Source organism: Phyllobates terribilis, unplaced genomic scaffold (assembly GCF_046119375.1).
Source record: "Phyllobates terribilis strain yellow unplaced genomic scaffold, ASM4611937v1 Scaffold_4__5_contigs__length_816908805, whole genome shotgun sequence".
In the NCBI taxonomy this organism is placed as follows: domain Eukaryota; kingdom Metazoa; phylum Chordata; class Amphibia; order Anura; family Dendrobatidae; genus Phyllobates; species Phyllobates terribilis.
The window spans coordinates 647,641,348-647,713,436 of NW_027362764.1; the positions used below are offsets into that span (position 1 = coordinate 647,641,348).

At 45.1% G+C, this 72,089-nt stretch overlaps 1 non-coding gene across 1 annotated transcript; it reads left to right on the forward strand.

Annotated features, from left to right (window-relative positions):
- Positions 1-21,502: 21,502 nt before the first annotated feature.
- TRNAK-UUU (transfer RNA lysine (anticodon UUU)) lies at positions 21,503-21,575 on the forward strand. Its single transcript has one exon. It is a non-coding gene; the product is annotated as a tRNA-Lys (tRNA).
- Positions 21,576-72,089: the final 50,514 nt, after the last annotated feature.

Below are 72,089 nucleotides of genomic sequence, written 5' to 3' on the forward strand. Positions count from 1 at the left end.
TTGGCAAATTTATTGGGCTGGAATTGAAGTCTACTCGAATTTTACAAAAATCTATATTCTGTCTGGATGCCATTTTGTTGAACCAAAGAGAGCCAGCAAAAGGTTAAAATAATAATAATACCTCACTGCTCACCTCTCTGGCCATCTTCACTGCTCACTTTCCCCCATAAGGTCCTTGATGTTTGTCTCTACCACCGCCATACACCGAAACCCTGGACCATACTGGGGAACAGTGAGCAGCAGAAGTGAGTAATAGTTTCTTTTTTTTTTCCTACATGTTACGTTTTGAACCTAATAAGGGACATTCAATTCACGAAGAATACATTTGCTGCAAATCGAGATTTCTAGTAAAATCAGCACATTGAAATCTCGTTAGATTCGCTCATCTCTAATTACATCTTTAAAAAATAATTTAGTTAAATTCAAAGGTTGCATCACATTTGAAAAATTTGCAATTCAGTTTCCCAAAAAAAATGTCCAGTGCCATTTAACACATTGCTGAATATTGCATCATCTATAGAGAGGATCTCAGAGTGCACATCTCAGCATTAGAGATAGAAAAAGAAGCGGCTAAAACATTGGATTACTATTCAAGTTCTAGTTCGATTGTTGTGTGCAGCTGCAGTGCTGAAGATAGAATATGTGAATAGCAGTCTGTAAATGATACATACATTCCATTGATTGAGAAAGAGAGATAGGAAAGTTGCTAAAAGCAGCAAACTTACTGTGACTGACCAGTCTAAGACCTGCAAAACAGATGAGGTGGCACTAAAACATTAATTTAATTTAGTGAAACAACTGTTCGTAAATCATATGGACAACATGCAGGTTGTGCAGACAATAAAGCCAAGGTGGTGCACATAATATAGGTTCAGTTCAGCCCAAAAATTCTGGACCTGGAATAAAGCCTGCCTCATCCTGTGCTATGTTTTTATATTTTGTCTTTTTATTATGAATTAAAAAGCATTTTAACAAGTGAGTTCCGTAATTTTTCCTTCTCACTATCTTATGGCAAGAATTCATGAAAAATTAATATTTACATTACATGGTTATTGATATAACAAAGAAATAATACCAGTTTACAAAACAAAATAGCCTGACATTAGTGATGAGCGAGCATGCTCGCTACTGCTCGGTGCTCGCACGAGCATCTCACTGCTCTAGATGCTCAGTGCTTGCCGAGTATTTCCGTGTTGCTCGGGCGGGAACTCGGGTCCCCTCCCAGCATGTTTGGCGCTCTTTAGAGAGCCAATGAACATGCAGGGATTGCCTGCTATGCACTGCAATGCCATAGCCATGTTGGTTGTGGGCATTACAGTGATTGGCTGGCCGCACAGCGTCATCAGGTCTATATCAGACCTGGCGCCGCCATGCTCGTCACAGTCACTCCGGATCAGACAGTGTAGAGAGAGCTGCTGCTCTGTCAGGGAGAGATTTGATCGTGTATTAGGTAGTGTAGGGAGAAAAAACGTACGTTACATGATGCGCCCCCTGGGCCGTGGGGTACCCGGAGCCGGGCCTTGTGGATGCTGGGAGTTGTAGTCACCGTGGCGGTGACCTGGTCCGTGACCCAGGGTGGTCAAACCAGGGTAGTCTATGTGTCTCTGTTATATATAGTCCGACTGTGCCACCTGTGGGATGTGGTTATTGGGAACCGCCGCTGCAGAGCAGTCCACTGAAGCTGATGGTGTGTGCAGAAAGGTCATGTGACTCCCCACAGGAAGAGTGGAGCTTCAGGGCAGCATGTATGGATGATGGTGATGATAGTGCAGGGATCAGTAATGACAACACGGAGTTGTTGCAGTGCAGTCCTAGGTTTTCTTTACTGGTGGCAACTATATAGGCCCCAACGGGAGTACTTTCTAGGGATGAGGGCCTGGTCAGTCTGGGAGCAATACTAGAATCCTCCTGGCCAGGTAGAGTTGTAGGCCTGCCATTCTGACTGTACTCTTTGGCTATCTCGCTAATAGTCGTGTGGTAGCCCGCGTCCCTGAGTGTAATGTGCTGTGCTCACCCGTATGGCTGGCGACTCGGATCCCATGTATTCCTCGCTCCTCTGTGGCGGCACTGATCCTCTCGTGTGGCTGAGCCTCCAGGCTTCTGATGGGCCAGGAGACCTACAATCTCCTGCCATGCGGTTTCTGCTGCTGGGTATGCAATCCCCAAAGCTTCGGACTCCGGTGTCCAGTTCTCTGCATGTACTCCGGCTAGGACAAGCTCTGCCAGCTCCAGTCCTCAGCTCTTTGATCCTTCGTGTCCTACTTGACTCCTGACACTAGACTAGACTCTAGACACTGACTAACCTAACCCCGCCTCCAGACCCAGTTATTAAGGGCAGGATCCTCCTCTTTCTGGTCTGGAGCAGGAGGCAGGAGGTGTTGCATGCACTGTGTCCCTGACCAGGAAACCCCTGTTTTGCTCCCAGACATGGTATTACTACTACTGTGGCAACCAGACCCTCTGGGGTGCCACATACACATATCCATCTTAACAAACAGTCCTTAAGTCCTTATGCGGACTAAACCATCTGCAGAGATATCAGGCAGGCAGGGTGTATAGGCAGGCGGTGTATATAGCAGACTGCAGTGCATATAACACAAGAGGCTCCATACCAATTCTGCCTTCTGCTGCTGTTAGATATTTCTACACAAAGGCCCAGGTCTCAGGGGCCAGGAATACTTTTCTTTGGATCTTAATCCTCATTATTTGCTTAAAAAGCAATCCAGAAAACACAGTTTTTCTGCGCCATTTGCTAGTTTTGGGAGAGGTGCTGCTGCGTCAGGGACAGATTTGCAAGTGTATTAGGTAGTGTAGGGAGAAAAACCGTACATTACACATATCCATCTTAACAAACAGTCCTTCTGAGAACTAATCTATCTGCAGAGATATCAGGCAGGCAGGGTGTATAGGCAGGCAGTGTATATAGCAGACTGCAGTGCATATAGACCAAGAGGCTCCATTCCAATTCTGCTTTCTACTGCTGCTAGATATTTCTATACAAAGGCCCAGGTCTCAGGGGCAAGGAATACTTTTATTTGGATCTTAATCCTCATTATTTGCTTAAAAAGCAATCCAGAGAACACCATTTTTTCTGCGCCATTTGCTTGTTGGCACTGCAGAATACAGCCAGGTCCTTTCCATACTAGAGCGCTAGAAATCCAGGTATTTGAAACTGTGTTTTCTCCATCAAACGGATCACATATACGTTGTCAGAAAATACTGCCATTTCTGGCCTCCATTACAAATTTCCTTTAGTGCGTCATTAAAGCAGTTCACACCAGTTTGCAGTTCAAACTTGTTACCTACAGGCCAGGTATTCAAAATTCTGTTTTCTCGGTCACACAGATCACATATACGTTGTCAGAAAATACTGCCATTTCTGGCCGCCATTAAAAATATTCCTTTAGTCTGTCAGTGAAGCAATTCACAGCAGTTTGCTGTTCAAACTACTTACCTACAGGCCAGGTATTCAAAACTCTGTTTTCTCCGTCACACGGATCACATTTATGTTGTCAGAAAATACTGCCATTTCTGGACTCCATTAAAAATTTCCCTTAGTGTGTCATTGAAGCAATTCACCACAGTTTGCTGTTCAAACTACTTACCTACAGGCCAGGTATTTAAAACTCTACTTTCTCTATCACACGGATCACATATAAGTTTGCTCCAAACTCATTCATTTATAGTGAGCTTGGAAGATACTGTCCTCCATTTAAAATGGGCAAGGCACGTGGCAAGGGACAGGGAACTGGACGTGATGGTAATGGTACATGCAGAGGCCGAGGACAAGGCCGTGGGCAAGCCGAAATTGTGCAACAACAAACACCCACATCTTCTCGCCTGACCTTCCTGTCTCAGTTTCTATAGGACCGCAGCACACCACTATTGAACCCAGATCAGTGTCAAAAGGATGTTGGTTGGACAGCGGATAATGCTTCCAGTCACTTAGCCACCACCACCACCACCCTGTCTTCCACATGGTCAAGTCTCAGTAGCTGTGAGTCTGGACCGCATATTCCTCACCCTGATCCTCCTTCCTCCCACCATGCCGAGCACCCAGAGACAACTGATCGCACACTTGGACACTCTGAAGAGCTGTTCACTTTTCCATTTATGGATTCGGGCCTCTCGCCTGGTCCACTTGAAGCGGGGCAAGAGGAGATCGCGTGTAGCGATGCCCAAATATTTGAGCAGCCACGGTCACACGAAGGCGACGGTGGGAAAATGTCACAAGAGGTGGATGATGATGAGACACAAGTGCCAGAAAGTCAGGAGGAGGACCAGGGTGTGGAAGTGGAAAAAGAGGTGGTGGATGATATAGTAACTGACCCAACCTGGCAGGAGGACATGCAGAGTGAGGAGAGCAGCACACAGGGGGAGGGAGGCAGAGCACCCCAACAGGCAGGAAGAAGCAGTGTGGTGGCCGCAGACAGAAGGCAAGCAACCGTTCCCCGTAACACCAACACGAAGGAAGTTGCCAGTACAACTGTTAGGTCTTCCCGAGTCTGGTTGTTTTTTAAAGACTCTGCCGATAACCCCAAAAAGGCCATTTGCACCACCTGCAAGGCCGGTATCAGCAGGGGTGGCAAAACAACCAGCCTGACCACCACCAGCATGATCAGGCACATGGCAGCAAAGCACCCGACTTTGTGGGCCAAACCCCAGTGTCCAGATACAGTGTCTGCGGGTGGCACCATTGCTTCTTCCGCTGTTGTGCATGCAAGCCAATCCCCTGTCCATGGTGCATGCGAAGACGCCTCCTGCCCTGCACCTGTCGTTGCACACTCTCAAGTAGCAGCATCAGGAAGCACGTTCATGTCCTTGTCCCAGCGCAGCGTTCAGTTGTCCATATTCCAGTCCTTGGAACGCAGGCGCAAATATGCAGCCAACGCCCCACAGGCCACACTACTAAATTCTCACATTTCACGACTGCTTGCGCTCAAAATGTTGCCTTTTAGGCTGGTGGAGATGGAAGCATTCCGCAACGATACATCTTGCACTGGGTTAACATAGTGGAAGCCAGGACCCAGTCGGACCTTGGGATGGAACACGTCCTCCCGACGCCCAGGATTGCGGGCCCTAGGTCAATCAGGGTTGCCCCCATGGTCTACAGCTCCTGCACCTCATCCTTCTCAGCCTCCTCCTCCTCTTCAGCTTCCATCTCCGAAATGACCACATCAGTCACAAGCTGAAAGCACTGCAGCACTGCCTCGGCCAAGCGGCAACAGGCTGTGCTGAAGCTAATATGCTTAGGTGAAAAACCGCAGAATGCTGAAGAGTTGTGGACAGCTCTGAAAGAGCAGGCAGATCTGTGGCTCACACCGCTGAACCTACAGCTAGGCATTGGTGACAATGGCAGGAACCTGGTGGTAGCTCTGAGGCGAGGCGAGCTCACACACGTACCATGCCTGGCCCATATGCTTAACCTCGTGGTTCACCGGTTTCTCAAATCCTACCCGGAGCAGCCGGATCTGCTTGTTAAAGTACACCGCCTGTGTGACCATTTTAGAAAGTCAGCTACAGCTTCCGCTGCCCTTGCAGTGTTTCAGCAGCTTTTGCAGCTTCCGGCTCACAGACTGGTGTGTGATGTGCACACGCATTGGAACTCTACACTGCAGATGTTGGTAAGGATCTGTGAGCAGAAGAGGGCAGTTGCTGAGTACCAGCATCAACAAGGCCATCGGTATTCAGCTCAGACTCCACACATAAGACCTCGGGAGTGGACAAGGATGTCAGACATATGTACCATCCTCCAAAACTTTGAGGACTCTACCAAGATGGTGAGCGGCGATGACGCCATAATTACCATCACCATCCTGCTTCTCTGTCTTCTGAAACGCTCTCTGCTCACAATCAAAGAGGATGCATTGCAGGCGGAGCACGATGAGATGGAGCAAGGAACCATACAGGGTGATTACACACAGCCAAGACTCATCTCATCCCAACGTGGATTGGGTGACAATGAGGTAGAGGAGGAAGAGGAGGAAGGACAGGAGCTAGTTTCATGCACTATAGACGGTACTACCTGCACAGTTGTCATACAGTCTGTTCAGCGTGGATGGCCAGAGGACATACAGGAGGAGGAGGAGAGCATGGTCAGTCATCCTCTTGGTGAGGACACGGAAGTCTTGCTTATTAGTAGTCTGGCATGCATGGCTGAGTTTATGTTATGCTGCCTTTCCCATGACCCTCGCGTTCTAAAAATTTTGGGTGACAGTCATTACTGGTTGGTGACACTTCTAGACCCACGCTACAAGTAGAACTTTATATCTCTTATTCCTGAGGCGGACAGGTCTACAAAAATGGGGCAGTACCAGAAGACCCTTGTTGCGGAACTATTAAAAAAATTCCCATCTGAAAACGCTGGCGGCAGAGAGCACACTTCGTTGGACAACCAAGGAGTACAGGCGAGAGAGACATAACTTCAATCCAGCAGAGGCAGGAAAACACTGTCAAAGTTCTGGGAGAGTTTTCTCAGACCCTCCCATCACACTGGCGGGTTTTTAGTGCCGCTGGTGGAATTATAACTGATAAGCGCATCCACCTGTCAACTGAAAATGCTGACAGGCTGACTCTTATAAAAATGAACAAAGGCTGGATTGGGCCAGACTTCTCAACACCACTGAATGATAGCAGCGTAACATAAACTCAAATCCAGTGTCTTTTCTTGGGAGGTGTATTCCCATGCACCTTTTCACACCCACACATGGGTATACGCTACCTGATTTTGTCTATTTGCTCTTGTCCTCCTCCTTCTTCTCATCCTCCACCACCATATCACCAGGGTGACCCTGGTACGTAATTCAACACCCACATAATTTTTTTAAAGGGTGTTTATGATGCCCGTGAATTTTTTTTTATACAGTATGTTCATGTATAGCCCCCAGGGGTAAATGTTTGTCAGCCCATACACTTAGTGCATGGGCATTACAAGTATAGGAGGCCCGCTCCTTTCTAAAGGGAACATTTTTTTATGAGGCACTCCTCCACGTCTCTTCCAAGGGGCATTGAAGTGCCTCCAAATTTTTGGCAGCCCTTGCATTCACTGCATAGGCCAATACTATGGGAGACTCTCTCCTTTCTAATGGGAATTTATCATTACTGTGGCCCTGCTCTGTGTGTCTTTAAATTCTTAGTGGGGTTTTTCCTAAAATTGGTCAGCCGTTGGAATCACTGCATATCCTATAACTGTATAGCAGACCCTCTCCTTTCTAATGTGAACATGTCGTACTTGTTACTGTGGCCCTGCTCTGTGTGTCTTTAGTTCTTAGTGGGGTTTTTCCTAAAATTGGTCACCCGTTGGACTCACTGCATACCCTATAACTGTATAGCAGACCCTCTCCTTTTTAATGGGAACATGTCGTACTTGTTACTGTGGCCCTGCTCTGTGTGTCTTTAACTTCTTAGTGGGGTTTTTCCTAAAATTGGTCAGCCATTGGACTCACTGCATACCGTATAACTGTATAGCAGACCCTCTCCTTTCTAATGGGAACATGTCGTACCTTGTTACTGTGGCCCTGCTCTATGTGTCTATAAATTCTTAGTGGGGTTTTTCCTAAATTTTGGCAGCCCTTGCAGTCACAGCATGGGCATTACCACTATAGGAGACCCGCTCCTTTATAATGGGAATATTTTTTTTACTGAGACCCTCCTCTATGTGTCTTCAAAGGGGTATTGGGTTGCGTCCAAATTTATGGCAGCCATTGCAGTCACTTGATACGCAATAACAGTATAGGAGACCCACTTGTTAATATTGGGAACAACAAAGCTTAGCGGGCTGATGGCTCTCTAACAATAGCTATGGCCGACTGCTGGCCTTTTAAGAATAGTAAGGGCCATCTGATGTCACTGTAAAAATAGGCTTTATGACTTTCAGAGTCCCTCCATCAAAAATAAAAAAGGATGTGTCTGATGATGTGTCACAGACCACATTGCCAGATAAGGTTGCAAAATGTTAAAATGACATTGCCCGGTGAATGCATTTGTCTTAAAAAATAACGTAAAAAAAACAAAACAATAGGATCTTTCTTTAGTATAAAAAACAGCGTCACCAATTTAACATCAATGTAATCATAATGTTCAGCTCATGCACCTCCTCCTCCATCTCCAAAATGATCACATTAGTCACAAGCTGACAGCACTGCAGCACTGACTTGGCCAAGCGGCAACAGGCTCTGCTGAAGATAACATGCTTAATGCTTAATTGACAAACCGCCCAGCGCTGCAGAGTTGTTGAAAGCTGTAACACAGCAGCCTGATCTGTGGCTCTCACCGCTGAACATACAGCCAGGCATGGTCGTGTGTGACAATGGGTGGAACCTGGTGACGGAGAAATGACAGCCGGGGTAGATATGGTTTCCCTCTATGCCAGCCCTTTTACCGAGCTAAAGAATATGGCTGTGGTGAAATACAACTCCCACTGAGAAGCTGTTTCAGATTGAAAAACATTGTGCCCACCACAGGATTTGATTCTGAGGGCTAACCTTTGTCACCCGCTCAAGAGCCCCATGACAGCTGCAAAGTTAGCGCTATCATGAACTCTCCTGAGGTAGAAGCCAAGGCACACCAGAGGATTCTCTGGTGGGCCTGTCCAAACCTGCTGAGAAGCAGTCCTTGATAAAAAAAGTGTGTGGGAAGGTTCCTAAACACCCTATGGCTGCTTTTTTACTGAGGAGGAAACACACGCAAACACGGGGAGTACATTCAAAGTCTTTGCAGATGTTGTCCTTGCTGGGATTTGAACCCAGGATCCCAGCTCTGCAAGGCTTCAGTGCTAACCACTGATCCAATGTGCTGCCGTTCACCCTCTAATATCTAACAGGCTGGAGAAACTTGCACCTACTGCCAATCTATCTTCAGCTCCTTCGTGAGAAAATGTATTTGGGCAGCCACTCAGTCTACCAAATAAAATTCCTGAGAAGGAAATTTGGTATGGCTTCGCTACTGGTACTGGGGGCAGTGCTAATACCATGGCGTCGTACCATAGTTTGCTGGAAATATTCTAGGCTGGTAGGAGGCAAGCAAATTCCCACAGAAAAGTACCAGCAGTAATGTTCAGGCCACATTTCAAGTGCAAGCAGCTTTAGAGGACTTCCTGGGAGAAATGACACGCAGGATAGATACGATTTCCCTCTATGCCAGTCCTTTCACCGAGCTAAATACAACTCTCAGCCAAAAAAGTTGTGGACTGGCTCCGTACTGTCCCTGGCCACATTCACCTGTCCTCGTGTTTGTGGTTAGGCGGTCCTTCCCAGTAAGTGCACTGGGGAGGGCACGGGTAATGTTGTGGGACATGTGCTAGTGGAAGGCGAAGGCGATATCTGGAAATATAGTGGCGGCTGGGGACCGAGTATGGACACCCGGCCGCCGCCGGCATGAGGTTGTGAAAAGCTTCCGCCTTCACGAGCTTAAAAGGCCATATTTCAATTCAAAGAGCTGCCCATAAATCAAGCAGTTTAGTGTTGCGGCCTGTCTGGCTGGCTGCAAACTTGCACTTGCATTCCAAGTAACAGAAAACTAAGCAAATGGTGGCCTCTATCATCATCATGGCCTCACCTCGGCACTATGAAGTCTCCTGAAGGAGAAGTCAGGGCCCGCCGGAGGAGTCTCTGGTTCTCTGGTGGGCCCGTCCAACCCTGCTGAAAAGCAGCCCTGGCTAAGAAAAGTGTGGGGGAAGGTTCCCGGACAATCTATGGCTGCTTTTTTAAAGTGGAACGGCCATACTTTTGCATGTTACTTCTCAAAACGCATTACTGATCAGGCCATTGCCCAACTCTGTATTCAAGAAATTAAATGCGTAAAGAAACATGTGTGTGTGTGTGTCAAAGCACCACCGACAAGTGCGAGTTGATGTTGGACGGGCTGCCATTGCTTCTGCAACAAGCTCAATTACAGAACTTCCTGGGATAAATGACACGCAGGTTAGATACAGTTTCCCTCTATGCCAGTCCTTTCACCGAGCTAAATATAACTTTTAGCAAAAAAAGTTGTGGACTGGCTCCGTACCGTCCCTGGCCACATTCACCTGTCCACATGTTTGTGGTGAGGCGGTCCTTCCCAGTAAGTGCACTGGGGAGGGCACGGGTAATGTTGTGGGACCCGTGCTTGTGGAAGGTGGAGGCGATACCGGGAAATATAGTGGCGGCTGGGGACCGAGTATGGACACTCGGCCGCCGCTGGCATGAGGTTGTGAAAAGCTTCTGCCTCCATGAGCCTAAAAGGCCACATTTCAAGTGCACGCAGCTGTCAAAAATTTGGCAGTATAGTATTGCAGCCTGTGGGTGGGTGGGTGGCTGCCTGCATACTTGCACTTGCATTCCAAGGAATGGGGTAGGGACAACTGAACGCTGCAGTGGGACAAGGATGTGGACGGTGATTGTTGCAAGTCTGCAACGACAGGTGCATGGTGGGAGGCATCTTCTCATGCCCCAGGGATCACTTATGATGGGCATACTTTTAAGCAGTGACCTGGGAGTCAGAGATGCTTCCAGAGGTCTTCCCCATGCTGTTCTCATGTCTTTTCAGCACTGTATGCATGTGTCTGATGAGGTGTCACATACCACATGGCCAGATAAGGTTGTAAAATGTTAAAATGACTTTTCCTGGTGAATGCATTTGTCTTGGTTGAAAGCAATTCAAAAGTGCAAAAACGCATCAAAAACGCTACATGTGAACATAGCCCAAGTTATGGAGGAGTATTTTTGTTTTAGGTTATTTATTTTGCCTTAAATACAAGTCATTACCCTGGAAAGGATGTTACTTAACATATTTCCCAGGAAAATCCATTTTGGTTTCGTTTTTGTATGCTTTATTGTGAGTCCGTAAAAGTGATGTAATAATCTGACCACGTTGCTGACAGCAGTGATCTGGGAGTCAGAGATGCTTCCAAGGGTCTTCCCCATGCTGTTCCCATGTCATTTGAGCACTGTTCCCATCGATTTGGGCAATTTTTAGGCCCTCTGCAGACCGCCGGGGGGAGCGGCCTGAAAAATGCTCGAGTTTCCCATAGACTTACATTGGGCTCGTTGCTCGGGTCGAGCACCCGAGTATTCCAATTTGCTCAACCCGAGCAACGAGTACCCGAGCATTTTAGTGCTCGCTCATCACTACCTGACACCACAGAATAAAGTCAAAATTTACTCACATACTGCACCACTGATGCAGCCACTCTAAGTGGTGATACTTGTTGGGCCACATCCCTCATGATTCCTTTTTATGCCTGGTCTTTATCTCTGTGAAATTAATTGTTATCTTATATCTTGTTCTGTTGGAATTTTCATAGTTACTGCTCTTTTTGTACATTTGTTGCCTTTATACAAGTCTCTGAGGCATCTATATTGGTATTTGAACTGTATATTTGTACCTTATATTTTTTATGTATTTTGTTATATTTATTGTACTATATGATTTTTTTATGCATGGCAGTTTTGTAAACTATGTACAATTGCTCCCTTTGATAGACCATCTGAACCATTTGTGATCTATTTCATGAGGCTGAGAGATGGAGTCTATGGGCCGATCATAGCCATATTCATGTGTTGTTATGTATCTATGGTAACTTTCAAATATTTTTTTAATACATTTTAAATAATTTGTGTGTGTCTTATGCTGGATAAAGTTATACTTTTTATCTTCTTCCTATATAGACACACTTTTCTGTATTTGTGGTATAAAGTAGCAACCCCATGAACATACTTACTATTACTTTAAAATAGAAAAGGTGAGCAATAAATGGCTGCAGGCCGGCATTTTTAATTCTAGCAATATAATATAGCAACCGATGATGAAGAAATGACAATCAGAATGTAAGTAATGCTATGGCACAAGAGTTATATTTTTTAGATGTCCTATATTTCTTATTATTTCCACCATGAAGGTAGATGTGTGCCATTTCCTGTTCTCACATCCATCTTAAAAGGAAGGGTTATGAAAGAAGTAATACCTAATATATTCTGGATAGCTGTGGCCCAGTCCTGTGTCCCGTTATTCCAATTCTGTAGAAATTGCTGTTCTGCTTCATTAGTGAATCAGTTGGTGAAAAGGAGATTCCAGTGGAGGCAATAAGGGGTGCAGAGAACCGTCTCATACAAACAGCTCCTGAAAATACTTTGCAGTCAACACTGGACACTGCCGGAAAATGTAGTGCTCTCAAATCAAGGAGATTTAAATTAAAACAATGAACAGCAGTCAATAAATTTATGTCATGACAAGAATGGTAAACTGCACGTCATAAATCATGAATGGACATACAACAGGGATATTAAAGTCACTCTACGACATCCTCTATTGTCCAAAACAAGAAATGTGGGCCAGCTAGGTACAGCAACCACTGACAGGTAGTAATAATGTCAAATAAGCCAGAATAGATATATTGTAGATTTGTCATTTGCAAAGGAATTTGTGTGCTTCTAAGGGGGATGGGGCTGAGATTAAAAAAACACTTGAGTACAACAAAGCTCCTTACTCCCATACAGAAAATGTATACTTGAATTATTCAGTAGAAGGTAATCAGTAATATATGTCACAACATGGTGTTTCACTTTTTTTCTGACAGTCCCAGAAACTAGTGGTGGGCAGAGCATACTGAGGCCCAGGGCATTTTGGGAATATTCCTGGGCATTCCTTGGGATAGTTTTTAATTAAATGTCCCTCATTTTGCAGCACCAATTTTATGAAGCATGGACAAAGCAAGTCAGAGAAGTGAGAATTGGATCAAAATCGGCAATGCAAGTCTATGGGTCAGTGAAAACAATCAGACCACACTTGGATGACATCTGAGTGCAGTCCACTATTCATGGACTGACAACACGGAGGGGGTGGAGAACCTTTTTTGTTCTCTCCCCATCTGAGAAAAACTGATGCCACTCAGATCAAACTCTGATCAAAGTGTGATCAGAATAATCAGACTACTCTCGGATGTGGAGAAAATGATCTTGTGACCTTACCCTTAAGGTTCTTTCTAACCACTTGGTCAATCTAGAATGACCCTTTTTCTTCAGACCATCTGTATGATCTGGCTCTATGGAACCTTTCCAGCCTGTGTTAATGAATCTTTAGCCATTTTAGTGGTGCCTATTTTAAAAGCCATAGGTACATAAACCTTGGCTAGACTATTATATGGGTATCAGCAAAGGTGTATCTAGGTTTTCTGGCACCTGGGGCAAGAATTCAGTTTAGTGACCCCTTCCCCCCACCACCACCACCACTCAAAGCACATAAGCGATTTACACTCTGAGGCTGCGTGCCCACTTTGCGCTTTTCAAGCGTTTTTGCAGTGAAAACGCTTAAAAAACGCTTGGTAATACGTGCCCCATGGTCCCCAATGATAGTCCGCATGTGCTGTGCACATGCTGCGGAAATTTCCGCTGCGTATTATCATTGCGGAAAAATACGCAGCATGTCCATTAATTTTGCGGACACGCAGCATAATTGCCGCCATTGACTTGCATTGGACCGCGTGACATCCGCATGACTACATGTGCACATGCGGATATCACACGGTTCAATGTGCGGATGGTACCCAGGTCTGGAGAAGAAGAGATTCTCATCCAGAACTGGGTACCACAGAAACGGTAAAAAAAAGAATTTAAAATAAAAAATAAAGATTATACTTACCTTCCGATGTCCTCCCAGTGTTTTCTTCACTCCGTCTGGTCTGCTGTATGGGTCGCGGTGTTGTGAAGGGCCTACCATGACGTCATTGAGTCATGTGACCTGACACATGACTCAATGATGTCACCGCAGGTCCTTCACACCACCGCGAGCCCCCCAAGACACCGGACAGAGCGGAGAAAATACCAGGAGGACATCCTAAGGTAAGTATAATCTTTATTTTTTTATTTTTTACCATTCTTATTCTTTTTTTTTAAACTAACTTGGTCACACTACTATAAATCCTTGCCGGTTGCATGGATTTATATAGTGTGACCAAGTTGTCAAGCACTTTTCCAAGTGATGTTAAAATCGTTTGGAAAAGCGCTTGATAACCCGCATGCATAAATGCATGCAAAAACACTTGACAAACGCTTCTACCTGGCGGGACAAACGCATGTAAAATCCGCATGCGTTTTTCCTGCCAGGGAGAAGCGGAAAAAATATGCAGCATTTCTGCATCATGGGCACATAGCCTTACAGTCACCTGCCTGATAGCTACTCTTCTTAATTCTTTCAATGATTAGTGAAAAACCTAGAGAAGCAGGAAGAAAAGCTAGTTGTCACGTGACCGTGTGAAAATTGCATATGAGTGAAGTGTGACAACTGCAGGAACCAGCAAGCAGAGCTGAATCCTGACAGTGAGTATATTACACTCTGTTAGCATTGGCTAGAGGGCTTTATTTTATAGTTAAAGGGCTTGTCCAGGTTTGAGATGAAAGTCTGCAGTCACTCTATGTGACTGCTGGCTTCTGAATTCTCACAGTGCATGCACTGCACACTTTTGGATTCTGCCTTGCACAAGTATGCTATTTGTATACTTCGGGCCACTTTATAACTAGACTTGTCCTGCCTCACTCAATTCATTGAGTGAGGCCACGCATTTCTAGCCAGCATGTGACCACAAGTATGCAAATCGCCAGCATGAGAGAATCCTGACAACATGCAGTATGAGAATTCAGAAGTCTGTAGTCACATAGAGTGACTGCAGACTCATCACAAACCTGAACAACCCCTTTAATGCTTTTAACATAAATAAAAGTATGAGGATTAGTATCACAAAAAAACATTTATATCCAGGGACATTTTTAGATGAACAACTCCAGAGACATCTCTTTCTTTTCATCTTTGTCCAGACGCCATGATGAGTTTTGTCAACCACAGCTCGACTTCCATCTTCTCCAGTCTTCTGCAGCACATCCCCACACAATACCCTTAAGCCCTTTACAGCCTGTGACGTATTAGTACGCACAGGCTGTAATCCCCCGGTTCAGTGAGGGCTCTGGCGGTGAGCCCGCACTGAACCGAGCACATGTCAGCTGATTATTACAGCTGACATGTGTACGCAACAGCCGCGGGTGGAATCGCGATCCACCCACTGCTGTTAACATGTTAAATGCCACTGTCAATCTCCGACAGCGGCATTTAACGCGCGCTTCCGGGAAGCGCGTCCTAAGCCCCACCCGTCGGTGACCACCGTCACGTGATCGCGGGTCACCGATGGGTGGGCATGACAACACAGGGTCTGCAGCAGACGCCTGCGGTTGTCATGAGCTGGTCACTATGAGCACCACCTAGTGGTCGGCGCTCATAGCACAGGACCATTTCTGCTGCATACAGGAGATCTGCTGATTCCCTGTATGTAGCAGAGGCAATCGGACAGTTGCTGCTTCTAGTCTCCTATGGAGACTATAGAAGCATGCAAAAAGTGAAAAAAAAAAGTTTTTAAAAATATTAAAAAAATTAAAAAATATAAAAGTTTAAATCACCCCCCTTTCGCCCCATTCAAAATAAAATATTAAAAAAAAACCTACATAGACATATTTAGTATCGCTGCGTTCAGAATCGCCCGATCTATCAATATAAGAAAAGAATTAATCCGAATGGTAAACTGCGTAGCGAGAAAAAAATTCTAAACACCAGAATTACGTTTTTTGGTCGCAGCAAAATTGCAATAAAATGCAATAACGGGCGATCAAAACATCGGATCTACCCCAAAATGGTATCAATAAAAACGTAAGCCCGGCATGCAAAAAATAAGCCCCTACCCAGCCCCAGATCCCAAAAAATGGAGACGCTACAGGTCTTAGAAAATGGCGCTATTTTTTTTTTTTAACCAAATTTTGGAATTTTTTTTCACCACTTAAATAAAAAAGAACCTATACATGTTTGGTGTCTACGAACTCTTAATGACCTGGAGAATAAGAATGGCAGGTCAGTTTTAGCATTCAGTGAACGTGGTAAAAAAAAAATAAATAAAAAACAACTGTGGTATTGCACTTTTTTGCAATTTCACCGCATTTGGAATTTTTTTCCCGTTTTGCCGTACACGATATGGTAAAACTTGTAATGCCGTTGAAAAGTACAAATCGTCCCGCAAAAAATAATCCCTCACATGGCCATATTGATCAAAATATAAAAACGCTATGGCTCTGGGAACAAGGGAAGCAAAAAACGAAAATGCAAAACCCAAGGTTGCAAAAGGGTTAAAGATAGCAGTGTCATTATAATGCTCCTGAATAAAAATATCTGCCCTACGCAGAGCCTCTGAATAAATAATTGCCCCTCACTATATTCCCTGCACAAAATATGATGCCACATTGTCCCTCTTATGGTACAGGCCCTCCACACTGCCCCCTCCTTTCAATACTGGGCCCCCTTTTCACACTGTCCTCTCACACTGTATCCACCTTATAGGGCCCAGTTTCTATTCTATGCCCCCTCATCACACTCCCCCTCCTTAGCATGCTGTTTCCTCCTGGCTGTGCTCTTACACTTTCCCCCCATGCTACCCCCCACACACACTACTCAGTCTTTATTCTGTGCCCACTCACACTTTTCTCCCCCATACTGTCTCTTCACACATTTCCACCTCCCTCCTCATATGGTCTTCTCTCACATCCCCCCCGACTTCTCATACTGTCTCTTCACAAATTCCCCCAACTCCCCATACTGTGTGTGCACCCATTCTCTCACTCTCACCCCATATATTTTCCCCCTTTGCTCCCCATACTGCGTTCACACCCATACTCCTCATTCTGTGTCTGCACCAATCCCATCACTCACCATACTGTATCTGCACCCATCTCTCCCAATCACAATATTGTGAATGCACCCATCCCCCCATATTATTTCCTCATATATGCCCCCTATCTCCCCACTTTCTCCTCATACTGTGGCTTCAAATCTTTCCTGCTCTCCATATTGTCTAAACCGGTTCCTCCCTTGCTCTCCAAACTTGTGTCCTCAAATCTTCCCCACTCCTCTCCCCCAGAGCATAAATATTCCCCCCCCACAGCATAAATATTCCCCCCCACAGCATAAATATTCTCCCCACAGCATAAATAATTCCCCTCCACACAGCATAAATATTCCCTTCACAGCATAAATATTACCCCAACAGCAAAAATAATTCCCCCCCCACACAGCATAAATATTCCCCCTCACAGCATAAATATCCCCCCAAAGCATAAATATCCCCCCTACCGCATAAATATTCCCCCCACAGCATAAATATTGCCCCCCTCTCTTTTCATTGTCTTCAACTTCAGTGTGGAGCACTTACCACCATCTCTGTGTGCAGCCTCGCTGACCAGTGACGCCAGCAGCATGATCACATGACCTGATCACGCTGCTAACGTTTCTCTGACCCGGCAGTCAGAAGTTCAATTGTACTTGCGTCTGACGCAAGAACAATTGATCACTGGGAGCCGGCGCGCTGCACTTTCTGTGAGCTGGGTGTCAGCTTCACACCGTGCTCAGAGAACGGCCAAATCCTGGTCTGGGGGACAGCAGAACAGAGCCGCCGGGGGAGACACTTCGGACCGCTGCATTAAGCGGCCCGACTGCGCCCACTTGCCGTCTGTGCCCGGGGCACATGCCCTGGCTGCCCCCCCCCTAGATACACCTCTGGGTATCAGGGGTATCAGGAAAAACAGATGCATTTAGATATGAATTACAGTATGATTAGTGCTATTGCAGATGTTATTACAGTGAGAGGTCTAATAAACATCAGGTTGTATGATATTTAAGCAATTAAGTCTGGTACCTTCTAGATATTTTTAGGATTTGTCCTCACTAGAAATCATGCTTTAGGAATGTCTTATATTTAATATTTGTTTTACATTTATACTGAACTTTTTGTTGATATTTTTTACTAACCGAGTTAAAGTAAGTACGTGGGCTTTTGCCTTCTAGCACTGTAACCAATATTTACACTTCCAAATTTGATGGTTTGGGGACTAAAAGTACAAATATAATTTCTTTAATTTAATAATGCTTAGTCAAATTGCCTAGACTTGCAATAAATAAAAATGTAAGTATATCAGATGTGCATGTTATTTGACATAAGAAATTGCAGTACTGACAAAGAGCATTTGTGCACTTTATTAGATTGTCTACTTCTGACATATGGCTTATAATTATTGCTGTTAAAATTTGCAAAGACACAGGGTCACACATATAAAAGTGTTGTATTACAAGCAACGTGCAGTTGAAAATGTCATCAGACGTGCACTATATACCCAAAATTCAGGCACTTGTAATATTGAAGGCTTCATGGACTACAGTCATGGTCAAAAGTTTTGAGAATTAAACTAATTTTAGTTTTCACAAAGGTTGCTGCTTCAGAGCTTTAAATCTTTTAGCTTGATGCTTTTATAGTATACTGTAGTAAAATTATAAGAATTAAAAGGTTTTACAATTTCATTGACAAAAGCATCATATAAATCATAAATGCAAGTTTAAGTAAAGACTCAATATTTACTGCGCTGACCCTTATTTTTCAAGATTTCAGCAATTCGTCTTGCCATGCTGGATATCAGCATCTGGGCCAAATCCTGACTGAAGGCAACCCATTCTTGCCGAATTAGTGCTTGATGAACATCACACTTAGTTATCACTTTTGCCTTGTGACATGGTGCTCCATCATGCTGGAACAAACCTTGTTCATCACCAAATTGCTCCTGGACTATTGGATGAAGTTGCTCTTGGTGGATGTCTAGATACTATCCTTTATTCATGGCAGTATAATTAGGAAAAATTGTGAGTGAGCCTTTGGTTAAAAAACAACACCACAAATGAATGGTCTCGGGATGCTTTACTGTTGCCTGACTCAGAGCTCATGGTAGTGCTCACCTTTTCTTCTCCAGACAATCATTCTTCTAGATGACAAACTGTCCCAAATAGTCTGATAAGGACTTCATCAGAGAAAATAACTTTACCACAGTTATGCCTGTATTCTCTTCACAAAAAAAGAGAATACAGGCATATTTTGAAAGATTTTTTAAAAGATGCCTGTATTCTCTTTTTTGGGAACACACAATTTTAATCTTTGCTTCATGTACCATGGAAAACAAAATGCACTTTTTTGGACTTCATCTGTGAGCTGGATTTTTCTGCTTTCTCTATCTTTAGGAAATGGTCCTGTCACTTGCTGGACATTTTGGGCACCCTGAACACTTCTTCACAGAATTTTAACATCTCTCTTTGAAGTTATTGATAATCTAATAAATGGTTGATTTAGGGCCCATTTTACAAGCAGCAATGTCCTTGCCTGTAAAGCATTTTTGATGCAAAGCAATGATGACTGCATATATTTCTTTGGAGGTAATCATGCTTGAAAGTAGAAAGCAATGATTTCAAGCATCCGCCCAATTGTATAGCAACCAGATTGCTCTTATAATTCAATAAACAGGACAGATTGATATTAGCTGTCTTGTCCATGTTAACACGTTTCCCTGAACTATGAGATCACTAAAATGATGTAAGCAGATCCTTTTTGGCAGGGCTAAAATTCAGTGTAAATGGCTTTTTTTGTGATAAGTTTCATGCAAGGAATGACTGCAATTTTTTGCAATTTGTCTAATTACTCTTCATAACAATCTAAAATTAGTGCAAATTTCCACTTTACAAATTGAAGGAGCAAACTTTATGAAAAGCAGATACATTTGTGTCAGTCTCTAAACTTTAACCCATGACTGTACATTGTATTTAAAAGGAACCTGTCCCCTTGTACATATCGCTTGATCTGTGGACTACATGGTATATAGAAAGAAAAGTTGAGAATAATGATATATCAGTTTATAGGAAAAGATTAATTGTAACTTGCATTTATTCATTTAAATCCCTGGTGTTTACATGCATATGAGCTTACTGGGTGGTCCTACTTAGTGATTGACAGCTATTTCTGGACCACCTATTGGACTCATATGCATAAAAACACTAGGGATAGCAGTATGGTTGAGCAAGTATGTTCTGTCCGAGTATGCTCTGGCCGAGCTCCGAGTATTTATAGCTGCTCGGTGATAAGGTTAAATCGCTCCCGTGTGCATGATTTGCAACTGTTTGACAGTTTTATTACATGTGAGGAATGTGTAAGTAAAGTGACCGCGGGCAAGGCCGCGCGTTGGTATCCATGATCTGGTCCAGCAAGATCCCCACACACAGACTCTATCTTGATAACCGTATCTTTACTTGTATACATTTTTAACACAGCAAAACACAATAAATGACAACCGTAAATATGCACAGCAATAACGTGTACTTATAAGCTGACCCTCACTGTCCCTACTCACACGTTACCAGTCCTTTACTCCAGAAGGATGTGTCCCCCGTCGCAGGCCTGTCTGTCTTTGCAGGAAGGGGTCCCAGCCGAAGAAGACAGGAACAACAAATTCCAATGAAAGAAAGGAATACTTCGGCCTCTCGCCAGAGGTCCCGCTTACAGTCTCTCTGATCCAGATAGCAGCTTTTGTGGATTCCCTTATGTAGTCCACACTCCAGTAGCAGGGAGTGTAACAGCTGAATCCTTCAGCAGTGCAGAAGCTGGGGAAGGCTCTGAGGATAAGGTGTTAGATAAAAGAAATCACGTTGAGAGTTTGTTCTGCGCCACTCACGAGGACCTGCACACCGTCCTGGCTCTTTTCACAGACAACAACAGACTCTTCGCACGCTTTTTCCTGCTTCCCACTTTGGTCACGTGACTCTCTAGGGCGGGATACAGGAGGCTCAGTCTTTTTCTCTGTCATCACAGCCTGCGCAGGTGCAACCTCTGGCCACAAGGTGGCAACACCATCCTGTGTAATCATTTCTGTAACAGGCTCCATTTCAATTATCACAGAACAGCCAGAGTCTGCCAGCTCACTACATAAGAAATAGACATTCCTCACATGTAATTAAGCTGTCAAATAGTCGCAAATCATGCACACAGGAGTGATTTAACCTTATCACCGAGCAGCTATAAATACTCGGAGCTCGGCCCGAGCATACTCGGCGAAAGGGTTAATAGAACATACTCGCTCAACACTAGATAGCAGTGAATAAAATGCAAGTTTTACTGAAACTGTTCCCATAAAAATATATATAGATCTGATCCGCTCTTTTTGATCTATAACATTTTGCCTGCAGATCAGATGCTGTTTTCATCATGACAAGCCTCAATTTCTTCTAACCTTTCACCATCTCATTATATCTCATTGAAATCCTGCAAATAAGTAAAATTAACATTTGAAATTTTCTCTATTTTTTTAAAGTTTTAAAATTCCAAATCATTTATTGAATTGTATATACGATTGGCCCATAAAAAACCGTGCCAAATGGAATGGATGATCAGAGTCATGTTTAAAATAATATCTATCTATCTTTATATCTATCTCTATTTCTTTGCAATTAAGTATTCAGGGAAATCACCATCAAGAAAGTTAAAATATATTTAGTGTATACAGTTATGACCAAAAGTTTAGCATTATTTTTAAAAGTGTGATTAGTATTACTTCTGTATTGTTGTTGTGATGCCATTTTCCTGATGATTTTAGTAAACCGGAAGCAAATGGTTGTCAGCTATAAGGAAGGAGCCTGGATAGCTCAGTCGGTAGAGCATCAGACTTTTAATCTGAGGGTCCAGGATTCAAGTCCCTGTTCAGGCGTTAAATTTTTGGACCAAAAAATGGCAAATGGGGTTCAATGCCGATAAATGTAAGGTCATGCACATGGGAAAGAAAAACAGCAGTCACCCATACATATTAAATGGGAAACCGTTGGGGAAATCTGACATGGAGAAGGACCTGGGCGTCTTGGTTAATAGCAAATTAATTTGGAGTGCCCAGTGTCAGGCAGCAGCTGCGAAGGCAAATAGAGTCATGGCATGCATCAGAAGAGATATAGGGGCATATGATGAGAACATTGTTCTTCCTCTGTATAAAGTGCTGGTAAGGCCGCACTTAGAATATTGTGCACAGTTCTGGGCTCCGGTGCTCAGGAAAGACATATTGGAGCTAGAGAGGGTACAAAGGAGGGTGACTAAGGTAATAAAGGGAATGGAGGGACTAGAATACCCAGAGAGGTTGTCAAAATTAGGCCTATTTACGTTGGAAAAGAGAAGGCTTAGGGGAGACCTCATAAACATGTATAAATACATCAGGGGGCAGTACAGAGATCTCTCCCATGACCTGCTTATACCAAGGATGGTGACAAAGACGAGGGGGCACACTATGCGACTGGAGGAAAGGAGGTTCCTGCACCAGCATAGAAGGGGATTCTTTACGGTCAGAGCCGTGAGACTCTGGAACTCTCTGGGAGAGGAAGTGGTGATGTCCAACTCACTTAATGAGTTCAAGAGAGGCCTGGACGCCTTTCTTGAGAACAATAAAATTACATCTTATGCTTAGCGATAGTTAATTAATCCAGGGATTTAATCTGACTGCCAGATTGGTGTCGGGAAGTGAATTTTTCCTCAATGATGTAAATTGGCCTATACCGCATGGTTTTTTGTTGCCTTCCCCTGGATCAACGCTGCGGAATAGCTGCAGTGCACAAGAAATAGGCTGAACTGGATGGACGCTTGTCTTTTTTCGGCCTTATAAACTATGTAACTATGTAATATGTAAGTACAAAAATTGTGTTGGACATTGTTTTATCCCTTTATGTTTTAATTTTCAACATTTGCTGGGCCAAATGTTTTGCATATTTTGTCATGGGTAGTCGAATTTTGGCTAAAACTATTTTTTGTGTGTGTGTTTTTAGGTTCAAATTGTCTCTTCAGAGAGGAAGAGAACTAGAACTCTAGTGCCACCTATTAGAAGTAGCAATCCTAAACGTCAATATTGACCCTTTAACGAGCCTTGTCACATGACTTAGGATAAAAGCCAAGACCAGAAACTCAATTTGCAGACACTGTGTTTCGGGTTACTGCCCCTCGTCAAGTGCTGGATGGGAAGCGTCAGACCGGTATCTGAAGAGACAATTTGCATATTTCCCAGAGGAGTATTCCGGCTTGAAAAGTTTCCTCTCCTTAACGTGCTTAGCATGTTGCTCTCCACAAGGAGAAACGTTACTTCTTAGATATTGTTTTCAGGTTAAAACATGGCAAAGACAAAGCCAAATTTATCACCAGATGTCAGGAAGCTTATTATTCTGAGAGTGAAGTCAGGCAAAAGCCAACTAGAGGTAGCTATGAAATTCAACTGTTCAACTGTTCTCAGAGTCAAGTGTCACGTATATTAAAGAAAGAAAACGAAGGTTATGGAACAGCTGACAAACCTAGAAGTGGACCACCATAGAAAACTTCCTCCAAAGTTGATCACATTATTAAGAAAAAGTCAGTGTCTGATGTCCATAAAAATGCTGTACAGGTTTTTCACGAAAGAAACAAAGAATATAGGGTCAAAGTGAGTCGCCAAACTGTGATGCGATGGCTAAGAGCAGTAGGGTTGAATGCACGAGTTTCAGTCAAGAAGCTTTTCATCTCTGTAAAGAAAAGGAACGTCCGATTTGAGTTTGCCAAGGAACACAGCCAATGGAAAGAGACAGATTGGTCAAAGGTGTTGTGGTCAGATGAATTCAAGTTCAATCTGTTTAGTAGTGATGGCAAGCACTATATATACCGCCTATTTGGAAAACGTAATGATATAAGGTACCAAACACCTACAGTGCAACATGGTGGTGGCAATGTCATGGTTTTGGGCTGCTTTTCTGCATCTGACAGTGGCCCTCTGCATAGAATTGAAAATATGAATGCTACCATGTACACGGATATACTGGAGAATGTAATGTTGCCACATGGTAAAACCAAAGTAGGCAGTGGATGGAAATTCCAGCAAGAAAATGATCTTAAGCGCACATCCAATTTAGTCAAAAATTGGTTAGCGAAGAAAAAATTTCTCCTGTTGCAATGGCCAAGCCAATCACCTAATTTAAGTGATATAGAGAACCTTTAGGATGAGTTAGAGTGACAAGTTGGGGCCCGTACCCATAACAATAAAAATAAATTGTTTGCAGATTTTGCAAATGGAATGGAGCAAGATCCCTCAAGATGTCTTGAATACCCTACTGGCTTCAATGCCCCATCAGTGTGGTGCAGTAATTAAAGCAAGAGGTTATGCTACAAAATACTAAGTTATGACATAGTAACCAATGAATTACTCTCAATGTTGTGATCAATAAATAGTGTATGCAAAACTTTTGGCAGTCAGCTTTCTTTAATTAAATGACCGTTCCTATATTTAAAAGCATTTTGGTTAAAATTAAGGTCTTATATGATGACAACTTTATGCACTTTTAATTTATCACCAGGGAAATAGCATCACAACAACCAGACAGAAGTGATCACACTTTTTAAAAAAATGCAAAACTTTTGGTCTCCACTGTATACTGTATATATATGTATAGTGAATCTCTCCTTTTTTTCTTAACTAGTGTGCATTTTGCTCTCACTTTATATTCAAACTAGTTGCATTATTTTGACTTCCGAGTACATATTGCAAACATATGTTCATTAAAAGTAGTTTGTTTCTCCCATCTAATATTATTCAAATTAATTAACATGTCATTTGGTAACCTACAGCAGTATTGAGAAATTTTATTTTTATAGTTGTATACCTGATACATTGTACACATTTATCATTTTTTAATATATACAGGTGGTCTCTCATGTGTTTCAAATTTAAATGCTTCAGAAAAAAGACACAACACTATGCAGTATATAGACTCTGTAATTTGATGAATATTGAATTTTAATGTGTATGGTAATTAAATGTGTATGAAATATCAATGTCTAAAATTCATAAGAAGGCATTTCCTTGTTCTCATTTATTTCTAAGCTGCACAAAATTACATTGATTTAATAATATTCATTTTAGAAGATATATAGTGTACAATGTCAAATAATAACATTTAATATAATAAATAAAACATTTGATTCCAGGATGCTATGGTAAAATAAATTCAGACTACATATGCTGCTGCAAAATATATATTAATTCCAGGTGAGTGACCAGAGGGACTCACCACAGCAATGAATATATACTGTATATCTAGGTTTTGTGGTTTGCATGACCATTAACAACCTATGTAAACAATTTAAATTAGACAATGCTGTATTAAACTACTATGGAACTAATGTAAACTAAGTTGATATATTAATAACAGTATATGGAACTAATACTTTATGCCCCCATAAGAAGTAATGTCACATTCAAGCCTGGTGTCACTTTTACCATTAGGAATGTCATATTTTCTTATAAATAGAAAGAAATCCTGGGAAGTTTGTTTAGAATGAGAATATTTGGGAATGGTAATGGTAAAGATGAGCAAATCTGTTGAAATTAGAATTCACTTGCTTTGAGGAATTAACTCCCAAAATTTGATTTGTGGCAAATAAATTTGCCACGAATCTCAATACTGCAAAGCCTCTAATTACCCGGAACGGAAAAGTCGAGTATATCACGCTGAAATTTCCTAGGACTTTGTTGAGCCCTTTTGAGCTCTTTAACATAAACATATTAATGACCAAGTGAGCTCACCCTATCTGGCTAGGGGAAAACAGTGGCAACCAACAGCCTATTTACTAACATGCCACACTTTATATATTACTTTAAAAATATAAGGGATTGAGGTTTCCATTGATGATGAATGGCCCCACTATTTTTGTATCCCATATACCACACCATACCATCAAGATACAAGATGTGCAGCATCTGAAACAACGGATACTGGAAGCCTGTGCAAGCATTTCTTCTGCGGTGTTGCTATCAGTGTGTCAAGAGTGGGAGAAGAGGGTTGCATTGACAATCCAACATAATGGGCAGCACTTTGAACACAGTTTATAAGTGGTCATAAACTTGTAAGAAACTCATGAAATAATAAAGTTACGTTAAAACCAAGCACACCATTGGTTTTCTTATGAAATTCTCAATCAGTTTGATGTGTCACATGACCCTCTTCTCATTGAAAAAAATGAAGTTGGATCCAAAATGGCCGACTTCAAAATGGCTAACATGGTCACTACCCATCTGGAAAAGTTTTCCCCCTCCCTTATACTAATGTGCCACAAACAGGAAGTTGATATCACCAACCATTCCCATTTAATTTAGGTGTATCCATATAAATGGCCTAACCTGTATATCGCTTTCTGGGGACAGATGTCTGCCTTGCTGGTGTTTATACACAGGTGGTCAAACCGAAGAAGCTGTGGCTTTTTCACAGGGTATAATGCAAAAATTATTCATGTTTAGGCAGAATCAAGAGATTTGTTCCTTGCTACATGAAGAAAATATTGCTTTTTTTACAAGCCATTTAAAAATTATCCTTTTATTTAGGCAACAGAAACAGATGTTCTGTTTTGAAATTGAAGAAGCAATGGCTTCTCAACTAAGTGTGAACAATTTCTCCCTTTTTTGGAATCTGGAACAGGTTTGGTATTCTCAAAATGACTAAACAACTACAAGTGGCTTTTTATTAAGCCATCCAAATTTTTTCCCTTTATTTAGAGAAGAGGAACAGGTTAGCTGTTTTCAAAGTGAAGAAGCAATGGCTTGCTATCAAGCTGGTAAAAAATCCGGTAAAGCCAGGAAAAAAATATCCCTATTTTGGGAGCTGTTTTGTGTTTGTACCCTAAAGAGGGTACATTTTCCAGCAGCAGTATAGTATAGCTCTACAACACTTTAGACCTAATCAGGAGAAGTGTGTGGGTGTCTAGTGGCAGTAGCAGCAGAAGACATTGCACAGTATAAAAATATGATGGGTCAAACAGAGAAGATGTCTAACAGGATAAGGCAAGAAAAGGTAGCTCTGGCAGTAGCAGTACATTGCATTGTCAATTAGCTTTCTTGTATACCCAAAAAACATGTGTTCAGTTGTCCGTTTGTTTGAAAACTGAACTCCACCATGTCCAAATTCAGCACAATTGGTGCTGAACCTTGATTGTACTGGCTTTTGCAAAAGAATCGTGGTCACTCAACCTCAATCAAAGATACTAAGTTGACATTATTTATTAAAAAAAAGTTGCCCTTGCAAGGTTTGGACACAAAATGCAAATATTTTTCCAAAACAAAATTCATTGTGTTCTGTACGGCATATTTTAATATATCTCAGCTTCTATCATTTTTTTGTCAATTTTTTTTTTTCGTACCTACAATCTGGGGTGATTTCCACAGTTAAGACCTTGTTAAAGACCCAGCACTGAAAAGACTATAATCACGCCCTGACACCTTGAGTAAATTTTATGCAGAGTGAACTGTCACTCAAAGTGCCAGGACATAATGACATCTATGCTCCCAGTATGCTGAGCAGTGAATAATCACCCACTGCACCGACTGGGTGACTCGGAAAAAGCCGTTACACAGAGATTAAACCACGATTAAAACTTAATTTTCTCTATTTAGCTTCACTTCAAGTCACCCTACTATGCAGGGTTGTAATGCTATTTAAGTGTAGATTAACCCTATATCTGCAAATTAACAGCCTTTCTGGTGATGTCAAATTGTCAAATTTCTTTTAAAAAGATTGTTGGCTATCACGAGTTTCCATCCGTTTTCCAATAGCCAGATAGGTTGAGGTCACTTAAACATGAATAAGATTGTGCTTGCATTAAAGAGCTCAAAAGGTGTTCAGTAGAGTCCTAGGAGACATTAGAATAGTATACATGTTATCTGGCCACATATAGGCTTTTTTAGTATTGAGCTTTGCCACAAATGAAATTTTTGGGGAATATCCGGTGTGAGGCAGTGACCGGGATTGTATACGAGGGATGGTATATATCCCCCAGAATGAGTAAAGAGACCTATTAAATCCATTGGAGTGCATTACAGTCACAAACTCACCTGCCACTGCAATGCAGGAATGAAGGTGAGCATTGACCCGGCCAGGCTATCTGGTTAAGGCAGACTAGTAAAACCTGGCAGGGCCTTCATTTCTTGGAGGAGGCTACAGGAAGACAGTGGGGTGGCCTCCTCCCTCCAACCCAGGTTTTCCAGTGGCTCTTGCCACAGGTCCTTTAAAAACCCTGCATTAAGGAGTAGTGTTGTTCAGTGTTGGGACCTGCTAGAAACATAGCAGGAAAGCTTGGCAGGCCTGTGTGTAGCTGAACCCATGCCTGGAAAGGCTCTGCACATGTCAGGCTCCGAGCGGCCCAGCGTGGCCGTTGCCCATGGCAACCATTGTTTAAGGACTCAAGTTAACCAAGCTGCAAACCGGAGGACTTTTCTGTTTACGCGTGAGTTGCTGAAAAAAGCTGTTTATGTTGGACTTGCTTGGGTCACTGCCTCAGTTACTGCACGGTGTGAACACCGCCACCTTACAGCTTGGTGGAGAATGCGGGCATTGTGACTGAGGCATACCCCACCGGCAGCTGCATGACCACAATCTGGCCTGCCACCTTTCAGCCCCACCCCGTGGACAAAATGGAGTAGCTGTTAAAGCAGCTGGTACTCACCCAGTGGCAACAGCAAGAGCAGTACCTGAGTCTCCAGCGGCAACAGCAGGAGCGGGAACAGCAGCATAATCAGCAGCAGCTACTGTACCAGCAGCAGCAAAAAACAAATGAACTGATGCTGCAACAGATTGCTGCTCTGCGGGAAATGGCCACAACACTGATTCTGGAACGTCGAGAGGCCCAGGACAAGGTTCGCTCAGTGTTGAAGAAGATGGGACCGGAGGACAACGTGAAAGCCTTCCTGACTGTCTACGAACGCACAGCAGAGCGGGAAAACCTACCAGCCGGCCAGTGGGCGGAAGTGGTGGCTCCGTGTTTGGTCGGCGATGACCTGAAGGCCTACTTCGACCTCAGTCAGGAGGAAGCCCAGGACTACGAGGCTCAAAGGTGAGATCCTTGCCCGGCTGGGGGTCAATACGTATGTGAGGGATCAGCGCGTGTTTTCATGGGCCTTAGTGGAGACCCGACCCGCCGGGTCTCAGGCTTATGACCTTTTGCAGCTGGTCAAGAGGTGGCTCCAGCCTGAGTCTTTGACTCCAGCCCAGATGGTGGAGAGGGTGGTGATTGACCGGCTGGTGAGGACTCTGCCGGCCGCTATCCAACTTTGGCTGGGGCAAGGGGACCCCGGCACCCTCGACCAGGTGGTCAGCCTGATTGAGCGCTACTCGGCCACCCAGGACTTTATTCGGGACTCTGCCCTGTCTCGGCTGTCACGCCAATCCCTGCCAACCCAGGAACCGGGAAGGGGGTCACGTCCCTCTGCTGAAGACAGTCAGCACCGTACCTGTGCTGAAGCGGTACCGGAGGCTATACCGCTATGCCACACCTCGACAAAATTGATTGCACTGGAGCTGTTTGCCATGTTCTGTCGCCTTGGACTACCTAAGGAGATCCTGATGGATCAAGGGACCCCTTTTATGTCCAAGGTGACAAGGGAACTGTGCAGACTGCTAAAAATTAAACAATTGTGCACCTCGGTGTACCACCCTCAAACTGACGGGCTAGTAGAGCCGTTCAATAAAACCCTCAAGTTCATGTTAAAAAAGGTGGTTTCTAAGGGCGGAAGGGATTGGGACATGTTGCTACCCTATTTGATGTTCGACGTCCGTGAGGTACCCAAGGCATCCACAGGGTTCTCTCCCTTTGAGTTATTGTACGGCAGACTCCCTAGGGGTCTGTTGGACGTAACCAAAGAGACGTGGGAACAAGAGCCGACTCCACATAGGAGTATAACTTGAACACGTGGCTAGTATGCAGGACCAAATTGCGACGGTCATGCCCATCGTTAAAGAACATCTGTTAGATGGCCAGGCAGCCCAGAGGCGCACATATAATAAAAGAGCCACGGTCAGGTCTTTTAACAAGGGTGATCGGGTGTTAGTACTGGTACCCACAGCCGTGAGTAAGCTCATGGCCAAGTGGCAAGGGCCATATGAGGTTCGAGAAAAGGTGGGGGAGGTAAATTACCGGGTGTATCAGCCCGGAAGGAGGAAACTTGAGCAGCTTTATCATGTAAACCTGCTAAAACCTTGGAAAGATCGAGAGTGTTTAGTTACAGACGTCACTTCGGGCATATCACCAGAGAGTTTTCTACCTTCTGCCAGGGATGCGTCCGGGGGAGAGGTCAGGATAAGTGATGCTCTCACTAAACAGCAGCGACGGGAGGCTTGCTCACTGGTGCAGCACAATACCGATGTGTTCTTAGAGCTACCGAGTAGGACTACAGCTCTCCAACATGACATTGTCACCGAACCTGGGGTAAGGGTGCGAATGAAACTGTACCGGGTACCCAAAGCCTGGAGGCAAGCCATCACGGCTGAGGTAAAACAAATGCTCCAGTTAAGCGTCATCGAGGAATCACGGACTGAGTGGGCTAGCCCCATCGTACTGGTTCCGATACCAGACGGATCGTTACGCTTCTGTAACGATTTCCGGAAATTAAATGAAGTGTCGAAGATTGACCTTTATTCAATGCCCAGGGTGGATGAGCTGATTGAGAGACTGGGGCAGGCCCAGTACTTTACCACTCTCGATCTCACCAAGGGTTACTGGCAGGTACTTCTCACGAAATTGACGAAGGAAATGACTGCCTTCATAACTCCGGAGGGTCTATATCACTATGTGGTCTTACCTTTTGGGTTACATGGGACCCCGGCTACATTCCAGAGGTTGATGAACATAGTGCTCAAGCCTCATCAGGAGTACGTGTCCGCGTATCTAGATGATATTATCATCTTTAGCACCGACTGGCATACTCACCTATCCCTGGTACAAGTGGTGCTTGATTCTCTCAGAGCCGCGGGGTTAACGGTAAACCCTAAAAAATGTGCGATAGGACTAGAGGAAGCCCGATATTTGGGGTATGTGATAGGCCGAGGAGTTATCAAGCCCCAAATCAATAAAGTTGAGGCCATAAAAAACTGGCCTAAACTATCAAGAACAAAGCAGGTGAGGGAGTTGCTTGGCATTCTTGGGTATTACCTCCTGTTTATACCTAATTTTGCTGGGAGATCGGAGGCCCTGACCGATCTCTTGAAAGGGAAAAAATCAATAATGGTACCCTCAGGCAGAAGAAGCCTTTCAGTCCATGAAGTTGGCCCTGTGTGGAAAGCCGGTCCTCATCAGCCCCAACTTCAAGGAAACCTTCATTGTACAGACAGATGCCTTGCAGGTAGGCCTAGGGGCGGTATTGTCACAAAAAGTGAATGGTAAAGAGCACCCGGTCACCTACTTGAGGAGAAAACTTGTCCCGGCAGAGAAAAACTATAGCGTGGTAGAGAAAGAGTGTTTGGCTATTAAGTGGGCCTTGGAATTGCTATGTTATTATTTACTCGGGTGTTAGTTCCCCTTGGTGATGGACCACTCACCCTTGGTATGGATGAGGAACGCCAAGGAGAGGAATGCGCGAGTCACCAGGTGGTTCCTGTCACTGCAAAATTTCAGGTTTCTCTGTAGAACATTGCCCTGGGAAGTCGCAGGCAAACGCGGATGCCCTGTCCCGGGCACCCTGTATGGTGTCAAATGTTCAACCCCACAAGTTTGAACAGAGGGGGTATATGTGAGGCAGTGACCGGGATCGTATACGAGGGATGGTATATATCCCCCAGAATGTGTACAGAGACCTATTAAATCCATTGGAGTGCATTGCAGTCACAAACTCACCTGCGGCTGCAATGCAGGAATGAAGGTGAGCATTGACCCGGTCAGGCTATCTGGCTAAGGCAGATTAGTAAAATCCGGCAGGGCCTTCATTTCTTGGAGAAGGCTACAGGAAGACAGTGGGGCGGCCTCCTCCCTCCAACCCGGGTTTTCCAGTGGCTCTTGCCACAGGTCCTTTAAAAACCCTGAATTAAGGAGTAGTGTTGTTCAGTGTTGGGACCTGCTAGAAACATAGCAGGAAAGCTTGGCGGGCCTGTGTGTAGCTGAACCCACGCCTGGAAAGGCTCTGCACCCATCAGGCTCTGAGCGGCCCGGCGTGACCATTGCCCACGGCAACGGTTGTTTATAGGAGCAGTTTTTCTCTTTTTTTCTGTATAGTTATTTGCTTTAATGGGGTCGTCCACACCTGGTGAAATCTGTACGGCAGCTTGCCAAATCCTAATCGTTTGTAATGCTCAAGTTACTCAAGTTACTCCGGCTGCGAACTGGAGGACTTTTCCGTTTACCCGTGAGTTGCTAAATAGTGTTGAGCGAGCGCTAAAATGCTCGGGTGATCAAAGCTCAGGCCGAGCTCACCGTGATACTCGGGTGCTTGACCCGAGCAACGAGCCCTATGTTAGTCTATGGGAGACCCGAGCATTTTTGCGGCGGCACCCCCGGCAGTCTTTTAAAAGCTTAACAAGTGCCCAAAACTATAGTGAAAGTGCTCAAATGACATGGGGACAGCATGGGGATCGCCCCAGGAGCATTTCTGACCACCAGGTCACTGCTGTCAACAACGTGGTCAGAGGTATTAAGCCACTTTTAAGGGCTCACAATAAAACTTTCAAAAACGAAACTGAAGCTGCTTTCCTGTGAAATATGTTAAGGAAGTTCCTTTCCAGGGTAAAGGCTTGTGTATAAGGTAAAATAAATAACCCCCAAAAAAATACTCCTCCACACCTTGGGCTATGTTCACAGGTAGCATTTTTTATGCGTTTTTGCACTTTTGTATTGCTTTCAACCGTGACAAATGCATTCACCGGGAAATGTAATTTTAACATTTTACAACCTTATCTGAGCATGTGCTGTGTGACACATGCATACAGTGCTGAAAAGACATGGGAACAGCATGGGGAAGACCCCTTGAAGCATCTCTGACACCCAGGTCACTGCCTAAAAGTGTGCCCATCAGAAGTCATCCTTGCCGCATCAGAAGACGCAGACTTGCAACTATCCCCGTGCAAGTTCTTTTCCCAGGGCAGTGTTCAATTGTACCTCTCCCATTCCTTGCAATGCAAGAGCAAGTATGCAGCCTGCCACCCACCCACCCCCAGGCTGCAATACCATACTGCTTGCTTGCTTGAACTTGAAATTGGGCCTTTTAGGCATGTGGAGGCGGAATCTGGCCACGACGTCATGGCTGCGTTGGCGGCCTGGTGTCCATACTCAGTCCCCAGCCGCCCAGCGTCCGGGTGTCCACACTTGAGTTGAGTTGAAAGTGCCAAGGTGAGGACCATGATGATGATGATAGAAGTTAGCATCTGCTTTGTTTTCTTGGAATGCAAGCGTAAGTGTGCAGCCTGCCACCCACCCACCCCTAGGCTGCAATGCCATACTGCTAGCTTACACTTGAAATGGGACCTTTTAGATTGGAGGAGGCCGAAGCTGTCCACTACCTCATGGCTGCTTTGGCAGCGAGGTATCCATACTCAGTCCCCAGCTGCCCCTATTTGTCCCGGTGTGCCTTATACATAAGATTAAGCGCGCATACCAAAACATTACCTGTGCCCTCCCCAGTGCATTTAGTGGGAAGGACAGCCTATTCCGCTGTAGTGTGTGCATGCCAAACCCCTGTTCATGGTACATGCGAAGATGCCTCCCACCCCGCACCTGTCGTTGCAGACTTGCAACTATTCCCGTTCAAGTCCTTGTCCCAGGGCAGTGTTCAATTGTACCTCTTCCATTCCTTGCAATGCAAGCGCAAGTATGCAGCCTGCCACCCACCCAACCCCAGGCTGCAATACCATACTGCTTGCTTGCTTGCACTTGAAATTGGGCCTTTTAGGCATGTAGAGGCAGAATCTGGCCACCACGTCATGGCTGCGTTGACGGCCTGGTATCCATACTCAGTCCCCAGCCGCCCGGCGGCCGGGTGTTCACACTCGGTCCCCAGCCACCAGGGGGCGGCTGGGTGTCCGTACTCGGTCCCCAGCCGCCTGCGGGCAGCCAGGTGTCCATAAACGGTTCCCAGCCGCCCCTATTTCTCCTTGGAACATCCCCCCACACACTTTTCTTAGCCCGGCCTGCTTTAGGGCAGCATTGGACGAGCCCACCAGAGAGCCAGACTCCTCCGGTGGGCCCTGGCTTCTCCATCAGGGAAGTTGAGAGTGCCAAGGTGAGGACCATGATGATGATGATGATAGAAGTTAGCATCTGCTTTGTTTTCTTGGAATGCAAGAGCATGTATGTAGTAGCGGCTAGGCCTGAGGTGGTCAGCGTTTTGGCGCATATCCTACCTCCTCCAAGGATTGCTGGATGTTTTCCTGCTACTATCCCAGTTCTATGACTCCCGTTAAAACAAAGCTTCAGGTGATAAATGATGGATGAGGTAGTGGCAAAGGAGAAAGAGCAGGAGGAACAGGGACTATTCACATCAATATCAGGCCAGTCAACCACATATGTCTTGTAGGATATGTTTCTGTAACAAAATGAGTGGTTCGGCTACACAGTTATAGGGCATAGAGTGAGTGCAATGCCTACCAAAAATTTTGAGGCACTCCAATGCCCCTTGGAAATGACATGGAGGTCAGAGGGCCTTAACTAACCATTTTTTCCATTTATAGCAACTGGGTCTCCTGTACACTGTTGGCCTAAGCAGTGAATGGAAGGCTTTCCAAAAATTATGAGGAACTGCAATGCCCCTTGAAACAGACGTGGATTACAGTGTACTAAAAACATTCTACCCATTATTGGGGAGTGGGTCTCCCTTAGTTTTCGCCTTTTCATTGAAAAGCAAAAGCTGACTAAAATTAGGAGGAAATGCAATGCCCGTTGGAAGAGTCGTGGAGGTTAGAGGTAATTAAAAACATCATTTCAATGCCCCTTGGAAGAGCTGTGGAGTTCAGAGTGGCTTAAGAAGACACTTTTAATGCCCCTTTGAAGAGAAGTGGAGGTCCCAGTAGCTTAACAAGACGGTTTTAATGCCCCTCGGAAAAGACGTGGAGGTCCCAGTAGCTTAAAAAGACGGTTTGAATGCCCCTTGGAAGAGACATGGAGGTCACAGTAGCTTAACAAGACAGTTTAAATGCCCCTCGGAAAAGTGGTGGAGGTCGCAGTAGCTTAACAAGACGGTTTTAATGCCCCTTACAAGAGTCATACAGTTCAGCATATTACAAACATTATTCCCATTATTGGGGAGTGTGTCTCCCATAGTCTTTGCTTATGCCTTCCAAGCAAAAGCTGCCAAAAATTAGGAAGGAGGAACTTGAAATGCCTCTTACAAGACCCATGCATTACAGCATATTACAAACATTATTCCCATGATTGGGGAGTGGGTCTACCATAGTATTTGCTTATGCCTTCCAAGCAAAAGCTGCCAAAAATTAGGACGGAGGAAATTGCAATGTCCCTTACAAGAGCCATGCAGTACAGCATATTACAAACATTATTTCCATGATTGGGGAGTGGGTCTCCCATAGTCTTTGCTTATGCCTTCCAAGCAAAAGCTGCCAAAAATTAGGAGGAAGTGCAATGCCCGTTCGAAGAGTGGTGGAGATTAGAGTTAATTAAAAAAAACATTTCAATGCCCCTTGGAAGAGCTGTGGAGTTCAGAGTGGTTTAACAAGACACTTTTAATGCCCCTCAGAAGAGATGTGGAGGTCCCAGTAGCTTAACAAGATACTTTTAATGCCCCTTGGAAAAGTGGTGGAGGTCCCAGTAGCTTAACAAGACACATTTATGCCCCTCAGAAGAGACGTGAAGGTCCCAGTAGCTTAACAAGACGCTTTTAATGCCCCTCAGTAGAGACGTGGAGGTCCCAGTAGCTTTCAAGACGCTTTTAATGTCCCTCGGAAAAGTGGAGGAGGTCCCAGTAGCTTAACAAGACGCTTTTAATGCCCCTCAGAAGAGATGTGGAGGTCCCAGTAGCTTATCAAGACGCTGTTAATGACCCTCAGAAGAGACGTGGAGGACCCAGTAGCTTAACAAGACGCTTTTAATGCCCCTCAGAAGAGACGTGGAGGTCCCAGTAGCTTAACAAGACGCTTTAATGCCCCTCAGAAGAGACGTGGATGTCCCAGTAGCATAACAAGACGCTTTTAATGCCCCTCAGAAGAGACGTGGAGGTCCCAGTTGCTTAACAAGACGGTTTTAAAGCCCTTCGGAAAAGTGGTGAAGGTCCCAGTAGCTTAACAAGACGCTTTTAATGCCCCTCAGAAGAGACGTGGAGGTCCCAGTAACTTAACATGACGATTTTAATGCCCCTCAGAAGAGACTTGGACGTCCCAGTAGCTTAACAAGATGGTTTTAATGCCCCTGGGAAAAGTGGTGGAGGTGCCAGTAGCTTAACAAGATGCTTTTAATGCCCCTCAGAAGAGACGTGGAGGTCCCAGTAGCTTAACAAGATGCTTTTAATGTCCCTCGGAAAAGTGGTGGAGGTCCCAGTAGCTTAACAAGATGCTTTTAATGCCCCTCGGAAAAGTGGTGGAGGTCCCAGTAGCTTAACAGGATGCTTTTAATGCCCCTCAGAAGAGACGTGGAGGTCCCAGTAGCTTAACAAGACGCTTTTAATGCCCCTCAGAAGAGACGTGGAGGTCCCAGTAGCTTAACAAGACGCTTTTAATGCCCCTCGGAAAAGTGGTGGAGGTCCCAGTAGCTTAACAAGACACTTTTAATGTCCATCAGAAGAGACGTGGAGGTCTCAGTAGCTTAACAGGACGCTTTTAATGCCCCTCAGAAGAGACTTGGAGGTCCCAGTAGCTTAACAAGACGCTGTTAATACCCCTCAGAAGAGACGTGGAGGAACCAGTAGCTTAACAAGACGCTTTTAATGCCCCTCAGAAGAGACGTGGAGGTCCCAGTAGCTTAACAAGACGCTTTTAATGCCACTCATAAGAGATGTGGAGGACCCAGTAGCTTAACAAGACGCTTTTAATGCCCCTCGGAAAAGTGGTGGAGGTCCCAGTAGCTTAACAAGACGCTTTTAATGCCCCTCAGAAGAGATGTGGAGGCCCCAGTAGCTTAACAAGACACTTTTAATGCCCCTCAGAAAAGTGGTGGAGGTCCCAGTAGCTTAACAAGACGCTTTTAAAGCCCCTCAGAAGAGAGGTGGAGGTCCCAGTAGCTTAACAAGACGCTTTTAATGCCCCTCGGAAAAGTGGTGGAGGTCCCAGTAGCTTAACAAGACGCTTTTAACGCCCCTCGGAAGAGACGTGGAGGTCCCAGTAGCTTAATAAGACGCTTTTAATGTCCCTCGGAAAAGTGGTGGAGGTCGCAGTAGCTTAAAAAGACGCTTTTAATGCCCCTTACAAGAGCCATTCAGTACAGCATCTTAAAAACATTATTCCCATGATTGGGGAGTGTGTCTCCCATAGCATTTGCTTATGCCTTCTAAGCAAAAGCTGCCAAAAATTAGGATGGAGGAACTTGAAATGCCCCTTACAAGAGCCATGCAGTACAGCATATTACAAACATTATTCCCATGATTGGGGAGTGGGTCTCTCATAGTATTTGCTTATGCTTTCCAAGCAAAAGCTGCCAAAAATTAGGATGGAGGAACTTGCAATGCCCCTTACAAGAGCCATGCAGTACAGCATATTACAAACATTATTCCCATGATTGGGGAGTGGGTCTCCCATAGTATTTGCTTATGCCTTCCAAGCAAAAGCTGCCAAAAATTAGGATGGAGGAACTTGCAATGCCCCTTACAAGAGCCATGCAGTACAGCATATTACAAACATTATTCCCATGAATGGGGAGTGGGTCTCCCATAGTATTTGCTTATGCCTTCCAAGCAAAAGCTGCCAAAAATTAAGATGGAGGAACTTGCAATGCCCCTTACAAGAGCCATGCAGTACAGCATATTACAAACATTATTCCCATTATTGAGGAGTGTGCCTCCCATAGTCTTTGCTTATGCCTTCCAAGCAAAAGCTGCCAAAAATTAGGACGGAGGAACTTGCAATGCCCCTTACAAGAGCCATGCAGTACAGCATATAACAAACATTATTCCATGATTGGGGAGTGGGTTTCCCATGGTACTTGCTTATGCCTTCCAAGCAAAAGCTGCCAAAAATTAGGATGGAGGAAGTTGCAATTCCCCTTACAAGAGCCATGCAGTACAGCATATTACAAACATTATTCCCATGATTGGGGAGTGTGTCTCCCATAGTCTTTGCTTAAGCCTTCCAAGCAAAAGCTGCCAAAAATTAGGAGGAAGTGCAATGCCCGTTCGAAGAGTGGTGGAGATTAGAGTTAATTAAAAAAAACATTTCAATGCCCCTTGGAAGAGCTGTGGAGTTCAGAGTGGTTTAACAAGACACTTTTAATGCCCCTCAGAAGAGATGTGGAGGTCCCAGTAGCTTAACAAGATACTTTTAATGCCCCTTGGAAAAGTGGTGGAGGTCCCAGTAGCTTAACAAGACGCATTTATGCCCCTCAGAAGAGACGTGAAGGTCCCAGTAGCTTAACAAGACGCTTTTAATGCCCCTCAGTAGAGACGTGGAGGTCCCAGTAGCTTTCAAGACGCTTTTAATGTCCCTCGGAAAAGTGGAGGAGGTCCCAGTAGCTTAACAAGACGCTTTTAATGCCCCTCAGAAGAGATGTGGAGGTCCCAGTAGCTTATCAAGACGCTGTTAATGACCCTCAGAAGAGACGTGGAGGACCCAGTAGCTTAACAAGACGCTTTTAATGCCCCTCAGAAGAGACGTGGAGGTCCCAGTAGCTTAACAAGACGCTTTAATGCCCCTCAGAAGAGACGTGGATGTCCCAGTCGCATAACAAGACGCTTTTAATGCCCCTCAGAAGAGACGTGGAGGTCCCAGTTGCTTAACAAGACGGTTTTAAAGCCCTTCGGAAAAGTGGTGAAGGTCCCAGTAGCTTAACAAGACGCTTTTAATGCCCCTCAGAAGAGACGTGGAGGTCCCAGTAACTTAACATGACGATTTTAATGCCCCTCAGAAGAGACTTGGACGTCCCAGTAGCTTAACAAGATGGTTTTAATGCCCCTGGGAAAAGTGGTGGAGGTGCCAGTAGCTTAACAAGATGCTTTTAATGCCCCTCAGAAGAGACGTGGAGGTCCCAGTAGCTTAACAAGATGCTTTTAATGTCCCTCGGAAAAGTGGTGGAGGTCCCAGTAGCTTAACAAGATGCTTTTAATGCCCCTCGGAAAAGTGGTGGAGGTCCCAGTAGCTTAACAGGATGCTTTTAATGCCCCTCAGAAGAGACGTGGAGGTCCCAGTAGCTTAACAAGACGCTTTTAATGCCCTTCAGAAGAGACGTGGAGGTCCCAGTAGCTTAACAAGACGCTTTTAATGCCCCTCGGAAAAGTGGTGGAGGTCCCAGTAGCTTAACAAGACACTTTTAATGTCCATCAGAAGAGACGTGGAGGTCTCAGTAGCTTAACAGGACGCTTTTAATGCCCCTCAGAAGAGACTTGGAGGTCCCAGTAGCTTAACAAGACGCTGTTAATACCCCTCAGAAGAGACGTGGAGGAACCAGTAGCTTAACAAGACGCTTTTAATGCCCCTCAGAAGAGACGTGGAGGTCCCAGTAGCTTAACAAGACGCTTTTAATGCCACTCATAAGAGATGTGGAGGACCCAGTAGCTTAACAAGACGCTTTTAATGCCCCTCGGAAAAGTGGTGGAGGTCCCAGTAGCTTAACAAGACGCTTTTAATGCCCCTCAGAAGAGATGTGGAGGCCCCAGTAGCTTAACAAGACACTTTTAATGCCCCTCAGAAAAGTGGTGGAGGTCCCAGTAGCTTAACAAGACGCTTTTAAAGCCCCTCAGAAGAGAGGTGGAGGTCCCAGTAGCTTAACAAGACGCTTTTAATGCCCCTCGGAAAAGTGGTGGAGGTCCCAGTAGCTTAACAAGACGCTTTTAACGCCCCTCGGAAGAGACGTGGAGGTCCCAGTAGCTTAATAAGACGCTTTTAATGTCCCTCGGAAAAGTGGTGGAGGTCGCAGTAGCTTAAAAAGACGCTTTTAATGCCCCTTACAAGAGCCATTCAGTACAGCATCTTAAAAACATTATTCCCATGATTGGGGAGTGTGTCTCCCATAGCATTTGCTTATGCCTTCTAAGCAAAAGCTGCCAAAAATTAGGATGGAGGAACTTGAAATGCCCCTTACAAGAGCCATGCAGTACAGCATATTACAAACATTATTCCCATGATTGGGGAGTGGGTCTCCCATAGTATTTGCTTATGCTTTCCAAGCAAAAGCTGCCAAAAATTAGGATGGAGGAACTTGCAATGCCCCTTACAAGAGCCATGCAGTACAGCATATTACAAACATTATTCCCATGATTGGGGAGTGGGTCTCCCATAGTATTTGCTTATGCCTTCCAAGCAAAAGCTGCCAAAAATTAGGATGGAGGAACTTGCAATGCCCCTTACAAGAGCCATGCAGTACAGCATATTACAAACATTATTCCCATGAATGGGGAGTGGGTCTCCCATAGTATTTGCTTATGCCTTCCAAGCAAAAGCTGCCAAAAATTAAGATGGAGGAACTTGCAATGCCCCTTACAAGAGCCATGCAGTACAGCATATTACAAACATTATTCCCATTATTGAGGAGTGTGCCTCCCATAGTCTTTGCTTATGCCTTCCAAGCAAAAGCTGCCAAAAATTAGGACGGAGGAACTTGCAATGCCCCTTACAAGAGCCATGCAGTACAGCATATAACAAACATTATTCCATGATTGGGGAGTGGGTTTCCCATGGTACTTGCTTATGCCTTCCAAGCAAAAGCTGCCAAAAATTAGGATGGAGGAAGTTGCAATTCCCCTTACAAGAGCCATGCAGTACAGCATATTACAAACATTATTCCCATGATTGGGGAGTGTGTCTCCCATAGTCTTTGCTTAAGCCTTCCAAGCAAAAGCTGCCAAAAATTAGGAGGAAGTGCAATGCCCGTTCGAAGAGTGGTGGAGATTAGAGTTAATTAAAAAAAACATTTCAATGCCCCTTGGAAGAGCTGTGGAGTTCAGAGTGGTTTAACAAGACACTTTTAATGCCCCTTGGAAAAGTGGTGGAGGTCCCAGTAGCTTAACAAGACGCATTTAATGCCCCTCAGAAGAGACGTGAAGGTGCAATGCCCCTTACAAGAGCCATGCAGTACAGCATATTACAAACATTATTCCCATTATTGTGGAGTGTGCCTCCCATAGTCTTTGCTTATGCCTTCCAAGCAAAAGCTGCCAAAAATTAGGACGGAGGAACTTGCAATGCCCCTTACAACAGCCATGCAGTACAGCATATAACAAACATTATTCCCATGATTGGGGAGTGGGTTTCCCATGGTATTTTCTTATGCCTTCCAAGCAAAAGCTGCCAAAAATTAGGATGGAGGAAGTTGCAATGCCCCTTACAAGAGCCATGCAGTACAGCATATTACAAACATTATTCCAATGATTGGGGAGTGGGTCTCCCATAGTATTTGCTTACGCCATCCAAGTAAAAGCTGCCAAAAATTAGGATGGAGGAACTTGCAATGCCCCTTACAAGAGCCATGCAGTACAGCATATTACAAACATTATTCCCATGTTTGGGGAGTGTGTCTCCCATAGTCTTTGCTTAAGCCTTCCAAGCAAAAGCTGCCAAAAATTAGGATGGAGGAACTTGCAATGCCCTTTACAGGAGCCATGTAGTACAGCATATTACAAACATTATTCCCATTATTGGGGAGTGTGTCTCCCATAGTCTTTGCTTATGCCTTCCAAACAAAAGCTGCCAAAAATTAGGATGGAGGAACTTGCAATTAGTGTTGAGCCACCCCCGTAGTGTTCGAGTTCGGTTCGGTTCGTCGAACACCCTTGTGTTCGCCGATCTGTTCGTCGAACTGTTCGTCGAACACCTTCGAACACCGTTAAAACCAATGGCAGGCAAACAAAAACACATAGAAACACATAGAAAACACCTTCAAAGGTGTCCAAAAGCTGACAAACTGCTCAGAAGACATAACTATCACATGGAAAAGTGACAAGTACATATAGTCATGCGAAAATAAAAGAGATGGAGGAGTAAAAGGAGGGGGAGACACAGATATAGGCATGTCATGCCCTTCTAAAATCCAAAAAGTGAGAAGCCGACACGGCCAGTCCGTTCCTGCCCGTGCCACCTCCGTGTCGCCGGGTTTGTGCCAGAGCCGCGGTGGACCCTGACGGCCAGCCCCCCTCTCCTAATACTGGTGCCTGTCCGCTGGTGGGTCGAGCCCCCCGCGGTGGGGGGGGGAGTAACATCTGCAGAAGAAAGACCATCTTCCAGCCAAACTAACATGTCGACTTCTTTTCGTGGACAATGTGATACGATCCCTTTGTTACGGACACGCCCATCGCTACAAATTCCAGATGAGGCACAAAAACAGCAGGTGCTTCAGCGGATATTAAGTGCTCCTTCAAGTGGGCTCTCCTCCACCTCAACTTCAACATCACAAATACTCCAGTCCTCAGAGGTGTCACCCCAATCGCACTTGCTTCCTCACAGCTCCCAAGTCTCCAGCTGCCCGTCTGAGTATGGGGTAACACAGATGGTTGAGTCTGCACAGCTGTTTACTCATACTATAGCCTGGGAAACAGAGGTCTGCTCCAGAGCTTCTGTTAATCCAGACGAGGAAATGATCTGCACTGATGCCCAGAATCTTTATAAGTCGGATCCAGGACCAGATGAAGAAGGTTCTGACTATAATGTAGACCCTCGTTCCCAAACTGTAACTCCTGTTGGTGGAGACAATGATGAAGACGATGATGAGACTCAAATACCTGATTGGAGCGACAACTTGACTTTTCGGTCAGGGCAGGAAGAGGTTGGCTTTGAGGACGACGGGTGTGATAACACACAGGGTGATGGTGACAAGGTTGGAGATCCCACTTACTGTCAACCCACAGTCAGCCAGTCGATGAGGTCACCCGGGCCTTTGCCTGGCCTTTGGGATGTCGTGGTGGTCGGCTCCCTGGCCCGTACCCTGGGGTCACTCTTTAAAAGGGTGGATAATTGTTAATTTTATAAGAGTTTGTGACACCACCTGTGGTATCTGGTGAGAAGCACCAGCGCTGCAGCAGTCCACTGAGGCCCGTGATAAGGCAGCTCGATGGTATAGCTCCCCACAGGTGGAGCTAGGTCTCAGGGCAGCGTATGCAGGGGGAATGCAGGACAGGCAAGACCCAGCTGGGTCAGAGCAAGAACGGAAACGGACACGGTAGTCACTTCAGTACCTTTTACTGGAGGAAATTCAGGCACATCCTGGAGCACTGTAGGGTGAAGGGTGCATATCAGGATCCTCCCCAATGAGCGGGTGTAGGGCCTCCTGTTTCTTGCCTCTGCGCAGTAAGTTTCTGACCTGCCTGGAGCTAGGCCTAACTTTGTCTCTGTCCTGCGCTGGCTGACCTTGTGGTAGGGCCTTCTCTTGAAGTTCACCCTCCCAGTATGCGGGGCCTAAGCGTCTCCTGGCTCTGTTACGTATCAGCACCTTAGCGATCCTGGGACTTGTAGTTCTCCAGGGATTCCGGTTATGCCTTACTGGGTCATAGAGATCCCGGTAAGCTCGGATCCGGTGTCCGGTAAATGCTTCGGGGTGAGCTGGTTAAGCTCCTCTGCCCCTTATGTACTAACTCGCCACTCGCCTTCGGCCTACTCGGGCCCTCAATAGGCTATACACACTAACGGCAGCTTGCCGCGCTTCACCGATCTTATGACGCCGGCACACCTTAAGCTCTATCTGGGCTCCCTGAATCTAGCTAGCAGGAGCCTCGTGCTCCACTGCTGAACTATTAACTGAGTTCTCTAGACTAGACTGAGCTCCACTGCAGACTGACCACTCTTAGGCTTCTCTACTGCAGGAAATCTTCAGAGGAACTGAACTGCCTAGCTCCACCTTCCCTATTTATATCCCTAACGGGCTCCCTCTGCTGGTCTGAGGTGGAAGGTGGAGATGTGTGAATGTTTATGGGGGCCTCTTGTGGAGGATTTAATCAATACACTCTTCTAGGATCTGTGATACCAAGCGCAGCGGGGCGTCACAGATGCTATTGACGACGAGGTTAGGTTGCGCCTTCCTGGACAGAGACGGAGTACTGGAAGCACGTCAACAACTGCATCCTCAACCACAACTCCGCCTCTGACCACAAGTCGTAGTGGCTCTGCAGGTCGCATGGGCTCTAAGCCTTGCATAGCCTGGGCATTTATTCAGATCGATAAGGATGACCCAACTCGTGTTATCTGTAATATTTGTCACCAAAAGCTAAGTAGAGGCCAAAAAATCCATAGTTTGAGTACTTCATGCATGTACCGTCACATGGATATGAAGCATAAGTTGCAGTGGGAAGCTCACTGTGCTACAATGCGGCCTAGCAGGCTGGGCCACCCACCGTCTGCCCCATCTTGTGCATCCGCGGCCTCTTCATCCTCTGTGACTGGGGGGACAGCAGTCACACATGTTTTTGGATGCAGACCTGCCACCTCTTTACCTGCAACAGCCAGTGTGATTGGCAGGTCGTCAGTTCATTGGGAAGTGGAAACACCTGCTGGTGTTGAGAGCTCTCTGACATCGAGAGCACCACCTTTGGATCAAGGCAACCTAACATGTCCGCCTGCATCTTCCTCACAGACCGGCAGTTTGCCAGGGACACCCTACTCAACCCCGTCAAAGCACAACAGCCAGCCCTCGGTCCCTCAGATGTGGACAAGTAAAAGACCATTTCCTCCTAGCCATGAGAAAGCTAAGAGGTTGAATTTCACCATCTGCAAGCTGTTGGCTACAGAAATGCTGCCTTTCCGCCTGGAGGACACAGTGGATTTTTGAGACCTTATGTCCGTCGCAGTGCCCCAGTACCAGATGCCCAGTCGGCACTACTTCTCAAAGAAAGGTGTGCCTGCGCTCCACCAGCATGTCGCACACAACATCACCGCTTCTTTGAGAAACTCTGTGTGTGACAGGGTGCATTTCACCACAGACACTTGGACGAGTAGGCATGGACAGGGGCGTTACATGTCGCTGACAGGGCACTGGGTAACTATGGTGACAGCAGGACAAGGGGCTGCAGTCCAAGTCTTGCCGTCCCCGCGAGTTGTACGTCAATCCTCTTTATCTAGAAGTTCCTCCACTGCTTCTGCCTCCTCAACCTCCTCTCGGTCCTCCACCTGCACCCAAATCCTGTCTGGTAATGCCAACTGCTTTCTAACTGCGCACCTCCTTACTATGCTGGCAGCAGGGCTCAACGGCATCAGTGTTTACTTTGAAATGTCTGGGAAATGTGAGTCACACAGCTGAGGACTTGTGGTCAGCTCTGAAGACCCAGTTTCATGAATGGTTGTCTCCACTGGACCTGCAACCAGGGAAGGCCATGTGCGACAATGCTGCAAACCTGGGTGCGGCCCTTCGCCGGGGCAATGTCACACACGTGCCTTGTATGGCTCACGTGTTGAACCTGGTTGTCCATAAATTTTTAGCCCACTATCCCGGACTAGATGGCCTTCTGCAGAGGGCACGGTCGCTGTGTGCTCACTTCCGCCGTTCGCATCCCGCAGCTCAACGACTTACATCTCTACAGAAGTCGTTGGGCCTGCCAGTTCACCGGCTGAAATGCGATGTGCCGACACGGTGGAATTCAACTCTGCACATGTTGCAGCGAATGTGGCAGCACCGACAAGCCCTGGTGCAATAGTTTCTGACGTATAGCCTGGGCCAACGAGATCCAGAGGTGGGGCAAATCACACAGCAGGAGTGGTCTCAGATCAGGGACCTATGAAGTTGACGCGCCCCCTGGGCCGTGGGGTACCCGGAGCCGGGCCGGTAGACGCTGGGGGTTGTAGTCACTGTGGCGGTGACCCGGTCCGTGACCCAGGGCGGTCAATCCAACGGTAATTTGTATATATGGATTTTATAATGTCCGACTACGCCACCTGTGGAGTGCGGCCAAAGGGGCCGCCGCTGTGGAACAGTCCTCTGAAGCTGGTGGTTTTGCTGCAATGGTATTATTACTCATCACAGGAAGAGTGTAGCTTCAGGGCAGTGTGGGTGGATGATGGTGGTTGTAGTGCAGGGAGTCAGTAATGAACACAGAGTCCGTGTGATGCAGTCCCAAGATCTTTACTCACAGTTGTTGCAGTCCAGATTACAGGTACCAGAGCTATCTCACCCGTCGTGCTGTGTGTACTCAGTGAGAGGCTCAGTCCACCCCCAGATAGCTCCGGAGTACTTAGCAGGACCCCCTTCTGTGTGTCCTTTCTCTGGCCTTCTCCCTGCACCTCACACTCAGTGACACTTCTATCCGGTTTCCTCAGGCCTTGGCGGGCGACTTGTGTTCCGTCCCCTGGGTCCTATGTGGCTACCTTCTTAGTGAGACTGGTGTGGACTTTTGCCTGCAGTACATGAAATGCTGCAGCCTCCGGTTTCTAGTTGAGCCTTGCTTTTTCTCCTCTAGTTGAGGGACCGGTTCCCCTTATCTGGCCTGACCCCTCTACCTCCTGGTAGCAGCGGGAGTACAGGTGGCCTTCTGCACGGCCCGTAGCCCTAGGGTCCCTTCGGTTCCTGGAGCCTTCCTGCTCCCACTCCTCTCTTCTCTCCTTCAGTCCTGGGCCTCCCAGGCTAGGCCCGCCTCCGGAGCAGAGCTCATGCCGAGCCTCTGCTCCTGTCACTTTTCCTCCTCTGACTGGCTTGCTCTTTCTAAGATGGCTTCCTATTTATACTCTTCCTGTCATGTGCTCCCCTAAGCTGCTCCCCTAAGCACCCACTACATAGGATCCTCCCACCAGCTAGGGACCTGGGACTGTGCTCTCCCTTAGGAGCAATCTCGCCCTAACCCCACTGCGGGTATGTGTTGGATGCAGGTGTTAGGGTCCCGAGCCATACGCCTTCCTTACCTGAGGGTGAGATACCACACCTCTGGGTGAGATGCAGTAACTCTGTGGTGACTGCACCCTCAGGGGCGCCACACACCTTTCTGCACAGTTTTGAAATGGCGACGAAGATGTTTAGTGCTGACGACGATGCCATTATCAGCATAACTATTCCGGTGATTTACATGCTGGAGCACACATTAAACAGAATTCAGAGTCAGGTGGTCGGACAAGAGGAGGTGGAGGAAGTAGAGGAGGAGTCGTATGCGGAAGGGATAACATCTCCAAGGTCCAGACGGTTGGCAGCACCAAGGAGGCAGGCATGGGAGGGTGGGGGAGAGGGATTAAACAGGGCGCATGGTAGCAGCCAAACTGTTGAGGAAGGTGCAGGAGCCGAGGAAGAAGTGAAGGATGAACTGGCGATGGGCATGGAAGACTCATCAGATGAGGGAGACCTTGATCACATTTCTGTTGTGCGAGGTTGGGGGGAGAGGGCAGAGGAAAGAAGCATGATTCTTACCTCGCTACCAACACAACAAGGACTTGGTGCTCCTGGATGCGCAAGACACATGAGTGCCTTCTTGCTGCACTACCTGCAACATGACCCTCAGATTGCAGAATTCGAAGTAATCTCGACTACTGGGTTGCCACACTCTTAGATCCCCGGTACAAAAGTAAATTTGCCGAAATAATTCCTGCCATAAAAAGGAATTGACGCTTGCAGGAATATCTGCAGACGCTGTTGCAGAATCTTACATGTGCTTTTCCACAAAACACCAGTGGTGCACGAAGTGAATCTCACAGTTCTAACTTGCCAACCGCGGGACTGTCGAGTCTTCATCACTCAAACCGTAACAGTAACACAGTATCTGCTGGTAACAGCAATTTTGTGAAATCGTTTCACCACTTTTTTAGACCATCTTTTGCAAGGCCACAGGAGACAAGAAGTCTGACACATAGTCAATGCCTAGAGAGGATGGTGCAGGAGTATCTCCAAGTGAACATCGAAGCCATGACTGTGTCACTGGACCCTTGCTCATTTTGGTATTCCAATCTGGAAAAATGGCCGGAGCTCGCCACTCACGCCTTGGAGATCTTGTCATGCCCTGCAGCCAGTGTTCTCTCTGAACGTGTGTTCAGCGCTGCTGATGGTGTGCTGACAGATAAGCGCACGCGGCTGTCCACTGAGAATGTAGACAGACTCACGTTCATAAAGATGAACAAATCATGGAATCGCAAGGACTTTTCTAATCCTGTGTTATCCTTGGGAGGCTAAAAGCTTGAGGATTTGGTAATATCACCTCACCAACCGTTTTAAGCAACTGTGGGGCAATTGATGCCACTTAACCCTAGAACGCATGACCATAAAAATCTACACTTTCATATACCTGGGGCCTTTTAGGCCCGTGTGCAAATCACATTGTATAACTCAAACTCAAATGACAAACAACTATATACATGAAGAATACCTAGAGTTTCAAAATTCTAACTAAAGTAATCTTGCAGAAAATAGAAAACAATTAACAGGGCGGGACTGCGAGGCCCCAGGTATGCGTTCTAGGGTTAAGTGGTGTCTGTGCCACAATTTTGGGAAAAAATGGAAACTCTTTTTGGAGTCCCCTTGCTGTGTCTTACGTGACGTTGGCATCGTCAATTCCAGGTGGGTTGGGTCGCTCCCCCCCCCCTTTTAACTGTAAGAAACTACATACACTATGGCTTGGGGTAACACAGATGATTGAGCCTGAAGAGCTGTTTACTCAGAGGTCTGCTCCAAATCTTCAGTGTCTGCTAGTCAGCGTAGAATTTTTAACTGCATCTAGCCTAGGCAATACTTTGGGCGTAGTAGCCCAGCTGCGAAGCAAGCTGCACCGCCTGTGTATCTAATAAGAATTTTTAAATGCATCTAGCCTAGGCAGACTGTGGGGACCCCCAACCAAACCCAGACGCTCAGCCCCCCTACCGCCCCCCTTTCCTTGACAATACAATAATGTAACTCTTACAACTGGATGGGTGAGGATCGGTCACAGCTTTATTAACTCTTTATACTCATTCCATTAGAAAGACATTTTATTTCTAAAATAATTCAGCTTGTTGCAGCATGCCCTGGGTCTCCACTCCGGCAACTTGGCCAACAAGTGTAACTCTCCAACATGTCCTTTCTATTTCCAGGCCACGGAGGATCCTGCGTACTCGTATGCAGGACTCTGACCCCCACCCATCACTCTTAACGCTTGTTCCACTCCGTCCTGGAGTCCTGACAGGAATATGTCCAGTCCAATATCCATTAAGTGAACACCGTCGGGCCGTATGAGGCCTGCTTTATCTCCTTCCAGTTGTCGGTGTCGTACCACTACACCGCCTCTGTCTCTTCTAAATTTTGCCATCCGAATATTTATTACCCGCCTTGTCCGTTCGATGGCCGTGATGTCTCGCGCACCTTGCCATACCGCTATCGGCACAATCTCTGACCATACTATAGCTAGTTTTGTGAAAAATTCTCTGAAGCGCTCAGTGTCTAGTTTCATTATTGCCATTAGTTATGCGCTCTTGTGATGACCTAGGTTGTTTCCCCCGGCCTGTATAACTAAGATGACCAGACATCTTGCCTCTCTCCCTACCTTGATTACCTCCATTAGTACCTGTGGCCATAGCAGGCCTCTAATACCTCTCCAGTTGAAATATGTGTTATGAAACTCTAATTTCCTCCCGCCTGGGCGGACTTTCGCCCTTTAATCTGCCCAATATATATACGAGTGGCCTATCACCCACACTGTTGGCTTAGCGTCACCTGTAAAAGAAACAAACCACGTTAGGATAACAAGTCCGGTCTTATGTATCTTGCCAAACACGTGGATCACCATCTCTCTATCCTCTGAACTTCCGTTTCTGACAGTCCTGCTCTTGCTGCTTCTGTGGCCGTGCCTATGCGGAATGAGTGTGTCCCGTAATCTTTGGGGTGGTTCCCTGCCGATGTTATGCATTTATTAAATATAGCTTGGAACTGGTATCTTGATAATGGCGTCCCATCAATGTGTGATAGGAACAAATTACTTTGTGATCTGATGGTTAGATATGGTTTTACTATTGTTACCCGACTCAGTGTACCGTTTGTGGGTTGTAGAAGTACCCAAGTGCCCCTGCCCGCTGGAACCATTTTCGATTTGTGTATGCGTAGACGTATTGCATTATTGCCTATGACTACGTCCTGGTGTAATAAGCCTCCACTGGTGCTAATTTTGGATTGAGGGACTAATTCGCTTATGCATAGCGCCCCGAAGAAGGCGATCACAAATGCAGTAGACAGTAGTGTTGCTTCAAATTGTGAGTGTCATGTTACCGGTGTTAGGGATATGATGTGAGAAATCAGTTTTAGTGACACGGGACGGGACGTCTACACTCCTGACTTGGCTGACCCCTTTTCCACCCTTTTATGGATTGTCTGATGATGAATCTTTGTCACATCTCCCCAATTCAGTAGTTGGAAGTGAAATGCTACTCCGGTCAGACACCGCTGCGCTGACGCCCCTGATATGCCCCTCATCATTAGCTGGTGGAGAAATTCTATGGTGACTTGTGATCTGGCTTGTTCACATTGGTCAACCCGTCTGCCTGCTACTAGTCGTGTCCACTCTTCCCATGCCTTACCGTATGCTTGCCACGTTGACGGGGCAACTGACGCTCTGATTAATGGCATCAACTATTGGCCACTAGATCCCATAGGGAAGGTGGGCAACTGTTGTCCCGATGGGTGGGCATTGTGGAAGAGCTCTGTGAAAATCTGCCAATTGAATTGTTATAAAGCGTTAGCAGCAGCTTTAGACCCCTCAGCATAGTGGCTAGCGCGGACCCATACATTGTGTTTTAGGCACAGGAATGCTAGCCTGGGTAGTAGGCCTAGCACTGGGAGAGACGATGATGCCATCTTATTAATGCAGTGCGCTAAGCTGGTGTTTTTTGTTATGAAGCGTATATTTTTGTAAGCCAGGAGCGCGCCCCATATTTCTATTGCTACCACTATTGGGAAGAAAAATTATTTTCAGGGCTAGATGCAGCGAAAAATTATTATTAATTGAAAAGCTGGTGGAGCTTGGTATAGATGGCCTAATACAATGAGACCCACACACTGCTAGAAGGCCAAATATTTTTTCAGAGTTAGATGCAGAAAAAACTTATATTCAGTTTGCAACCTGATGGAGGTCAGTATAGATGGACTAATAGAACAAGTCCCACACACTGCTAGAAGGCCAAATATTTTTTCAGAGGTAGATGCAGACAAAAAATTATTTTGAATTTGCAACCTGATGGAGGTCAGTATAGATGGACTAATAGAACAAGTCCCACACACTGCTAGAAGGCCAAACATTTTTTCAGAGCTAGATGCATAAAAATATTATATTCAATTTGCAACCTGATGGAGGTCAGTATAGATGGACTAATAGAACAAGTCCCACACACAGCTAGAAGCCCAAATATTTTTTCAGAGGTTGATGCAGAAAAAAATTATATTCAGTTTGCAACCTGATGGAGGTCAGTATAGATGGACTAATAGAACAAGTCCCACACACTGCTAGAAGGCCAAATATTTTTTCAGAGGTAGATGCAGACAAAAAATTATTTTGAATTTGCAACCTGATGCAGGTCAGTATAGATGGACTAATAGAACAAGTCCCACACACTGTTAGAAGGCCAAACATTTTTTCAGAGCTAGATGCAGAAAAATATTATATTCAATTTGCAACCTGATGGAGGTCAGTATAGATGGACTAATAGAACAAGTCCCACACACAGCTAGAAGGCCAAATATTTTTTCAGAGGTAGATGCAGAAAAAAATTATATTCAGTTTGCAACCTTATGGAGGTCAGTATAGATGGACTAATAGAACAAGTCCCACACACAGCTAGAAGCCCAAACATTTTTTCAGAGGTAGATGCAGAAAAAAATTATATTCAGTTTGCAACCTTATGGAGGTCAGTATAGATGGACTAATAGAACAAGTCCCACACACAGCGAGAAGCCCAAATATTTTTTCAGAGGTAGATGCAGAAAAAAAATATATTCAGTTTGCAACCTGATGGAGGTCTGTATAGATGGATTAATAGAACAAGTCCCACACACAGCTAGAAGCCCAATATTTTTTCAGAGGTAGATGCAGAAAAAAATATATTCAGTTTGCAACCTGATGGAGGTCTGTATAGATGGATTAATAGAACAAGTCCCACACACAGCTAGAAGCCCAATAGTTTTTCAGAGGTAGATGCAGAAAAAAATATATTCAGTTTGCAACCTGATGGAGGTCTGTATAGATGGATTAATAGAACAAGTCCCACACACAGCTAGAAGCCCAATATTTTTTCAGAGGTAGATGCAGAAAAAAATATATTCAGTTTGCAACCTGATGGAGGTCAGTATAGATGGACTAATAGAATGAGTCTATGCCCAAAAGATTTTACTTCACTAGGTGCAGTAAAAAAAATTGGTATTCTATACACAGGTGGTATATCTTGCAACACAGATAGGCTACTCCACTGACTAACACACTCTGCAATAGGCCAAAAAGGATTAGCTTTGCTAGATTCAGCCAAATGCTGTGAAAAAAACTTGCACAGCACTGGCACAGACCTGCCTGGCAAAAACTGATAGGAACTGATGTAACCTAGTCCTGAAAAGGACTCCAATTACAATTAGTCTTTACTCCCACAATCTATCTATTTAAGAGCACAGACCTGCCTGATAAAAGTCGTAGGAAATGCTGTAACCTAGTCCTTAAAAGGACTGCAATCACAACTATTCCCTACTCCCAAGCTATCTGTAGATTTGTGCGAAAATTGGCTTGAAATTAACAAGGTATAGCGCACACAGCAACAGCGGTGCCGTCTAACACGCAGCTGCAGCAGTGAGAAAATGGTGGCGATGGGGAAAATGGCTTGGTCTTATAGGGCAAGGACATGTGACATACACTGCCAATGACACATGCCCTTGCTTGTGTGAAAAAAAGCACTTCGCTCCTTGTGTGCGCTGCTGATAGGCTGACAGATTGCACCTCCCCACTGCAAATGCGGGAAAGAGAAAAAAAAATGGAGATCATCATTGTTCCTGCAGAGATCCATCCCCTGCCCCTCCCCCCACCCCGCTGTACACTCAAACTGCGTATTAACATTAATTTTCATCATTACTGAGAAAAAATCCAGTTATGATTTTGGTGCACGAACAGTTATCGAACATAACCTCGAACAGCCGAATTTTTCTCAAATTGTTCGTGTTCGCTGAACGGCTCGAACACCGCCCAAAACAGCTTGAATTTGAGATTGGCGAACAGTTCGAGTAGAACAACGCTCATCTCTACTTGCAATGCCCCTTACTAGAGCCATGCAGTACAGCATATTACAAACATTATTCCCATGATTGGGGAGTGGGTCTCCCATAGTATTTGCTTATGCCTTCCAAGCCAAAGCTGCCAAAAATTAGGACGGAGGAACTTGCAATGCCCCTTATAAGATCCATACAGTACAGCATCTTCAAAATATTATTCAGATTATTGGGGAGTGGGTCTCCCACAGTCTTTCCTTATGCCTTCCAAGCAAAAGCTGACAAAAATAAGGACGGAGGAACTTACAATGGCAACACGGACCACGGTCACCCTGGTGGTATAGTGGTGGTGGAGGCTGAGGATAAGGAGAAGAACATAAAACAGCTGAAATGAGGAAGCGTATACCCATGTGTGGGTGTGAAGCGGTGCATGTGAATACACCTCCCGAAAAAACACAGTGGATTTGACTTTATGTTACTCTGCTGTCATTTGGTGGTGATGAGAAGTCTGGCCCAATCCAGCCCTTGTTCATTTTGATAAGGGTCAGCTTATCAGCATTGTCAGTTGACAGGCGAGTGCGCTTTTCAGTTATAATTACCCCAGCAGCACTAAAAACACGCTCCGATAACACGCTAGCGGCAGGGCAGGCCTGGACCTCCAAGGCGTACAGAGCGAGTTCATTCCAAGTGTCCAGCTTGGATACCCAATAATTAAAAGGCACAGAGGAATCACGGAGGACGCTGGTACGGTCGGCAAGGTACTCCCTCACCATCTTTTGAAACTTTCCACTCCTTGTGAGAGTACCCTGTGCCTCAGGGCCTGTAAGCTGGGCGGGTCTCAGAAAACTGTCCCAGAACGTTGACAGTGTTCCCCTGCCTCTGCTGGATTGGAGTTGCCTCTCTCTCACTTGTACGCCTTGGTTGGGCAACGAACTGTAACCTCTGCCGCTAGCGTGTTCAGATGGGAACTTTTTTAACAGTTCTGCAGCAAGGGCCTTCTGGTACTGCCCCATTTTTGAAGACCTCTCCACCTTAGGAATAAGAGAGTGAAAGTTCTCCTTGTAGCGGGGGTCTAAAAGTGTCACCAACCAGTAATGACTGTCACCCAACATTTTGACAATGCAAGGGTCACGGTTAAGGCAGCGTAACATAAAGTCAGCCATGCGTGCCAGACTGGTAACGAGCAAAACTTCCGTGTCCTCACCAAGATGACGACTGACCATGCTCTCCTCCTCATCCTCCTCCTCATCCTCCTCCTCCTCCCCCCTGTCCTCAGGCCACCCACGCTGAACCGAGAGTATGACAGTTGTACAGGTACTACCGTCTAAAGCGCATGATACAAGCTCCTGTTCTTCCTCCTCCTCCTCCTCCTCATCCTCCTCTCCCTCATTGTCCCCCAATGCACGTTGGGATTATATGAGGCTGGGCTGTGTGTAATTGACTGCTATGGCTTCTTGATCCATCTCATCATACTCTGGCTGCAATACCTCCTCTTTAATTGTCTGCAGAGAGCGTTGCAAAAGACAGATAAGTGGAATGCTGACGCTAATGATGGCATCATCGCCACTCACCATCTGGGTGGACTCCTCAAAGTTTGTCAAGATGGTACAGATGTCAGACATCCAGGTCGACTCCTGAGGTCTTATGTGTGGAGTCTGACCTGAATATCAACGGCCTTGTTGCAGCTGGTACTCCACAACTGCTCTCTTCTGCTCACAAATCCTCTGCAACATGTGGAGGATAGAGTTCCAACGTGTGAGGACATCACACACCAGTCGGTGTGATGGAAGCTGCAAACGCTGCTGCAACACAGCAAGGGCAGCGGAAGCTGTAGCCGACTTGCGAAAATGAGCTGACAGGCGGCGTACTTTGACGATCAGATCTGGCAACTCGGGGTAAATTTTAAGAAACCGCTGAACCACGAGATTAAGCACATGAGCCAGGCATGGTACGTGTGTGATTTCGCCTCGCCTCAGAGCCACCAGCAGGTTACGGCCATTGTCACACACGACCATGCCTGGATGTAGGTTCAGCGGTCTCAGCCACAGATCTGCCTGCTCTTTCACAGCTGTCCACAACTCACAAGCAGTGTGAGGTTTATCACCTAAGCTTAGGAGTTTCAGCACAGCCTGTTGCCTCTTGGCGGAGGCAGTACTGCAGTGCTTCCAGCTTGTAACTGATGTGGTGATATCTGAGATGGAGGCTGAACATGAGGAGGAGGAGGATGCGCAGGAGCTGTACACTGTAGGGGCAACTCTGACTGACATAGGGCCCACAATCCTCGTTGTGGAAAGGATGTGTTCCGTCCCAAGGTCCGACTGGGTCCCGGTCTCCACTATGTTTACCCAGTGTGCCGTCAGGGAGATTTACCATCCCTGGCCACAAGCACTTGTTCACGTATCCGTTGTCAGGTGGACTCTCCCAGTAACTGCGTTATTGAGGACACGGCAGATGTTTTGAGACACGTGCTTGTGTAGTGCGGGGATGGCACACCGGGAAAAATAGTGTCGGCTGGGGACCGAGTACCGAGGGACGGCCACCGCCATAAGGTTGTGGAAGAATTCCGTCTCCACCAGCCTAAAAGGCAGCATTTCCAACGCAAGCAGTCATGAAATGTGTGAATTTAGGACTGTGGCCTGTGGGGCGTTAGCCGCGAATTTCCGCTTTCGTTCAAAGGTCTGGGATATGGACAATTAAACGCTGCGGTGGGACGTGGACGTGGACGTTGATGCTGTTTCTTGAGAAACTGCCATAACAAGTGAAGACTGAGAGGAGGGGGCATCTTTGCATGCAGTATGGACAGGGGATTGCCTTGCACACACAACAGGGGGTTCTATTGCACACACAACAGCGGAAGAAGCAGGGGTGACACCCGCTGACACTGGTCGTGGACCCTGTGGTTCGCCCCACAAAGTCGGGTGCTTTGCTGCCATGTGCCTGATCATGCTGGTGGTGGTCAGGCTGGTGGGTTTGTCACCCCTGCTGATGCTGGCATGGCAGGTGGTACAAATGGCCTTTTTGGGGTTATCAGCAGAGTCTTTAAAAAAATTCCAGACTCTGGAACACCTACCGGTTGTACTGGCAACGTCCCTTGTGTTGGTGTTATGGGGAACCGTTGCCCTCCTTCTGTCTGCAGCCACCACACTGCTTCTTCCTGCCTGTTGGGGTACTCTGCCTCCCTCACCCTGTGTGTTGTTGGCCTCTCTCTGCATGTCCTCCTGCCATGTTGGGTCAGTTACTAGATCATCCACCACCTCCTCCTCTTCCAATTGCGCACCACGATCCTCCTCCTCACTTCGTGGCAATTGTGTCTCGTCATGGTTCACCTCTTGTGACAAATTGCCAGCGTCGACTTCCTGTGGCCGTGGCTGTTCAAATATTTGGGCATCGCTACATGGGATCTCCTCTTCCACCACTTCAAGCGGAGTAGGCGAGGGGCACAAATCTGGAAATGGACCAGTGAACAGCTCTTCAGAGTGTCCAAGTGGAGGATCAGTTGCTGTCTGACGACATTCGGCATGGTGGGAGGAAGGAGCATCAGGGTGAGGTGGAGTATGCGGTCGAGACTTACGGCTACTAAGAGTCGACCATGTGGAAGACAGGCCGGAGGTGGTGGTGCCCAGGTAATTAAGAACTTGTTCATACTGATCAGTTCGCAATACTGGTGTTGTTCTGTGCTTCCCTAGTAATTCGGTCTTAGAAGTGGGAGCGAGAAGATGCGGCTGTTGGTTGTGGCACATTTTCACCTTGACCACGGCCCCGTCCTCTGAACCATCACTAGAACGTCCACTTCCACATCCCTTGCCATGCACCTTGCCCATTGTAAAGGAAGTAAAATAGCTTACACTCGCACTATCAATGGAAAAAGGGTAATAAAAAGTAGATTAGAACCGTGGAAGAGGAAAACCACAGCTCTGTTTCCCTGGCCTACACCCGACTCTTTTAAACAATCTGAACAATGAGGGAGAAACTATTACTGTTTTTCTTTGCGGAAAAAATACCAAAAGCTGAATAATAGAGATTTCTTACAGTGGAACAGCAAAACCACAGTTATAATTTACTGGTGTATACCAGACTTTTTTAAATATATATATTTGCGACTGAACAGTGAGCGACACACTCAAACTGTTTTTTTTAGATACAAATGGCCCAAAAGTGGAGAATACAGAGATTTGACCAGTGGAACTGCAAATCCACACTTGTATTTCTCGGGCCTACACCAGCTATTTCAACAGATATATTTGTGTATGAACAATAAGGAGACTCTATTATTTATTTTTTACGTCAAAAATTACGAAAAGCAGGATAATACAGAGATTTGACCCGTGAAACTGTAAAACCGCACTTGTATTTCTCGGGCCTACACCAGACTATTTTCAACAGATATATTTGTGTCTGAACAATCAGGAGACACTATTATTTATTTTCTACGTCAAAAAATGCCAAAAGCAGGATAATAGAGATTTTTACCGTGGAACAGCAAAACCACAGTTATAATTGACTGGTGAATACCAGACTTTTTTAATTATATATATTTGCGGCTGAACAGTGAGCGACACAGTCAAACTGTTTTTTTAGATACAAATGGCCCAAAAGTGGACAATACAGAGGTTTGAACCGTGGAACTGCAAAACCACACTTGTATTTCTTGGGCCTACACCAGACTATTTTCAACAGATATATTTGTGCCTGAACAATCAGGAGACACTATTATTTATTTTTTACGGCAAAAAATGCCAAAAGCAGGATAATAGAGATTTTTTACTGTGGAACAGCAAAACCACAGTTATAATTGACTGGTGTATACCAGACATTTTAAATATATATATTTGCGGCTGAACAATGAGCGACACACTCAAACTGTTTTTTTTAGATACAAATGGCCCAAAAGTGGATAATACAGAGGTTTGAACCGTGGAACTGCAAACCACACTTGTATTTCTCGGGCCTACACCAGACTATTGTCAACACATATATTTGTGTCTGAACAATCAGGAGACACTATTATTTAATTTTTTACGGCAAAAAATGGCAAAAGCAGGATAATACAGAGGTTTGACCCGTGGAACTTCAAAACCACACTTGTATTTCTCGGGCCTACACCAGACTATTTTCAACAGATACATTTGTGTCTGAACAATCAGGAGACACTATTATTTATTTTTTATGGCAAAAAATGCCTAAAGCAGGATAATAGAGATTTTTTTTACCGTGGAACAGCAAAACCACAGTTATAATTGACTGGTGTATACCAGACTTTTTTAAATATATATATTTGCGGCTGAACAGTGAGCGACACACTCAAATTCTTTTTTTTAGATACAAATGGCCCAAAAGTGGATAATACAGAGGTTTGATCTGTGGAACTGCAAAACCACACTTGTATTTCTCGGGACTACACCAGAATATTTTCAACAGATATATTTGTGTCTGAACAATCAGGAGACACTATTATTTATTTTGCACAGCAAAAAATGCCAAAAGCACGATAATAGAGATTTTTTACCGTGGAACAGCAAAACCACAGTTATAAATGACTGGTGTATACCAGACTTTTTTAAATATATATATTTGTGGCTGAACAGTGAGCGACACACTCAAACTGTTTTTTTTAGATACAAATGGCCCAAAAGTGGATAATACAGAGGTTTGAACCGTGGAACTGCAAAACCACACTAGTATTTTTCGGGCCTACACCAGACTATTTTCAACAGATATATTTGTTTTTGATCAATCAGGAGACACTATTATTTATTTTTTACGCCAAAAAATGCCAAAAGCAGGATAATAGAGATTTTTTACCGTGGAACAGCAAAACCACAGTTATAATTGACTGGTGTATACCAGATTTTTTTAAATATATATATTTGTGGCTGAACAGTGAGCGACACACTCAAACTGTTTTTTTTAGATACAAATGGCCCAAAAGTGGATAATACAGAGGATTGAACCGTGGAACTGCAAAACCACACTTGTATTTCTCGGGCCTACACCAGACTATTTTCAACAGATACTGTATATTTGTGTCTGAACAATCAGGAGACAATATTATTTATTTTTTATGGCAAAAAATGCCAAAAGCAGGATAATACAGAGATTTGACCCGTGGAACTGCAAAACCACACTTGTATTTCTCTGGCCTACACCAGACTATTTTCAACAGATATATTTGTGTCTGAACAATCAGGATACACTATTATTTATTTTTTATGGCAAAAAATGCCAAAAGCAGGATAATACAGAGATTTGACCCGTGGAACTGCAAAACCACACTTATATTTCTCGGGCCTACACAAGACTATTTTCAACACATATATTTGTGTCTGAAAAATCAGGGAGACACTATTTTTTTTTTTTTTACGGCAAAAAATGCAAAAAACAGGATAATAGAGATTTTTTACCGTGGAACAGCAAAACCACAGTTATAATTTACTGGTGTATATACCAGACTTTTTTAAATATATATATTTGCGGCTGAACAGTGAGCGACACACTCAAACTGTTTTTTTAGATTTAAATGGCACAAAAGTGGATAATACAAAGGTTTGAACCGTGGAACTGCAAAACCATACTTGTGTCTTTCGGGCCTACACCAGACTATTTTCAACAGATATATTTGTTTCTTAAAAATCAGGGAGACACTATTATTTTTTTTTTTACGGCAAAAAATGTCAAAAGCAGGACAATAGAGATTTTTTACCGTGGAACAGCAAAAGCACACTTCTGTCTCTCTGGCCTACGCCAGACTATTTTCAACAGATATATTTGTGTCTGAAAAATCAGGGAGACACTATTATTATTTTTTTATGGCAAAAAATGCCAAAAACAGGATAATAGATGTTTTTTACCATGGAACAGCAAAACCACAGTTATAATTTACTGGTGTATACCAAACTTTTTTAAATATATATATTTGCGGCTGAACAGTGAGCGACACACTGAAACTTTTTTTTTATATACAGATGGCCCATGGAACTGCAAAACCACACTTCTATTTCTCTGACCTACACCACACTATTTTCAACAGATATATTTGTGTCTGAAAAATGAGAGACACACTTTTTTTGGGGGGGAGGGGGGGCACCAAAAGGTTAATAAGACGGGTATTTGTACACTGTGAAGGAGGAAAAAAAAAAGAGGATTTAGATGAAAAAAAAAGGATTTTTCCTGGCCCCCGAGACCTGGAGCTAAGTCCAGCAATTTCAGCAATAGGAGCACACAGGACTGTAATGCAGCGTTTGCTGGTATAACCACTGCGTCTCCTATACAGCCTGCCTGCCTGCCAGCCTGATATCTGGGATGGATATTAGTCCTGAGAAGGACTGTTTGTTTGATCTGGCAGCCTTTACAGACCCTACTCTAACTATTTTGCAGGATATATCTCTCCCTAAATCAGCAGCACTGTCCCTACACTGTCTGATCTGGAGCGACTGTGTCCAAGATGGCGGCGCCCGGTTTTAAATACTCGAGGTGACGCTGTGCGGCCAGCCAATCACTGTAATGCCCACAAAAAACATGGCTGCGGCATTAGAGTGACTGGCTGGCAATCCCTGTATGTTCATTGGCTCTGTAAAGAGCGCGAAACGTGCAGGGCGGAGACCTGAGCTCCCGCCCGAGTAACCCGGAAATGCTCGGTGCTCGCCGAACATCCCGAGTAGCGTGATGTTCGGGTGAGTACCGAGCAGTGTTGAGCATGCTCGCTCAACACTAATGCTGAATAAAGCTGTTTATGTTGGACTTGCTTGGGTCACTGCCTCAGTTACTGCACGGTGTGAACACCGCCGCCGTACACCGGTGAAACTGGCGAATTCAAATTTCACAATGATTGTATAATTTATCATAATTGTGATCAGTTGTGAGATTTTTCCTCCTCTCCAGCTATTAACATTACTAAAGACTAAAAAATAGCTGTTTGTTTCCGCATGTTGATCATAAAGGACGCGATTTCCAAAAAATAAATATACAAGCACCCCTTAGCAAATTGACAAGTGACCAGTGTCACTTTATGTGGTAATAATTATGGAACACTTTAAAGGATCCCACTGATTCTGAGAATATTTTTTTGTGTCATATTCTACTTTGTGACAGTGGTAAAATTTGTTCAATATGAATTGCATTTATTTGTGAAAAAAGCAGGAAATTTGGCAACATTTTTAAAAATGTAGTAATTTTCAAACTTCTAATTTTTATGCACTTAAACCAGAGAGTTATGTCACACAAAATATTTAATGAATAACATTTCCCACATGTCTACTTTACATCAGCACAATTTTTGAATCATAATTCTTTTTATTAGGAAGTTAGAAGGGTTAAAAGTTGACCAGCAATTTCTCATTTTTCCAACAAAATTTACAAAACCATTTTTTAGGGGCAACATCACAATTGAAGTGACTTTGGGGGGTGCTTAAATGACAAAAAATACCCAAAAATGACACCATTCTACAAAATCTGCAACCCTCAAACTCCTCAAAACCAAGTTCAACTCCCACAAGTGATCCCATTATGGAAACTAGACCTTCAAAGAATGCATGTAGATGTGTGGTGGGCACCTTGAACTTCCAGGTGCTTCATAGATGTTTATAATTAGTGTTGAGCGAGCACTAAAATGCTCGAGTGCTCGAAGCTCAGCCCGAGCTCACCGTGATACTCAGGTGCTCGACCCAAGCAACGAGCCCAATGGTAGTCTATGGGAGACCCGAGCATTTTTGCAGCGGCAACCCCGGCAGTCTGTAGAAAGCCTAAAAAGTGCCCAAAACGATAGTGACACTGCTCAAATGACATGGGGACAGCATGGGGATCGCCCCAGGAAGCATTTCTAACCCCCAGGTCAGTGCTGTCAACAATGTGGTCAGAGGTATTAAGCCACTTTTACGGGCTCACAATAAAACTTTCAAAAACGAAACTGAAACTGCTTTCCTGTGAAATATGTTAAGGAACATCCTTTCCAGGGTAAAGACTTGTGTATAAGGTAAAATAAATAACCAAAAACAAAAATACTCCTCCAATCCTTGGGCTATGTTCACAAGTAGCATTTTTTATGCATTTTTGCACTTTTGTATTGCTTTCAACCATGACAAATGCATTCACCGGGAAATGTAATTTTAACATTTTACAACCTTATCTAGCCATGTGCTGTGTGACACATGCATACAGTGCTGAAAAGACATGGGAACAGCATGGGGAAGACCCCTGGAAGCATCTCTGACACCCAGGTCACTGCCTAAAAGTGTGCCCATCAGAAGTGATCCTTGCCGCATCAGAAGATGCAGAATTGCAACTATCCCCATGCAAGTCCTTGTGACAGGGCAGTGTTCAATTGTACCTCCCTCATTCCTTGCAATGCAAGTGCAAGTATGCAGCCTGCCACCCACCCACCCCCAGTCTGCAATACCATACTGCTTGCTTGCACTTGAAATTTGGCCTTTTAGGCATGTGGAGGTGGAATCTGGACACCACATCATGGCTGCGTCGGCGGCCTAGTATGCATACTCGTTCCCGAGTCGCCCCACGGCCGGGTGCCCACACACGGACCTCAGCCGCCTGGGGGCGGCCGGGTGCCCTTAAACGGTCCCCAGCCGCCACTACTTTGTCCCGGTGCGCCTTATACACAAGCGCACATACAAAAACATTACCTGTGCCCTCCCCAGTGCATTTAGTGGGAAGGACAGCCTAACCACAAACACGTGGACAAGTGAATGTGGCCAGAGATGGTCCATCTCACTGACACCTTCACACTGGGTTAATATTGTGGAAGCCGGGACACAGTTGGACACTGGGATGCAACACGTCCTCCAGATATGGAGGATTGCGGGTCCTGGGTCAATCAGGCTTCAACACAAAGTTCAGAAAGTAGACAGCAGCAGTGGTCGGCCTCCTATACAATGAGTAAATTATTAATGATCATGAGGCCATCCATCACCTTAGCTTTCTGTTCCTTGGAATGCAAGCGTATGTATGTAGTAGCTGCTAGGCCTGAGGTGGTCATCGTTTTGGTGCATATCCCACCTCCTCTGAGGATTGCTGGATGTTTTCCTGCTACTATCCCAGTTCTATGACTCCCGTTAAAACAAAGCCTCAGGTGATGAATAATGGATGAGGTGGTGGCAAAGGAGAAAGGGCAGGAGGAACAGGGACTATTCACATCAATATCAGGCCAGTCAACCACACATATCTTGTAAGATATGCTTCTGTACCAAAAGGAGCGGTTCGGCTACACAGTTATAGGGCATACAGTGATTGCAATGCCTACCAAAAATTTTGAAGCACTCCAATGCCCCTTGGAAGAGACAAGGAGTTCAGAGTGGTTTAACAAGACGGTTTTAATGCCCATTGGAACAGACGTTTAGGTCACAGTAGCTAAACAAGACGGTTTTAATTCCCCTTGGAAAAGACGTGGATTTCAGAGTAGTTTAACAAGATGGTCTTAATGCCACTTAGAAGAGACGTGGGGGTCACATTAGCTTAACAAGACTTTTTTAATGCCCCTTAGAAGAGACGTGAAGGTCACAGTAGCATAACAAGACAGTTTTAATGCCCCTTGGAAGAGACGTGGAGGTCAGAGTGGTTTAACAAGATGGTTTCAATGCCCCTTGGAAGAGACATGTAGGTCAGAGTAGTTTTACAAGATGGTTTTAATGCCCCTTGGAAGAGACGTGGAGTTCAGAGTGGTTTAACAAGATGGTTTTAATGCCCCTTGGAAGAGACATGGAGTTTAGAGTGGTTTAACAAGATGGTATTAATGCCCATTGGAAGAGACGAGGAAGTCGGAGTGGTATAACAAGACGGTTTTAATGCCCCTTGGAAGAGACGTGGAGGTCACAGTAGCTTAAAAAGACGGTTTTTATGCCCCTTGGAAGAGACGTGGAGGTCAGAGTGGCTTAACATGACGGTTTTAATGTCTCTTGAAAGAGACGTGGAGGTCACAGTAGCTTAAAAAGACGGGTTTAATGCCCCTTGGAAGAGACGTGGAGGTCAGACTGGTTTAACAAGATGGTTTTATTGCCCCTTGGAAGAGACGTGGAGGTCACAATAGCTTAACAAGACGGTTTTAATGCACCTTGGAAAAGACGTGGAGGTCAGAGAGGTTTAAAAAGATGGTTTTAATGCCCCTTGGAAGAGACGTTGAGGTCACAGTAGCTAAACAAGACGGTTTTAATGCCCCTTGGAAGAGACGTGGAGGTCAGAGTGGCTTAACAAGACTGTTTTAATGCCCCTTGGAAGAAACGTGGAGGTCACAGTAGCTTAACAAGACAGTTTTAATGCCTCTTGGAAGAGACATAGAAGTCAGAGTGGTTTAACAAGACGGTATTAATGCCCCTTGGAAGAGACATGTTGGTCACAGTAGCTTTACAAGACGGTTTTAATGCCCCTTGGAAGAGACGTGGAGTTAAGAGTGGTTTAACAAGACGGTTTTAATGCCCCTTGGGAGAGACATGGAGTTGAGAGTGGTTTAACAAGATGGTATTAATGCCTCTTGGAAGAGACGTGGAAGTCGGAGTGGTTTAACAAGACGGTTTTAATGCCCCTTGGAAGAGACTAGGAGGTCACAGTAGCTTAAAAAGATGGTTTTAATGCCCCTTGGAAGAGACGTGGAGGTCACAGTAGCTTAAAAAGACGGTTTTAATGCCCCTTGGAACAGACGTTGATGTCACAGTAGCTAAACAAGACGGTCTTAATGCCCTTGGAAGAGACGTGGATTTCAGAGTGGTTTAACAAGATGGTTTTAATGCCCCTTGGAAAAGACGTGGAGGACACAGTAGCTTAACAAGACAGTTTTAATGCCCCTTGGAAGAGACGTGGAGTCAGAGTTTTTTAACAAGATGGTTTTAATGCCCCTTGGAAGAGATGTGGAGGTCACAGTAGCTTAACAAGATGGTTTTAATGACCCTTGGAAGAGACGTGGAGTTCAGAGTGGTTTAACAAGACGGTTTTAATGCCTCTTGGAAGAGATGTGGAGGTCACAATAGCTTAACAAGACGGTTTTAATGCCCCTTGGAAGAGACGTGGAGTTCAGAGTGGTTTAACAAGACAGGTTTAATGCCCCTTGGAAGAGACGTGGAGTACAGAGTGGTTTAACAAGACGGTTTTAATGCCCCTTGGAAGAGACGTGGAGGTCACAGTAGCTTCACAAGACAATTTTAATGCCCCTTGGAAGAGACGTGGAGGTCAGAGTGGTTTAACAAGATGGTTTTAATACCCCTTTGAAGAGACGTGGAGGTCACAGCAGCTTAAAAAGACGGTTTTAATGTACCTTGGAAGAGACGTGGAAGTCAGAGTGGTTTAGCAAGACGGTTTTAATGCCCTTTGGAAGAGAAGTGGAGGTCACAGTAGCTTAACAAGACGGTTTTAATGCCCCTTGGAAGAGACGTGGAAGTCACAGTAGCTTAACAATACTATTTTAATGCCCTTTGGAAGAGACTTGGAGGTCAAAGTGGTTTAACAAGCCTATTTTAATGCCCCTTGGAAGAGACGTGAAGGTCACAGTACCTTAACAAGACGGTTTTAATGCCCCTTGGAAGAGACGTGGAAGTCAGAGTGGTTTAACAAGACGGTTTTAATGCCCCTTGGAAGAGACAGGGAGGTCACAGTAGCTTAACAAGACAGTTTTAATGCCCTTTGGAAGAGACGTGGAGGTCACAGTAGCTTAACAAGACGGTTTTAATGCCCTTGGAAGAGACGTGGAGGTCAGAGTGGTTTAACAAGATTGTTTTAATGCCACTTTGAAGAGACGTGTAGGTCACAGTAGCTTAACTAAACTGTTTTAATGCACCTTGTAAGAGACGTGGAGGTCAGAGTGGTTTAACAAGACGGTTTTAATGCCCCTTGGAAAAGACATGGAGTTTAGAGTGGTTTAACAAGATGGTATTAATGCCCCTTGGAAGAGACGTGGAGGTTATAGTAGCTTAAAAAGACGGTTTTATTGCCTATTGGAAGAGACGTGGAGGTCAGAGTGGCTTAACATGGCGTTTTTAATGCCTCTTGGAAGAGACATGGAGGTCACAGTAGCTTAAAAAGACGGTTTTAATGCCCCTTGGAAGAGAGGTGGAGGTCAGACTGGTTTAACAAGATGGTTTTATTGCCCCTTGGAAGAGACATGGAGGTCACAATAGCTTAAAAAGACGGTTTTAATGCCCTTTGGAAGAGACGTGGAGTTCAGAGTGGTATAAAAAGATGGTTTTGATGCCCCTTGGAAGAGACGTTGAGGTCACAGTAGCTAAACAAGACGGTTTTAATGGCCCTTGGAATAAACGTGGAGGTCACAGTAGCTTAACAAGACAGTTTTAATGCCCCTTGGAAGAGACGTGGAGGTCAGAGTGGTTTAACAAGACAGTTTTAATGCCCCTTGGAAGAGATGTGGAGGTCACAGGAGCTAAACTAGATGGTTTTAATGCCCCTTGGAAGAGACGTGGAGTTCAGAGTGGTTTAACAAGACAGGTTTAATGCCCCTTGGAAGAGACGTGGAGGTCTCAGTAGCTTAACAAGATTGTTTTAATGCCCCTTGGAAGAGACGTGGAGGTCACAGTAGCTAAAAAAGACGGTTTTAATGCCCCTTGGAAGAGAAGTGGAGGTCAGAGTGTTTTAAAAAGACGGTTTTAATGCCCCTTGGAAGAGACGTGAAGGTCACAGTAGCTTAACAAGATGGTTTTAATGCCCCTTGGAAGAGACGTGGAGGTCACAGTAGCTTAACAAGATGGTTTTAATGCACCTTGGAAGAGACTTGGAGGTCAGACTGGTTTAACAAGACGGTGTTAATGCCCCTTGGAAGAGATGTGGAGGTCAAAATAGGTTAACCAGATGGTTTTAATGCACCTTGGAAGAGAAGTGGAGGTCACAGTAGCTTAACAAGACGGTTTTAATGCCCCTTGGAAGAGACATGGAGATCAGAGTGGTTTAACAATACAGGTTTAATGCCCCTTGGAAGAGACGTGGAGTACAGAGTGGTTTAACAAAACGGTTTTAATGCCCCTTGAAAGGGACGTGGAGGTCACAGTAGCTTAACAAGATGTTTTTAATGCCCCTTGGAAGAGATGTGGAGGTCAGAGTGGTTTAACAAAACAGTTTTAATGCCCCTTGGAAGAGACGTGCAGGTCACAGTAGCTTAAAAAGACAGTTTCAATGCCACTTGGAAGAGACGTGGAAGTCAGAGTGGTTTAACAAGACGGTTTTAATGCCCCTTAGAAGAGACGTGGAGGTCACAGTAGCTTAGCAAGACAGTTTTAATGCCCCTTGGAAGAGACGTGGAGTTCAGAGTGGTTTAACAAGATGGTTTTAATGCCCATAGGAAGAGACGAGGAAGTCACAGTAGCTTAACAAGATGGTTTTAATGCCCTTTGGAAGAGACCTGGATGTCAGAGTGGTTTAAAAAGACGGTTTTAATGCGCCTTGGAAGAGACGTGAGGGTCACAGTAGCTTAACAAGACGGTTTTAATGCCCCTTGGAAGAGACGTGGAGGTCAGACTGGTTTAACAAGACGGTTTTAATGCCCCTTGGAAGAGACATGGAGTTCAGAGTGGTTTAACAAGACGGTTTTAATGCCCATTGGAACAGACGTTTAGGTCACAGTAGCTAAACAAGACGGTTTTAATTCCCCTTGGAAAAGACGTGGATTTCAGATTAGTTTAACAAGATGGTCTTAATGCCACTTAGAAGAGACGTCGGGGTCACATTAGCTTAACAAGACTTTTTTAATGCCCCTTGGAAGAGACGTGAAGGTCACAGTAGCATAACAAGACAGTTTTAATGCCCCTTGGAAGAGACGTGGAGGTCAGAGTGGTTTAACAAGATGGTTTCAATGCCCCTTGGAAGAGACATGTAGGTCAGAGTAGCTTTACAAGACAGTTTTAATGCCCCTTGGAAGAGACGTGGAGTTCAGAGTGGTTTAACAATACGGTTTTAATGCCCCTTGGAAGAGACATGGAGTTTAGAGTGGTTTAACAAGATGGTATTAATGCCCATTGGAAGAGAAGAGGAAGTCGGAGTGGTATAACAAGACGGTTTTAATGCCTCTTGGAAGAGACGTGGAGGTCACAGTAGCTTAAAAAGACGGTTTTAATGCCCCTTGGTAGAGACGTGGAGGTCAGAGTGGCTTAACATGACGGTTTTAATGCCTCTTGAAAGAGACGTGGAGGTCACAGTAGCTTAAAAAGACGGGTTTAATGCCCCTTGGAAGAGACGTGGAGGTCAGACAGGTTTAACAAGATGGTTTTATTGCCCCTTGGAAGAGACGAGGAGGTCACAATAGCTTAACAAGACGGTTTTAATGCCCCTTGGAAAAGACGTGGAGGTCAGAGTGGTTTAAAAAGATGGTTTTAATGCCCCTTGGAAGAGACGTTGAGGTCACAGTAGCTAAACAAGACGGTTTTAATGCCCCTTGGAAGAGACGTGGAGGTCAGAGTGGTTTAACAAAACGGTTTTAATGCCCCTTGGAAGAGATGTGGAGGTCACAGTAGCTTAACTAGATGGTTTAAATGCCCCTTGGAAGAGACCTGGAGTTCAGAGTGGTTTAACAAGATGGTTTTAATGCCCCTTGGAAGAGACGTGGAGGTCACAGTAGCATAACAAGGCGGTTTTAATGCCTCTTGGAAGAGACATGGAGTTCACAGTGGTTTAACAAGACAAGTTTAATGCCCCTTGGAAGAGACGTGGAGGTCTCAGTAGCTTAACAAGATGGTTTTAATGCTGCTTGGAAGAGACATGGAGATCACAGTAGCTTAAAAACACGGTTTTAATGCCCCTTGGAAGAGACATGGAGTTCAGAGTGATTTAACAAGATGGTTTTAATGCCTATTGGAAGAGACGTGGAGGTCACAGTAGCTTAACAAGACGGTTTTAATGCACCTTGGAAGAGATGTGCAGGTCAGAGTGTTTTAACAAGACGGTTTTAATGCCCTTTGGAAGAGATGTGAAGGTCACAGTAGCTTAACCAGATGGTTTTAATGCCCCTTGGAAGGGACGTGGAGTTCAGAGTGATTTAACAAAACGGTTTTAATGCCCCTTGGATGGGATGTGGAGGTCACAGGAGCTTAACAGGATGGTTTTAATGCCCCTTGGAAGAGATGTGGAGGTCAGAGTGGTTTAACAAAACGGTTTTAATGCCCCTTGGAAGAGACGTGCAGGTCACAGTAGCTTAAAAATACAGTTTTAATGCCCCTTGGAAGAGACGTGGAGTTCAGAGTGGTTTAAAAAGATGGTTTTAATGCACCTTGGAAGAGACGTGGAAGTCACAGTAGCTTAACAAGATGGTTTTAATGCCCTTTGGAAGAGACATGGAGGTCAGAGTGGTTTAAAAAGACGGTTTTAATGCCCCTTCCAGGAGACGTGAAGGTCACAGTAGCTTAACAAGACGGCTTTAATACCCCTTGGAAGAGACGTGGAGGTCAGTGTGGTTTAACAAGATGATTTTAATGCCTCTTGGAAGAGACATGGAGGTCACAGTAGCTTAACAAGATGGTTTTATTGCCCTTTGCAAGAGAAGTGGAGGTCATAGTAGCTTGACAAGACGATTTTAATGCCCCTTGGGAGAGACGTGGAGGTCAGAGTGCTTTAACAAGATTGTTTTAATGCCCCTTTGAAGAGATGTGGAGGTCACAGTAGCTAAACAAGACTGTTTTAATGACCCTTGGAAGAGATGTGGAGGTAAGAGAGGTTTAACAAGACCGTTTTAATGCCCCTTGGAAGAGACGTGAAGGTCACAGTAGCTTAACAAGACAGTTTTAATGCCCCTTGGAAGAGACGTGGAGGTCAGAGTGGTTTAACAAGACGGTTCTAATGACCCTTGGAAGAGACATGGAGGTCACAGTAGCTTTACAAGACAGTTTTAATGGCCCTTGGAAGAGACGTGAAGTTCAGAGTGGTTTAACAAGATGGTTTTAATGCCCCTTGGAAGAGACAAGGAGGTCGGAGTGGTTTAACAAGACGGTTTTAATGCCACTTGGAAAAGACGTGGAGGTCACAGTAGCTTAAAAAGACATTTTTAATGCCCCTTGGAAGAGACGTGGAGGTCAGAGTGGCTTAACAAGACTGTTTTAATGCCCCTTGGAAGAAACGTGGAGGTCACAGTAGCTTAACAAGACAGTTTTAATGCCTCTTGGAAGAGACATGGAAGTCAGAGTGGTTTAACAAGACGGTATTAATGCCCCTTGGAAGAGACATGTTGGTCACAGTAGCTTTACAAGACGGTTTTAATGCCCCTTGGAAGAGACGTGGAGTTAAGAGTGGTTTAACAAGACGGTTTTAATACCCCTTGGAAGAGACATGGAGTTGAGAGTGGTTTAACAAGATGGTATTAATGCCTCTTGGAAGAGACGTCGAAGTCGGAGTGGTTTAACAAGACGGTTTTAATGCCCCTTGGAAGAGACGAGGAGGTCACAGTAGCTTAAAAAGACGGTTTTAATGCCCCTTGGAAGAGACGTGGAGGTCACAGTAGCTTAAAAAGACGGTTTTAATGCCCCTTGGAACAGACGTTGATGTCACAATAGCTAAACAAGACGGTCTTAATGCCCTTGGAAGAGACGTGGATTTCAGAGTGGTTTAACAAGATAGTTTTAATGCCCCTTGGAAAAGACGTGGAGGTCACAGTAGCTTAACAAGACAGTTTTAATGCCCCTTGGAAGAGACGTGGAGTCAGAGTTTTTTAACAAGATGGTTTTAATGCCCCTTGGAAGAGATGTGGAGGTAACAGTAGCTTAACAAGATGGTTTTAATGACCCTTGGAAGAGACGTGGAGTTCAGAATGGTTTAACAAGACGGTTTTAATGCCTCTTGGAAGAGATGTGGAGGTCACAATAGCTTAACAAGACGGTTTTAATGCCCCTTGGAAGAGACGTGGAGTTCAGAGTGGTTTAACAAGACAGGTTTAATGCACCTTGGAAGAGACGTGGAGTACAGAGTGGTTTAACAAGATGGTTTTAATGCCCCTTGGAAGAGATGTGGAGGTCACAGTAGCTTAACAAGATGGTTTTAATGACCCTTGGAAGAGACGTGGAGGTCAGAGTGGTTTAACAAGACAGTTTTAATGCCCCTTGGAAGAGATGTGGAGGTCACAGTAGCTAAACTAGATGGTTTTAATGCCCCTTGGAAGAGACGTGGAGTTCAGAGTGGTTTAACAAGACAGGTTTAATGCCCCTTGGAAGAAGCGTGGAGGTCTCAGTAGCTTAACAAGATTGTTTTAATGCCCCTTGGAAGAGACGTGGAGGTCACAGTAGCTAAAAAAGACGGTTTTAATGCCCCTTGGAAGAGAAATGGAGGTCAGAGTGTTTTAAAAAGACGGTTTTAATGCCCCTTGGAAGAGACGTGAAGGTCACAGTAGATTAACAAGACGGTTAAAATGCCCATTGGAAGAGACGTGGAGGTCACAGTAGCTTAACAAGATGGTTTTAATGCACCTTGGAAGAGACTTGGAGGTCAGACTGGTTTAACAAGACGGTGTTAATGCCCCTTGGAAGAGATGTGGAGGTCAAAATAGGTTAACCAGATGGTTTTAATACACCTTGGAAGAGAAGTGGAGGTCACAGTAGCTTAACAAGACGGTTTTAATGCCCCTTGGAAGAGACATGGAGATCAGAGTGGTTTAACAATACAGGTTTAATGCCCCTTGGAAGAGACGTGGAGTACAGAGTGGTTTAACAAAACGGTTTTAATGCCCCTTGAAAGGGACGTGGAGGTCACAGTAGCTTAACAAGATGTTTTTAATGCCCCTTGGAAGAGATGTGGAGGTCAGAGTGGTTTAACAAAACAGTTTTAATGCCCCTTGGAAGAGACGTGCAGGTCACAGTAGCTTAAAAAGACAGTTTCAATGCCACTTGGAAGAGACGTGGAAGTTAGAGTGGTTTAACAAGACGGTTTTAATGCCCCTTAGAAGAGACGTGGAGGTCACAGTAGCTTAGCAAGACAGTTTTAATGCCCCTTGGAAGAGACGTGGAGTTCAGAGTGGTTTAACAAGATGGTTTTAATGCCCCTTGGAAGAGACGAGGAAGTCACAGTAGCTTAACAAGATGGTGTTAATGCCCTTTGGAAGAGACCTGGAGGTCAGAGTGGTTTAAAAAGACGGTTTTAATGCCCCTTGGAAGAGACGTGAGGGTCACAGTAGCTTAACAAGACGGTTTTAATGCCCCTTGGAAGAGACGTGGAGGTCAGACTGGTTTAACAAGACGGTTTTAATGCCCCTTGGAAGAGACATGGAGTTCAGAGTGGTTTAACAAGATGGTCTTAATGCCACTTAGAAGAGACG